At 31.2% G+C, this 60948-nt stretch overlaps 9 protein-coding genes and 1 pseudogene across 11 annotated transcripts in view; 6 read left to right on the top strand and 4 right to left on the bottom strand.

The window, feature by feature from the left end:
- The first annotated feature begins 887 nt into the window (after positions 1-887).
- LOC124847917 (UPF0481 protein At3g47200-like) lies at positions 888-2601 on the top strand. Its single transcript, XM_047325508.2, has 2 exons — positions 888-993; positions 1144-2601. The coding sequence occupies exon 2, from the start codon at positions 1158-1160 to the stop codon at positions 2547-2549; it is 1392 nt and encodes a 463-aa protein (XP_047181464.2). The 5' UTR covers positions 888-993; positions 1144-1157; the 3' UTR covers positions 2550-2601.
- A 2651-nt stretch (positions 2602-5252) lies between these two features.
- LOC124822664 (UPF0481 protein At3g47200-like) lies at positions 5253-7166 on the top strand. The gene is made up of 2 exons (XM_088094123.1): positions 5253-5361; positions 5552-7166. Exon 2 carries the CDS (start codon positions 5648-5650, stop codon positions 7031-7033), a length of 1386 nt encoding a protein of 461 aa, XP_087950249.1. The 5' UTR covers positions 5253-5361; positions 5552-5647; the 3' UTR covers positions 7034-7166.
- A 2480-nt stretch (positions 7167-9646) lies between these two features.
- Positions 9647-13535, bottom strand: LOC124847916 (UPF0481 protein At3g47200-like). Its single transcript, XM_047325507.2, has 2 exons — positions 13400-13535; positions 9647-11447 (listed from the first exon to the last, which is right to left on the bottom strand). Exon 2 carries the CDS (start codon positions 11411-11413, stop codon positions 9983-9985), a length of 1431 nt encoding a protein of 476 aa, XP_047181463.2. The 5' UTR covers positions 11414-11447; positions 13400-13535; the 3' UTR covers positions 9647-9982.
- A 2983-nt stretch (positions 13536-16518) lies between these two features.
- On the top strand, positions 16519-20010 carry LOC124847914 (UPF0481 protein At3g47200-like). Of its 2 annotated transcripts, none has more exons than XM_047325505.2 (3): positions 16519-16617; positions 18035-18953; positions 19171-20010. In XM_047325505.2, the coding sequence occupies exons 2-3, from the start codon at positions 18100-18102 to the stop codon at positions 19820-19822; spliced, it is 1506 nt and encodes a 501-aa protein (XP_047181461.2). In that variant the 5' UTR covers positions 16519-16617; positions 18035-18099; the 3' UTR covers positions 19823-20010. The 2 variants fall into 2 exon arrangements, with proteins under 2 accessions (XP_047181461.2, XP_087951698.1); XM_088095572.1 differs by having other exon boundaries at positions 16544-16617; positions 18070-18953.
- Positions 20011-26201: 6191 nt separating this feature from the next.
- LOC148195550 (UPF0481 protein At3g47200-like) lies at positions 26202-28926 on the top strand. The gene is made up of 2 exons (XM_088094268.1): positions 26202-26395; positions 27530-28926. Exon 2 carries the CDS (start codon positions 27550-27552, stop codon positions 28882-28884), a length of 1335 nt encoding a protein of 444 aa, XP_087950394.1. The 5' UTR covers positions 26202-26395; positions 27530-27549; the 3' UTR covers positions 28885-28926.
- Positions 28927-29329: 403 nt separating this feature from the next.
- On the bottom strand, positions 29330-32257 carry LOC148195549 (obtusifoliol 14-alpha demethylase-like). The gene is made up of 2 exons (XM_088094267.1): positions 31536-32257; positions 29330-30488 (listed from the first exon to the last, which is right to left on the bottom strand). The coding sequence occupies exons 1-2, from the start codon at positions 31995-31997 to the stop codon at positions 29487-29489; spliced, it is 1464 nt and encodes a 487-aa protein (XP_087950393.1). The 5' UTR covers positions 31998-32257; the 3' UTR covers positions 29330-29486.
- A 6463-nt stretch (positions 32258-38720) lies between these two features.
- LOC148195548 (transcription factor DUO1-like) lies at positions 38721-40843 on the top strand. The gene is made up of 3 exons (XM_088094005.1): positions 38721-38963; positions 39574-39811; positions 40331-40843. The coding sequence occupies exons 1-3, from the start codon at positions 38752-38754 to the stop codon at positions 40841-40843; spliced, it is 963 nt and encodes a 320-aa protein (XP_087950131.1). The 5' UTR covers positions 38721-38751.
- A 1104-nt stretch (positions 40844-41947) lies between these two features.
- On the bottom strand, positions 41948-44319 carry LOC148195547 (uncharacterized). The gene is made up of 4 exons (XM_088094068.1): positions 43859-44319; positions 42906-43064; positions 42667-42778; positions 41948-42450 (listed from the first exon to the last, which is right to left on the bottom strand). The coding sequence occupies exons 1-4, from the start codon at positions 44195-44197 to the stop codon at positions 42257-42259; spliced, it is 804 nt and encodes a 267-aa protein (XP_087950194.1). The 5' UTR covers positions 44198-44319; the 3' UTR covers positions 41948-42256.
- Positions 44320-47634: 3315 nt separating this feature from the next.
- On the top strand, positions 47635-49642 carry LOC148195546 (hydroquinone glucosyltransferase pseudogene; annotated as a pseudogene).
- Positions 49643-50992: 1350 nt separating this feature from the next.
- Positions 50993-60948, bottom strand: part of LOC148195545 (vacuolar sorting protein 3-like) — a 15123-nt gene continuing 5167 nt past the window's right edge. Inside the window, exons 2-14 of one of the 2 annotated variants that reach the window (XR_015780812.1) lie at positions 60662-60937; positions 59245-59441; positions 58803-58944; positions 57872-58144; positions 57715-57787; positions 57418-57466; positions 55937-56219; positions 55578-55633; positions 53818-53886; positions 53613-53724; positions 52479-52568; positions 51857-51986; positions 50993-51415 (exon numbers count right to left, since the gene is read on the bottom strand). Coding sequence is in view for 1 of the 2 variants with exons in the window: in XM_088094457.1 (XP_087950583.1) it covers positions 51323-51415; positions 51857-52027; positions 52479-52568; positions 53613-53724; positions 53818-53886; positions 55578-55633; positions 55937-56219; positions 57418-57466; positions 57715-57787; positions 57872-58144; positions 58803-58944; positions 59245-59441; positions 60662-60937 (1884 nt within the window). In the remaining variant the exon portion in view is untranslated. Of the gene's footprint in view, positions 51416-51856; positions 52028-52478; positions 52569-53612; positions 53725-53817; positions 53887-55577; positions 55634-55936; positions 56220-57417; positions 57467-57714; positions 57788-57871; positions 58145-58802; positions 58945-59244; positions 59442-60661; positions 60938-60948 lie in introns of both variants that reach the window. The other variant, XM_088094457.1, reaches the window with a different exon arrangement.

The raw sequence follows: 60948 nt of genomic DNA, 5'->3' as shown, positions 1-60948 counted from the left end.
GTTGTGATTAATTTAGTAATTGTGTTTGTAATTGAAAATGAAACCCACAATATAAAATCATATATTCTGCATCATGCAAACGTAATGGGTGATATTTAATTACTCATGACCATCTCTTCTCAAGTCATGAGTTATTTTCTCCATGCCAAACTAGCAAATATTATATAGATAAATTCATTTGACTGCATAAAGTAAACCTTACCGGTTGGAAAAAATCTCAAGAAGATTTTCCACACAAAAAAACTTTAATGCAATATCATGTGGAACATTTTTCTAACTCTCTAGCACTTCAAGAACTAATGGGATATGAGTTGGGTTTAAATAATGTTTCTAAATTCAAACTAACATGTGAATTATATATATATATAAATTGATTTTATTTTTATTCGATATATTCATTATACAATTCTTTGTAATAAGATAATGGATGAAATAATAAATTCAACTAATAACAAATTTGTTGTTAAGATAGTTGAAAATCATATAAGAAAAAAAGTTTAAGTTTGAGTTTAACTTTACAAAACTGACAAAATGAGATTTATAAACTGTTATTACTGTAAATTGCCTTCTGTAAATTGGCTTTTTAACGTCATCTGTTCTGATTGGGAACCGTACTAGTTTAGATCCAAGCTTTACGACAGCTCTAAAAATATTAATATTTTTCTTGTATTAAAAATGTGTTCAGAGAGATACGACAAAATGTTGAAAATTCATATGAATATTAAATGAATTCATCACATCAAGTTTGTAACATAAAATAACAAGTGGGAATTTAAGAACACATCATGCGAGACAAGAATAATAGAAAATGTAACACAGATGTAGACAGATAAATTGCACGTATAAATTAGTCTCCAAGAGCTTTGGTGATGAAACAAATCCAGACACATTGATTAGCACAGAAGTTCGGGAAGAAGAGAGTTTGATGCATATCTGATGGTACCATTTTGGAAGAAAGTGATTGTTTTGAACTAAGAGCCTTGCAGATCACAGGTAATTACAAATTTAGCAAGACATGTTTCACCTTTGTTACGTTAATTAATTCTCAGTATGGAAAAAAGATTTTGCCTTTAAGAAACCCTTTCGATTTTCCTTTGTCACCGTTGATTAAGGTTGTGTCAGTAACCAGTGATTTTGTCATAGGTTGACCAGTTTCAATGGATTCTTCTTCTGCTGCTACTGCTACCTACACTGCAGTACCTGAAACAGATCCCCAGATAGAACACATAATTGACATTCCTAAAGAAATTCAGCCTGCACTGCATGAACAGTGTTGTATTTACAAGGTTCCTCCAAATCTCAGAAAGTTGACTGAAGGGGAAGCCTATGAACCAATTTTGATCTCAATCGGCCCTTTTCACCACAACAAAAAACCAGAACTAGAGCCAATGCATAGACAGAAGCAAAGGTACTTTCTTTCCTTCTGGGAACGTGTGACAAACAAAAGGGCTTTGTCCGGTTACAAAGTCTTCCTCAGTGACAACATTGAAACCATAAAACACAGGTATTCAGAGCCAACAAGCCTCAGCAAAGATGAGTTTGTGAACATGATCTTGTTAGACTCAGTCTTCATCGTAGAGCTCTTTCTGAGAAAATCCAACATTTCTGAACAGAAAAATGACTACATATTCACCACAGCATGGATCTGCAAGAACATCCAGAGAGACCTGTTACTACTTGAAAACCAGCTTCCCTTTTTTCTCTTGGAAAATCTGTACAAAAGTGTTAACAGGCTAAGCGATCTAAGCTTTCTTGAGCTTGCATTCAACTACTTTGAAGATTACTATCCACACACCTCAACACCAGACAAAAAAACCATTGTCAAGAACTTCTCATCTTGCAACCACTTCACTGACTTGGTAAGGCGTTTCTACCTTCCAGAAAAGGTTAATGCCAAGGATTGGATGCCATCCAAACACTTCACTCCCTGCAGCAAAAACGAATGTGTCCTCAAGACTGCAACAATGTTGAACGAAGCAGGAGTTAGCTTTGAGAGAGTGCACCATAAAGGTTTGCTAGACATAAAGTTTCAAAAGATTCAAGTTTTGAGCTGGTTTCTTTGCCTAGGTTGTCTACCATGTTTCACATGTGTAAAAGCCCGTTTCAGAATCCCTCAGTTAAAAGTGCTTCAAACAACAGAATGTGTGCTGAGGAACCTCATTGCCTTGGAGCAGTGCCACTATCCAGAAGAACCTTTCATGTGCAACTATGTTTCTCTGATTGACTCACTGATTCACACCAAAGAGGATGTTGAGTTGTTGGTGGACAAGGAAATCATTGAACATGAACTTGGCTGCCACAGTGAATTGGCAAATATGATAAATGGTCTTTGCAAGCATGTGGTGGTGAATTGCAACTATTATGGCAAAGTGACAAGGAAACTCAATGATCACTACAATAGTTATTGGAAGCGTTATATGGGTATGTTAAGGTCGGTGTATTTCCGTGATCCTTGGAGACTGAGTTCAACTGTTGTAGGAGTTGTTATCTTCTTATTTGCCATTGTCAACTTTCTTCGTGTTACTGGTTTGTATCATCCAAAACGATGATCTGTTTTTGATGTTGTGAACTGTAATGTAATCACTTCATTTCATGTTTTAACACTGCTCAACTGATTATGAATTGAACTAGTTTTTTTTTTCATTGCAATGATTAAATTGGACTCTTACCTAATTCTTTTAGAAAGTTCTTCAACCATATCATCTCCTTTGTTGCTTCTGAGATAGTTACATACTTAGATCTAATGGTTGAGAGCGAGACTCTTTCTTGAAGTTTAGACTTCCAACTATAGTTGTATTACCCAACATAAAAATATAACTTGTTATGCTCTTTCTAACATCCAAATCTCTTTCCAAGTTCGCATAAAAAACTTCTTGTAGAATGATAATTACTTCTTTTAAAAAGATAAATGCATATTTGAAATGTCCCTCAAATATCTCAAATATCTTAATATACACTTATTTTCAATGCTCCTTCTTGGGATTGGATAGAAACCTACTAACAACTCTCACTGCATGTGCTATGTCAAGTCTGGTGCAAACCATAACATACATCAAGCTCCCTATTGTAGATGTATATGTAAATTTAGACATGTAACTTTCTTCTTCATCTGTCTGAGAAGATTGTTCTTTTGAAAACTTTAAATAGATTCCGAAAGGTGTATTCCTTGTTTTTAGACCTTACTATACGAGTCAGGAATATTAAATTGGCTATTTGAATAAGCCTTAAGTGCATAAGATCAAAACTAGATTGTATTAGATAAAAAACTGGACTTTTGTATTTTCTGGTATGGCATTGAGCACTACAGACCGAACCAAAATGCGAATAGTTTAGACTGAATGGTGAACATGGAGAGCTGAGCACTAATGACCATTACAGGTTTGGAGCTGATTTTATGTCTTTGGCATTAAGCACCTAAAACTGACACTGAGCACCCTTTTGTGCGAGAACTTTTGTGTTAAGCGTCAATATAGGCGTCAATGTCCAGCATTTGTGAATTTTTTAGTGTATTTATCTGCAGTGATTTCTATGAATGTTATGTAAATTATTTAGTGCAAAGTTTGTGATGTTGCATAAACTATATAGTATGATGGTAAACATGTATGGTGCTTATTCATGTATGATAGATATTATGATGAACATGAGTGTGTTATTGATTATATGAATATGGTATATCATATGTGTTTGGCATAATTCCATGAATCTCGAGGGAAGATTCTATGGTGATGTTTAAGTACTGTAAACATTGATGTGGGAGTCCAGACATTGGAGGTTATGTTGACGGTCTAATAATCATCAAATCTCAAGTAGAGAAATGTGGGGTATATGTTGAGAGGAATAGGAGGTCTTGTCATAAGGATGATCTTATGGTTTTATGACCATGAAAGGGACTAACCTTGTGTGTGGTACGATGAAATCCATTAGCAATGACTTTGCAAAACAATAGAGGTCACCACAAGTACACGACTCCCCAATATTTCACATTAATGTTTTATCCGGATATTGAGTCTAGAAAAGTCATTTCATGTGATAGGATTGTTTCTTGAGTGAATGTTGTATAATGTTTATTTTCATATTTAATTATGAAAAATATTTTGGTACATTAACTTATCATTTCTGTTTGTATGTCTTTTTTTGTTTTTTATTATCTTATGTGAATCACATGGTATGAGCAGATAAAAAAATTATAGTTGTTCTAGTGCATATAAAAGAGATGTTAAAGCTTAAATAGAAATTGTTCTCTTTTTGTATAATTTCTTTTTCTTTTAAAAATTTAATATATATTAATTTTTATATATAACTTTTTGTATATTTAATTTATATTTATGACTATAATACAGTATTTGGTATCTATATCTCATCTAATTGTTTAATCATCATCTTGTAAGATGCATTTAATAGTTTTACATGAAATGTTACGACAAATACACTTTTATTTGTCTTATTTACTCACCGCCTCAATCATAAAATCACCGCCTAAATAATAAAATGATTCATCTATTGAGTATTTATTCACTTTCTTCCATTATAATTTAAATTATATACAAAGAGAAACTACAATTTTGAGAACCTTTAATGTAAGGACTAGGATTATACAAAACTTTCAAGATTCATTATCGACTATTAAATCTTAAAAGAATTTGATTTAATACTTAAATGTTCATGATGTTTTCATTGCTTTGCTCTTAGTAACTAGGTTTGAATTTATTATACCTATTATGAGAGACCTAAGAGTAAAATGTGAAAGCTCTATCTAATACCGTGTCCCAGCTACAGTGTAAAAAAGTCATGAACTTTGAAACTAGAGACAAAGCAGCACAGAGCATGTTACCCCACCCAAATGATAAAACAAAGTAACACTGCACATTCTCAGCACATTCATTTTCTCTAGAAGTCTCTCTCAATTCACCATTTTTAAACCATAATTTTGAAATTGAACACATGTGATGATGAATTCTTGTATCTAAGGAAGAAAGACTTAAACTCTTGCATAATGTTCAACCAATCTTTGAATGAATACTAATGAGCAAAGTGAACTAAAGTTGTTAAATCAGTCAATAAATAGTAAGAAAATAGCATGTGGGAAAGACCACATCTTAGGAAAATTGTAAATGGTGGACCACTCAACATTAACAACAATTAAGCAGCATTAATCTGAGTTACTATAATTAAACATTCCCATTTTGTTAAAAACAAATGCACATGCATCATTGAAAACAGACAAAAACTGCATAACGGCTCACATATCAAGGTAGCAGAGTCTGAAAGTTACTGGAAGGTGTTACTCCTATCTTTTTAGGCCTTGCAAGCTGTAACACACCAGTGAAACACTTTCTATTCGAGTTTACCAGAACCACCTAGGTTTGTGTTTTATCTCTAGTTGGCCTCATTTGACAAAGGAAAAAGATTTTTGTGTTACCATGCTTGTTATGATTATGAAACATTTGTGTCTTTCCATTGGTGTTTGATGTATGTTTCAAGTTCAACTTTCTTGTTATTTTCTCACCATATAACAGTTTTTCATGTTATCTCAAATGCATGTGAAATGCAGGCCATTTTGAAACCTGAAAGCATCCAAGGAATTCAGACCAAAATCAAGGTTTAACCTCGGTTTTTCTTGCTGTCAGAAAGAAAAAGTTGTGTTTCAATGACTTCTGCTACTACTTTTACTGCTTTACCTGAAAATAAACCTCAGATTCAGCATATAGTTAACATTCCTGAACAAATTGAGCCTGAGATGCATGATCAATGTTGCATCTACAAGGTTCCTCACCATCTCCATAAACTGAATGTGGAAGCCTATACACCATATTTCATCTCAATAGGCCCTCTTCACAGTGAAAAGCCAGAGCTGAAGCAGGAAAAACTGAAGCAGAGGTATTTTCATGCCTTCTGGAAAACTTTATCTCAGAGGCAGTCTTTAGCTTTGTCAAAGTATAAAGTCTTCCTTGAAGAGAACAAAGAAAAGATAGGGAACTCTTACTCCGAGCCAGAACTCCACAAGAATGAAAATTTTGTGGACATGATCCTGTTAGACTCAGTCTTCATCATGGAACTGTTTCTGAGAAAAGCAAACAAATCTGAGCAGAAGAATGATTTGATGTTCACCACATCATGGATCTGCAAGATGACTCAACGTGACTTGTTACTGCTAGAAAACCAGCTTCCCATGTTTGTGTTGGAGGAGTTGCACACAAGGGTCATCCTTGGAGATAATGGCACCAAGGAAAACTGTCTCAAGTTCACTGAACTTGCCTTTAACTACTTTGAAGACTATTATCCACACAAGTCAATTCAAAAGGTGGAGATGATCAAGAATTGTGAATCTTGCTTAAACTTCACTGATTTGATCAGATACACTTACCTTCCTAGACAAATCCAGGTTCATAAGAACTCATCACAACATTTCACTCCTTGTGCTGTGGAATGTGTTCTGAGGACTGCAACAAAGTTGGATGAAGCAGGTGTTAGTTTTGAAACTGTTGAAGGTAGGAACTATTTGGATATAAAGTTTGAGAAATCTCCAATTCTGAGCTGGTTCTTGTGTTTTGGTTGCTTACCATTCACTGAATGTTTCAAATCTCGTTTGCAAATACCCCATTTGAAGGTAGACCAGGTGACAGAATGTATATTAAGAAACCTCATTGCTTTGGAGCAGTGCCACTATTCAGACCAGCCTTTCATATGCAACTATGTGAATCTAATTGACTCCTTAATTCACACTCAAGATGATGTAGAGCTTTTGGTGGACAGAGAAATAATTGTGCATGAACTTGGCAGCCACAATGAATTAGCAACAATGATAAATGGTCTTTGCAGACATGTTGTTGTGACTTCAAATTATTATGGCAGAATCACAAGGGAACTCAACGAACACTACAACTGCGGTTGGAAACACTACATGGGTATGCTGAAGTCTGTATACTTCCGTGATCCTTGGAGATTCAGTTCAACTATCGTGGGAATTGCTGTGTTCTTGTTTGCTGTTTTAAACTTTCTAAGGGTCATTGGTGTGCTTCGACCAAAATATTAAAATTGATATGATCTTAGAATTTTGCCACACAAATGCTAACAACTGAGATTGAAAGATAGGCATGCTTGTTTTTTTTATCAGACTATCAATTCTGTGTTCCAACTATGAGATCGATTTCTTTTTCCACGATTAACCGAGTAGATTTATGCAATGTTATAAATGCAAACAGTTGGAGTGCACTCCCTGTTGTGAAGTGTGAACAGGGGAATCGCGTGAAACACGATTTGGGATTTTAATTATATTAAAAGTAAAGTTGGTGTTCATTGGAAATATTAAATCACTGTGACAGAGTGTCAAAGTCCTACTTGTTTTTACTCAGAGTAGTGACATCCACCTTATCAAATTTTTTATTCCAAATAAAAATAAAAATTGTTTTAGAAAACTTGCAATCAAAATGGTTCAATTTCTTTTAAATTACTGATTTAGATAGTTTCTTTTCAAAATTATGTAAATCGTGCTTGGGTTCACAATTTATGTTATTTATGTTATATATTTTATGAATATTATTATTTTGACACCCAACAAATTTTTATGCATATTTTATATTTATTATTTTATCTTTCAACTTTTTTACAAATACAAAATTAATTTTTTTAATGAAAAAAATATTTCTAAAAGTGGACTGTTAATTAGTGCAAGTAGTGTGAAAAATTATTTTTCTTATTTTATCTTTCAATTTCACTTTTTCTTTTTGAATACAAAAATTTTAGAGTTAAATATGTTTTTCGTTCCTTAAGTATCACACGATTTTGTTTTTAGTCCCTACTCAAAACTTTGATGGTTTTTAATTCTTATAGTTTTGAAACTCTGACTATTAGTCCTTAAAATTGGACGGTGTTAAGTTTTAGTGGATGTGACAAACGGTGATGCCACGTGAAATATCGGCTACTCTCTTCACTCTCTGCCACGTTGGATGTTTAAGTGTTGAACTGAGATTAACTATGTTAATTACGTTCTTAATTGAAATCAGATTTAAGGTTCATAATTTGTCAAAGTAAATTTTTCAATTGGGAGAAAAGTAGTTTTACTCGAAGGATTGTTCTCGTGAGAGATTCAAACAAACCGCATTGGGCTTGGGACAACCAACGATGGGGTTGATCGTGGAGGTCGAGAACGTCGACGACGCCGTTTTGGTTCCGCCCCCTAACTTCGCCATGGTCGAGGACTGCATTTTCCGATCCAGCTTTCCTACCTCCTCCAATTTCCTCTTTTTCCAAACCCTAAACCTTCGTTTCATCGTGTTCGTCTCTCATTTCCTTCAATTTTCATTCTTCAAGATTCTTTCACGCTTGAAGTCATTTTTTCCCCTTCCGCTCCCCTCAAATAAAGAATTAAATTAAAGAATTCTGTAATGTGTCTCATTTTGATTTTTCCGCAGATTTTGTTGTGTTTTTTAATGTTTAAGCGTGAAACTTAAATACGAGGTTGCGAATTAGTGCAGATACCTGTGCCCCGAGCCTTATCCTGAGGAAAATCTAGAGTTAGTTCCTTCAGTCACAGAATATTCGTCTCTTTCAATTTGCAATTGAAGGGAAAACGGTAATTTTTCTTTTCTCCTGTATTGCTACTATAATTATTATTCTTCTTGTTCATATATCACGAGTGAAAGGTTTCGAGTACAATGCTTCGAGTAAAACTATTTTTCCTCCAATTGAAAAATTTACTTTGACAAATTATGAACCCTAAATCTGATTTCAATCAAGAACGTAATTAACATACTTAATCTCAGTTCAACACTTAAACATCCAACGTGGCAGAGAGTGAAGAGAGCAGTTGATATTTCATTTGAGATCGCCGTTTGCCACATCCACTAAAACTTAACACCGTCCAATTTTAAGGACTAATAGTTAGAGTTTCAAAACTATAAGGATTAAAAACCATCAAAGTTTTGAGTAGGAACTAAAAACAAAATCATGTGATACTTAAGGGACTAAAAACATATTTAACCCAAAATTTTATTATGAAAATGTTTTATATATATCACTTGCACAAGTTGACAATCAATTTTTTTTTATCATTGGAAAAGTTAAATTTAAAATGTATGTAAAATTATTTTAGGTATCAAAACAATACTATACTCTCTTTTTTTAATGAGTACATTAGGTTGAAAAGTGATTTGTAAGCTCAAACACTACAAAAAAATCAAGAATTATATCAAGAGTTTTATTTTTCTTTTATTACCGACAATTTTAATGATTGGTATATACATTTTCTACTAATAAGAAAATAGTTGGAAAAAACACTATCAACAAATAATTTTTGACGATAGGTAATAATCACTGTTTGTGGGGATTATTAGAAATTACTGTAATTTACAGGTGTTCTTAGAAATCGTATTTGCGAGTTTATGAAAAGAAAAATATTTTTTTAACAATTTTTTATAATTTTTTTATAATAGTTTATATGATAATTTATGATTGATCCTTTTAAATATATTAACCAATAAAATAATGTCATATAATTTATTATTATTAAAAAATTGTTAAAAAGAGTTGTGAAGTTATCATTATCTTTATAAAAGCTATCAGTATTTGGATCAGAGATAATTTGACTGTATAATGAACTGAAAAATTCTCGATGTATAAAAACGACTTGGATCGGAGATAATTTCAAAGACAACAACACAAAAATATGCTTATTATATTGATACCAAATGAACGACACGATGAAACAACAATCCAAAAACTTACATTCTGAGGAGATTAAAGTTACACGCACAGCAATACCAAATCGAGTAAGTTTGAAACGATTTCATTAAATTTGATCTTATGAAAACAAAAACATTGTTTCATGTTGATACGACTTTTAAGTCAAATATAATGTAATCGTTTCAAACTGTCACAAACATCTTTTTATTCAATGGAAGATGTCCAAACTTGAAAGTTTTCAAAAAAGTTGAAAGCAAACGACACTTATTGAAAAGAAAAATTGCAATAATAATCCAAAAACTTACATTTTGAAGAGAGCACGAAGAGCTCGTAGGAATTGGAAGACAGCAAAAATGAGCACAGCAATCCCGACAACAGTGGAACTTGTTCTCCAAAGGTCTCTGAAGTACACCAACCTCAACGATGCCATGGTGTGGTACCATTTGTTCTTGTAATGATCGTTCAGATCCTTTATGGTGTCATAGTAGCAGGTTGAGTTTGTCACAACATGTTTGCACAAACCATTCACAAGAGATGCCACTTCCTTGTGACTCCCCAACTCATGAACAATCACTTCCTTTTCAACCAGCAACTCCACATCAAGCTGAGTATGTATCAGAGAATCAATGAGAGAGACATAGTTGCAGATGTAATTAGTCTCATCAGGGTAGTGGCACTGCTCAAAGGCAATGAGGTTCCTGAACAGACATTCTGTGTTGTGGTCCACCTTCAACTGGGGTATCCTCAAACGTGCCTTGAAGTGGTTCAAGCATTGCATACAACCAAAACAAAGACACAGACTCAGAATTTTTTTCTTCTCGAAGGTTACGTCCAGTAGCTTTCCCTTCCCACCACCTTTCTCGAAGTACACTCCTGAGTCTTGCAACTTTGTTGCAGTTCTTGGAACATGATCAGAAGCTTGCCCTTTTTTTTTATTAGTGGGAAGGTACGAGAACCTTATCAGATCGGTGAAGTGTTTTGGTTCCGCATCCTTCAAGCTGCTACCTATGCTCTTTGGTTTACAAGGTTCCTTGGAGCAACAGAAATTTCCTTTCTTGGTTTCTTGGTTATTAGAAAAAGGCCACATCTGAGGGTCATAGAATGCAAAGTACTCGAACGCAAGATCGACAAAGCCAGTGTGTTCTTTCTTACGTTGGTAATCTGGGACAACCTTTTCGTAGAGTTCCAACAAAACAAAAAAGGGTATTTGATTTTCCAGAAGGATCAGGTCCCTGGCGATGTCCCGGGCGAGCCAGGACTGTTTCATGATGAGATCATCACTGTCTGGAAGCGATTGTGATTTCGGCTCACAGTTTCTCAAGAAAAGCTCCATGATGAACGCAGCATCCAACAGCATCATGTCTACGAATTGCTCTGTGGACAATGTGAACTTCTCCGAATAGCATCGTCGAATCTCTTGTTCTTTGTTCTGGAGGTAGTGTTTGTAGCTCTCCATGGCTTCTTCGTTTGACACACGATCCCAGAAGAATTGATAGTATCTCAGCTTGTGTTCTTGCATTGTTTTGAGGTTTTCTCCTTCTAAGTGAATTGGGCCTATTGAGATGCAGTAAGGAGTGTATGCATCCTTCTTCACATCTCGGAGATTGCATGGAACCTTGTAGATGCTATGCTCAGACAACCTTAGCTTTTCTGGGACTCCAATGTCGATCACGTGTTTCACCATCTCAAGAGATTTGAGTTGATGTGATGAAGAACCAGCATGCACGCCCATTGTTGCAGCAACCCAGTTTCAATTTCCTTAGAATCTGCAGACACATGACTTTAGTACATATACATACACTGGAACAAGAATCAAAGTACGAAGTCATCATCGTACAGTGAAAGTCATTTGGCTTCAATCAAAGTTTCAACCATACAGCATACGGCAACACGCGAATTCGTAAATGACTCCACCTAACCCGAAAGAAAAAGTTTTTTTTTTTTGTTTTACAGTCTCCTTAAGTACATTTATTTAATACTCTTTTTTAATAATATATATTATACTTTTAAATTAAAATAATATAAATATAATTAAAATAATATTATTTCTCAAATCCGTTTGTCACATAAAATTAACTTTAACACTCTTGAAAAATAGAAACTAAAACAAAATATTTTTTAAAGTATAAAAAAGTAAACAATATCATAATTTTTACCAAAGATGATTTCTTACGCAGAGCAAAAAAACAAATTTATGTATCACCACCCTAACACTCAATATATATGCTTACCTTATCTTCCTATAATAAATATTTTTGTCTTTATTAAGAATAAATGAAAAGTAAACCTACATTTGTGACTACACAACACACCATTTAATACATTTAGTACCATCTTCTAATATATATATATTTATATATATAAATATTTTATGACATTTTTTAAATAAATATGTTATTAATAAATTAAATTAATGTATAGTATTATTGTTTTCTTTAATAGTGAGAATTATGTAGTTCCTATTTCTCCTATATATTGATCACCAATAGTTAGATTTTTTAAATTCATTACGAAATTAAAATTCAGCTTGTTTTATTTTAAATAATTAGTTACTCTTAATTAATTTATTTAGTATTTTATTTTGAAATTTATGTAAATATAATTTTTTATTAATATTTGACATTAAAAGAGAAAAAATATGATAATAAATTGTTCATAATATCATACTTTCTTTATTTTAATTTTTAATTATAAAACAAATTATTTAACAAATATATAGTGGGTACATATACCTGTTAACCCAAGAAAATGGATGTATGCCAACTGTCTGTCAAATTTCAGTGAGGAGAATGAAAATGAAATAGAATACAAATTTTACTAAAAAGAGAGAGAGACACTATATATAATTAAACTCACACCTTCCTCTCCATCATCATACTTAATTAGAAGTTGATGATGTATATTTTAGAGTTTATCTTAATTAAAATTATTTAACAATTTTAAAGGATTTCTATTAATGATATTAGTAACCTATAGTACAAAATATTTAAAAAAGGAAAATCATATACAGTACACATTCAAGATATGTAACCATATTCCATTTTTTAGGTTTAAATTTAACCTAGATTTTGTTAATCCCATGCAAGGTAACCCGCTTCTAAAAAATCTTTGCCGTTATCCAATTTCTTAAGGTTTTCTTTCTTTTCTACAGTAGCATTCATTAACTTCGTTTTATTATATAACTAATGAAATCTGAGTTTAATCACATAAAAAAATTGATATCAATCTATCTAAAATCTTAAATCAAGATGTTATACTTTCTCATTTTTAATCTAATATTTTTAATTTAATGTAGGACTTAGAATTATATCTTTAGATTCTCAACACTCTCTACCAACATAGTCAAAAGTAAAATGGTTTGCTAAAAAGTGAATGTAAATCTAATTTATATTTATATATTAATTTGTTAAATATTTTCATTGATTTAATATCTGGTTAACGTGAAATCTCTTGAAGAAAACTATCATGAAAACACTTCCAAGTGGGTTCTTCTTGAAAACAAGGTAGTTCAGAAGCCATCCCCAGTTAATATCAAAGTAAAGAAACAACAAATGTGACTACCGACAATTATCTAATGAACTATGTTTCTTAGATAACTAGAATCTGTAACAAATCTCCAAAGAACAACTAGGAAAGAATCAGTAGAAACCATGATGAAAACACCAAAATAGACACAAAAAATGGAGAAAGCTTGAGAAATTGAGAATGAACACAGAACCTGTTAGTGCAGAGAAATTGGAAATCTGTTTCCCTTGAAAGGATCACTCCATTTCTGTCATTTTATGTTGGCCAAATAGGTTGACTGAGAAAGACTTGATGCAACTTCATTGAATTTATGAGTGATATACAGCTGTTATATGTTAGGCAATGCAGTGAATTTTATATCAGATGACAGATGAAAGAAGGACGAGCAGAAGAAATGTTATGAATAAAAGGGACAGTATATCATAAATGTATATTACTTTGTTCACAGCAAATTTATCATATCTTACACGTGGCTTACATGAGACTATGATCTAATTCTTCAAAGATTTAAACGTGCTGAAAACTTTAGAAATTATAATGAGTTGGTTGAACATTTTTTGTTGAATTGATGTATTTGTTGTGGAGGATAATGTGTTTATATTCTATTCCTTTTTACTAAAAGAATAAATATTTATGTATATTGATATTTACTGTAATTAACGATAATGATATTATCTTAATAAATTTGAAGTCGAAATAAATGTACATAATCCTTTGATACATTTGATTTTTTAATTTATTCTTATCTGATACATTTTAATTTTGATACATATCAAAGATTACTTAAAATTTATTCTTATTTGATACATTTTAATTTTAAAATCTAATGAACATAATCCTTTTAATTTAACAACTTTAACTTTTATTTACTAGTTAAGTAGTGTTGAAGACTTATATTTGAATTGTTTATATTATATCACACATTCTAATTAATTTATGTATCAATCTAAAACACTATTTAACGTAATGGTAAAACTTAGTTAATTACGATAGAAAAATCACGATTCTCTCAGTTTTTTCATTTTATTTTTTAATATATTTTAAAATTATATTTATATATTTATATATTATTCATATTAATTTTAGAAAATTTTTCTTAAAATCATGTGTAATTTTTAATGGGTTTGAATAGTGTTTTTAAAAAATTTTCGCAGATTAACATTTAACAACTATTGCAAAGATTAGATGATATGCAATTGTTTAATAGTGTTTAGGCAAATGTTTAAAGAATAAAAGCAATAACAGAGGCATTTTTCTACTGGTTCGCTCCAACTTGAGCTACGTCTAGTTCTCCCTTAAGATCTCTTAATTGGTTCCACTAATCTTTTATAAATATTACAACGAGTCTAACAACTCTTGGTATAAAACGAGTATTATCAATCACTCCTAGTTACAACACTAGTCAACCTGACTAAACTATGATGCTTATTTAGATGACTCAAAAATGGATGATGATAAAGACAATGATGATTTTGATGTGCTCAAACATTGGAAGACTAATGAAAAAAAATTTCAACATTATTTATAATGGTTCGGAATGTGTTTAGTATTCTCATTACTATAGTGACATCAGAATAAACTTTTAGCAAAGATGAGTGTTTACTTTCAAAATATAAAAGTTTCATTCTTTTTGAGCATGCGTAAATATTGATTTGTAATCAAAATTGATCATATAAAATTCTAGATGTATATAATAATATCATATTTAATTTAAGCAGTTGTTCCTGAAATTTGATTCCTAACATTTATTGACTTTTAGATGATTTTTTGTTTGTTTTGCATTGTACAATTTTTCAGTATGGAAGTGATACTACACAATACGAGTAGGTTGACTTAGATTAATATACTATTTTAGATATAGGAGAAGACAAGTCCACAACTTATCTCGAATATTAATTCAACTATAGTTAAATTCATGCTAAGTAATCTTTAATATGGTAGTATTTTATGGTTATTGTACTAAATGATAGTCATATTTTTTGATTTTATATCATATGTATTTTTTTTAGTAAAGAAAATAAAAAGAGAAAATAAAAACCTTTTTCAAATTAGAAAAAATGATTTATATATAAAAAATCTAATTTGGCATTCCTAACTTTCGTTTAAGTTCTACCACTGATTTAACACAAAATATTTAATATAGTTAGATTAAGATAAATTACAATTTATGAAGTGAAAGTATATCAAAATTTAAAACTATAATACGAATTCTAACTTAAAAATAAACATATTTAATCGATAATAATTAAATCTAGATAAAAAAGGAAACAATAAGAAACATTAAACTTTTCGCCCACTATAATAATATTATGGAAAAACGTTTCGAGAGAAATTTGCATATATCGAAAATGTTCTTGCAAAGTATTAATTATTATATGGAAATGATGTTTCTACACTTTTCCTTTCCATCTTATCGGTGGATGATGAGTCAATGTTATGTTTCTACTGATAATTGGCCATATTTTTTTGTCTTTCATACATTAATTTCCAATCAATTAATAATATAAAACTAACTTAGAGATTAAATTCTTAATTGAAAATAGTCCTCTAGGAATAGAGTTTAATTAAAATAGTGTTTTATTTTGTTGGGCTTCAAGTAACAAGATGCAGGGTGATCGTTCCAAATGCAATAATAAAAAGGAAAAAAAGAAAAAAGAAAAAAACAATTGCAAGCATGAAATTAGAATAGTGAAATTGTAGACAAACATATATATATAATTTAATATGAATGGACCAAAAGCTTCCTATAATAATGAATAAAACTAAAAATTTATATATTAAATATGTTTCTTTAAAATATGACCAATTTGTTTCTTTCATACAAAGACGACGTGACGTATCTATAATAGATCAGCATCGACGTCACCTACATAAAAATTAGAAAAATATCATAAACTATTTCACCTATGATAAAGTTGGAAATGTTCATCATTGTCCTATTCAAAGTATTAAAGTATAATGTTGAAATTTTATATAAATTAGTAATTCTACTTTTGTTTAATATTTTTACTTTTAATTTTCCAAACATTATTGACTCTCTAGTTGGTACAACAACAAAGATCACTTTAATAATCTGAGATAAAATGAAAAAAAAGCTTTAGATTTTTACTTTCAAAGCAAAACTTTATCTCTTTTTTCTTTCACTCTCTAAAAAAAATTATGAATATTATGTTTTCCATATACTTTAAAGTCCTCAATCATATTTAAATAATTGTTTGAACAAGCTACCAAACAAAAGCATGCATTGATTATTGAATAAAGTGGCATGAAGTCTTCGTCAGTTTCCACTTTTGGCCAACATAAAAGCCCACACTCACACCCACAAAACATGAACATGGAGAAGGGTGGCTGCTACTGAAGAAGAACAGAAACCTCAAACTCTTCAAATAATTTCTCCATTCATTCAAACAGGTTCTTAAATTTTCCAGTTTTGAGTTTATCTTTTCAAGTTTTAATCACAGTTTCTGCTATGTTCTTTCCCTTTGGAGATTTATATGTTGCATGTTATGTATTTGCATGATCTTTGAGATGCATCAATTACTGGATATATTTGCTCTGGGATACATAATTTACAGATAATGATTCATTTAAATCTGATTAATCATTTTTTAAGTGGATTTTTCATGAAATGTTTCCTAGGATTTGGGAAACTGATGCTTGTTTTCCGAATGTTTTTCATGAAAGTTTATCAGATATATGTATACTTAAACAATTGAATGAAGTTTAATGCAATCTTTTATTTAGAAATGATATTTTGATACACAAATTTTTACGTTTAGTTGACACTATTATTTTTTATTATTTTTTTTCTAAAAAAAATATAAAAATTATTTTTTATAATTATTTTATTCTTATATTATATGTTAAATAAATATTAAATGTGTCATCTAAGTTTTAAAAAAAAAACAAACATAACTTTATTATTTTTATTTTTATCATGTAAAGCATTTCTACAACATATTTTTCTTTTTCTTTTCTTTTTTTTTATACTCATGTCCATTATTATTAAAAAACCTAACAATTTTTCTTTTTAGCAATAGCACTTTCTTTAATGTACAAAAGAAGAGTTGTTGATGATAAATATTATCCTCGGGATTTTAAATTGTGGTTATAGTCCAAACTTAAAATTATAATTATATGACTGCGTTAGAAATTCAAAGGGACTTAGAAGTCTCACGATTAAAGATAAATAAAATGAATAATATATAAAGAAAAATATTTTTAAAATTATTATTTTAAGATTTTAAATTAAAAATAACGTCCATGGTATCAATACTAACTTTTCTTAAAATTTCAAGGATTTTAATTTTGTTATTAATTTTTTTCTTTTATCTTTATTTGTTTCTTAGTGTCCGGTATTATTTGAATATTGGTAAATAAAGAATTATACCAAAACCTTTAGATTTTTATAATTATTGGGTGATAATATGTTTTACATCCTATTTTCTTTAAACATTTTTATTTCATACTCTTAAGAAAATATTATTTTATTCTAAAATTTTATTTTTATTAATTAAGACACTTCTCATTGTTTTACTATTCCAATATATAACTACTTTTAATAATAAAATATTATTATTAACTAATAAAAATAAAATTTTAGAATACAATAATATTTTTTAAAATGATATTTTTTAGGAGTTGTCAAATGAAAATATTAGAAAAATAGAGTGCAAACATATCACCAGCCATATTTTTTAGGATACAATACATGATTAAGGACTACATTAAAGGAAATAATTTATAAATTCATCTAAAAAATTTCAAATAATTCTGAAACTAATCCAGTAGTTTAATTTAATCCTTTAAAACAATGATTATAATGCAGACAAAAGAGGCTTAATTTTTTATTTTGATAAAAAGCAAGTTGAGCAGAAGCTTGTTTCTGCAACAATGGCACATGCTTACAAAACCTGTGGTTCTTCACTGTCTGAAACCGAATTTGAGATGGTGAAACACATCATCGACATGCCAGAGCTGGAGGAGCTAAGGTTGTCCGAGTGCAGCATCTACAAAGTTCCTTACAATCTCCGAAAGGTGAACGAGGATGCCTACACTCCCGAGTGGATCTCAATTGGCCCAATTCATCTCACCAAAAACCAACTCAAGCCAATGCAAGAACACAAGAAAAGCTACTTCCACTTCTTCTGGGAACGTGTCTCAAACGAACAAGCCATGAAGAGCTTCAAGCACTACCTCCAAGACAAGGAAGAAAACATCAGAGAATGTTATGCAGACAAATTCCCTGACATCACCAGAGAGAAGTTCGTCGACATGATGCTGCTCGATGCAGTGTTCATCATGGAACTCTTGCTGAGGAACTGTCACTGGAAATCTGAGAGATCCAAGCACGAGCACGATTACAAGCAGACCAAATCGTTTAGGGTGAAACACAGTGATGATCTCATCTTGACACAGTCATGGCTCAGCAAGAGCATCACAAGGGACTTGATTTTGTTGGAGAATCAGATACCCTTTTTTGTGCTTCAGAGACTCTATGACACTGTTGTCCCTAGTGACAGCAAGAAGAATGAACACAATGCAGGGTTTGTTGATCTTGCCATCGAGTACTTTGCGTTCTATGACACCCAGATGTCTTCTTCTGATGAAACCAAACGTGTTCTCGACAAGAACCAGTCAAGGAAAAACTACTTCAGTGGCTCACTCCGAAGTTCCAAGAAACATTCTAAGTCAAAGAACAAAGATAGGTGCAACAAGAGCACTAAGCACTTCACTGATCTGATAAGGTATGATTCAACTGACATTATCATATTTTTTTCATATTTTACTATACCAACATTCACTTCTTTTTTCTAATAAATTAGTAGGTGATCCTGAATGTTTCTGTCATTCTTTACACAGTGCATCATTGGGTTCTGCAACTTCTTTTTTGATGTTTTTGTCTATATTTTCTCTTTCTGTGGGTGCTAACTAGCATGTGATGTGATGATGGTGTCCACCAAGGTACTTTTACCTTCCAACAGATTGGGGTCGCAGTAATGATTCTGCACTTCATGTGCTAAGAACGGCAACAAAGTTGCAAGAATCAGGAGTGAGCTTTGAGAAGCATCTGAACAGAAGGTTGCTAGACATAACCTTTGAGAAGAAGCCATTTCTGAGTTCCTTTCTCTGCTTTGGTTGCTTGCCATACTTGAACCACTTCAAGGCACGTTTTAGGATCCCCCAGTTGAAGGTGGATCACACAACAGAATGTGTGCTGAGGAACCTCATTGCCTTTGAGCAGTGCCACTATCCTGATAAGCCTTACATTTGCAACTACGTCAATCTCATCGACTCTCTCATACACACTCAGCTTGATGTGGAGTTGCTGGTTGAAAGGGAAGTGATCGTGCATGAATTGGGGAGTGACAAGGAAGTAGCAACCCTTGTCAATAGTCTGAGCAAACATGTTGTGACAAACTCAACGTGTTACTTTGAGACCATCAATGAACTGAACAAGCATTACCAGAATGTTTGGAACCGCACCATGGCTGCTCTTTGGTTGGTGTACTTCAGAGACCCTTGGAGAGCAAGTTCCACTTTGGTAGGCATTGCTTTCATTGTTTTCGCTGTTTTCCAGTTTATACGTGCTATTCATTCTCTGTTTGGGCGATAAAACACATCAGATGTATGCAGCTTCTTAAATGTTGTCTGTGCTGTTTCACGGTTCATCGTATGAATGACATATACACATGTTGTTTCACATTCAACTCTGACACGAGGTGATGAAATAAACAGTGTTAAAATTGGGAATGTGCAATGCAACAAACAATGCAATGAATCTTGAAGTATGTTACGAAGCTACATGTAAACTATACTGTGCTACTTTATTAAGAGAAAATGCTTTAGTAGTTATATAGGTTTTTTCGATAAGAGATATTCGGAATTCAGGACAAATAACTTGTAAATGAAATAATATAAGAGATTATTAAGATTTTAAGAATATTAATTAAAACCAAATTCACTTTGCAAAACTCGTTTGAAATAAAGTAAGATATATATTCTTTTATATATAAATATCGAGGGTGTGAAATGATATTAACATTAATAAGTAGTTCAATGATAATTTTATAGCGAAGCAAATCTTCGATAATCGATAATATAATAAAACAAATAATCAAATAACAAATCTCGATAAAACTAAATTTTAATCTAATATTTTTTTAAGAAATAAATTAAGTCTATTTTAATCTTATAAAACTAATTTGTGTACGATGAGATTTAAACTATAAACTCGTTTTATTTATGTGTCTAACAAATATTATCAAAATCTTAAAATAATAAATTTATCTTTTTATTTATGTACATTATTTATTATACTATTTTTTTAAGTAAGATTTCTAATTCACCTTAAATTTTTAACCAGTGACATTGTTAGAAATGCTTGTGCATATTTTGGAAATGTACATGCTTGGACTATTTTTATATGAGTTGTTTTGACTCATTTTTTATATGTTTTAGTCTAATTTTCTTTCTATCTATTTCTTCTTTCTCCATCGCCATAACTTATTATTATATCTATTTTTTTTGCTTTCTTCTCCTCTTCTCTTCTACCTTATATATTCGTTTTGTAAAAGAACGTTGTCTTAATTCTCTATCATAGACTTAGCTAATAATAAAACAGTTAGGTAATACTGAAATAATTAGTAATTAGTTGTTCAAAGTTTAGTTTAGCCTAACAATAAAAAAAAGCGGATAATGTTTTTATCAAATAAAAATTGGGTAATTTATACAAGTGAATTTAAATCTATTTTATTCAGAGATAATGATACTTTTACAATATTTTTTTGATAATATTTTAACACTATTTATGTGTCATTCTGTGATTGATCTATGTTGGTGTTTATAATTATTATTATTGACTGTGAAATAATTTTAGACTAATTACAAAATAACACATAAATAATATTAAAATATTATAAAAAAATAGTGTCAAATATCGTTAACCTTTTACTCACGTACAAAAACAAAAGTTGCTGATACACACAGCTAATAGTCCAAAATGTTGTTGCTTTTTATGAGTGGAAGTGTCACAGTCTTAGGTTTTAACTTTTGTAGCTTTTTCTATTTTCCAAAGTTGATCCATTATTTTTGGCTTTACAGATGCATTACCCATCTTACATTTGCACAACATAAATCTTTCAACTTTTGATGAAGTTGGTGAACATTTACACTAAAATAATCTATATGCTAATAAAGTAGAAATGGATGAAAGGTATTGATCAAATAAAAAATTACGTAAAGAACTTATATATGATGGAAAAAATAACTTAAATGGAATTGATAGGACATATATATGAATAATTTCCATCTTGAACCAGTCCCTACCAAATTATTGATATTTTTTTAATGTTTTGTTAACAATTTTGTTAACTTCTAATAAAAATATAACGGTTAGGTGCTAGGCAGAGACTTTAAACTCAAAAGTGATAATTATTCATATTTAGTAAAAAAGTTTATGTTTAAATCTTATTATATATATATATATATATATATATATATGAAATTAAATATAAAATGGTAAGAAAACTTCTTGTATTTTCCGTATACACTATAACAAAACATATAAAATTAGCTTTTTTTAATATTAGTGTCAATTATGACATTGTTAAAATTAACCGGCTCTAATACGATCTAAAATAATATTTTTAATAGGTTTGACACAAATGGGTCAATATACTAGATCTAATGTAAAAAAGTCTACGCTCAATTAAAAATGTTACACTAAAATAAGTATTTCTAATCTTGTCTCAATTTGGCCAGTTGCATATCAAATGAAATTTTTTGATGAAGTTGAAGAATAATTGGTGGAAACCAAACTTAGAAATGACATTGAGCTACACCAAAAAAAAGATTGAATCGTTGAATTTCAAGATTATTCCGTATGATTTAGAACTTCCTTTTGAATAAAAGGAAATTAGAAGCAAAAACGTTCGTCCTTAAGTTCACCATTAGCATTGTTTCAGGTGTTCGAGGTTAATGGTACGATGTGTTATAGGTTGTAAAATGATTTAAATGTTCGTCTTTACATTCATTTGTGTTATTCGTCCGATATGTTTGAAGGTTATTTACAGAAGCTACTTTGATGGTACAATAAATGTAAAATCACTTACATCCTCACCTCATACTATATTTATAGATTTTGGTGTGGGTCCATAATTAGTAGCGGCCTAATTACAGTCCAATTGGAAGTAATCACACTTTACCTTAAGTTGTTTAGCATAAGAGAATATCACTACGTCGTATGACCGTTAAGTCTAATTTCATTACCACTTGGTGATGAGTGCATATTTATGCCCTCATTTAGCCTTTAATATTGAATTCTTAATTAATTTTTATACTTTAAAATAATATTTTAATTAGAATTTGTTATAATTTAGTTTATTGAGCATGAGATACAAAAACATAATAAAAATAGTTTTTTAATTGAATAAATGTTCTTTGAATATTTTAAGGTGTGTTAGTGTAGCTGCAGCTAAATTGAACTTATTAAGGTGTGAAAATAAATTAGTTAAAATTTCGTGACACCTTAAAGATAAATCTAAAAATAGAAAATAATCAAGACCACAAGAAGTCAAGCCAACATTGCATGAAGAAGGCAAGAAAAGCATGAAAAAAGGAAAAAAAAATTTAGCTAAGTCAAGAAGAGGGAACAAACAAAAAAATTTGAACCTTGCGATTTTCTCTATTTTTCTACAAAAAAAAGCTTTGACAATAGATAAATGTTTATGATAAAAGATAATTAGGAAAAATATATCTTAAGATATTTTATTTGATTTTGTTAAATAATTATCTTATTTAACTATATCAATAAATATCAAAATATAATATTGCTAAATCTTTTTTAATTTAGCAAATATATTATCAAATATGTTTAAATCTGCGCAACAATCAAATATACCTTGAAGATATTGGATTATCTAGAAGATAATAGGAGGAGATTACATTATCAAAAATAATATTATAATAACAAAAAATTTCAAAACAAAGTCTAGTCCAATTTATAAAGAGACTTAGGAAAAGAGGAGATATCTTTCGGTACTATTTTGGGTATGAGGTCAAGTCACTTAAAACGTACACAATTTCTTCTTTAATGTTGTCCAGTAGCTACTACTTCTCGTGTCAGCAAGCAAATTATTCGTACGGAAGTTCAGTGCAATGATATTAAATACACAATAAATGCGATCACCTATCTCCTCTTACCTTTGACGTATATTTATAGCTTTTGGCATGACTTGAGATTAGTGAAACCTTAATCTCGGCCCAATCTCAGTCCAATACCCTTAATTACCATTTACCTTAATTCTTGTAGAGAAACTTGTCTATCAAATAAGGCCGAATGTGTCTTATTATAGCCGTTCGGTCTTATCTACATATCCAACCACATTCCTTCGCTGTTTAGTTGTTTCTTTTTCTCCAGAGTCGTTCGGTTTACTTGGTGTGGACTATTATGTAAGGTCGTCCAACCCCTACTGTACAATTACTAATATATTTTTACAATATATCTTTTAATAAATAATATTATAATTCCTTTCAGAAAAATATTTATTTAATAGTTTCAGTCTCACTGTCTTGATAGATATTATTACCATGTTAACCGATATTGATTTCGATAAAAATTTATTTTCTAGATGATGAAAAAATATCAATATTCAATTATATCACAAAAATTGTGGAGTTCATTTCATTTCTTCTTCTTTCTATAAAAGTATCTGCCAATAACAATCTTACGACATTGATGGTACACAAAATAATTGCCATGTTTTTACGTTGTTCCAAGAAATTTCTTTTTCAATTACATACTCCACTCTCTTCTCCGAAATGTCATCCATTAACATTTTGTCTTTTAATTAATATAAGGCTGTTATCAATTATTGGCAATCACATTTTGTTATGGCTGCCAATATATATTTTTGAAAAAGAAAAATAATTGATCAATTTTTATTTTTTTTATAAATTATTCACACCAACCAATTTTATTTAACTAAATTAAAAATAGTATCAGATTCGGCCAATAGTATATCATACACACAAAAATTGAAGGATCGGGTCAAATTTTTTATATAAAAAAGTTATTAGAATGAAATTTCTTTAAATTCAAATCTCTTTTACATTTAATTTTATGATTTTAATCATTAAATTTGGACTAAATTAAGTTTTAAGTTTTAAAATTTTAAAAATATTATGTATTTTTAATTGAATTTTTATTAAATATTGTTTAATATCCTACTATGACAATTAATATTTTTATTAATTGGATGACATAATTGTTATCCTATCATCTTATTTTATTGCCTTCACTTATTAAAAATTTCGAAGTTTTGTAATTTATATAAAACAATATTATGGTTACTATAAAATAATAAATATTTTTTGTTAATTTAATTTACAATAATTATATAAGTTTATGTTTTTTTAACATATAAAGACATGGAAGTAAGATAATATAACAAGATAGTAATCCATAACTCAATTAACACTAAGAAAATAAACAGTCAAATTCCCGTTAAAAAATATAAAGTTTTTTGAATACTTAACCAATAAATTATATATATATATATATATATATATATATATATATATATATATATATATATATATATATATTAAGAAATTGTATAAATAGTTGAAGAAAATATATCTCATGTCATGAATGATTGTTGATTAATAGAAATTAGGTTGAAGAGGATATGCGTTCACATGAAGGTGGGGTAAAATGTTTCACCTGTTTAAATGCATAGTATTAAATGGAATAGTTTGTTATAAATTTTATCAAATTCAGTAGGGCTGCATTATTAAATGTTGTATTACTTATATATAATATGAAAATAATTAATTTAAATATAAAACTTTAAATTGAATTTTATGTTGACATGCATAATAATATGTAGCCGTACTTAAACCCAATTAAAAATAATCCATTAGATACTTAACTAAAACTTATTCAATAATTCAGAAATCTAAAGATAAATTTAATCTTTAAATAATAATATAAGATTTAGTTCTTACAACTTTTATTTTCTATTTACTCTATAACATATTTCTTTGTGGTTATTTTAATTTTTCTTCTATAATATAATAGCATTCCTAAAATCACTTATAGAGCACAAGTTATCTATTTGTTTTCCTTTTTAATAATAGTGTAAATTTATCTTTACTATTTATACTAGTGAAATATACAGAGACGAATATTAAGTGTTATATTTATTAGAATAAGTTACTATTTAAAAAATTACTAGTAATAACACGTACTAAAATACATATTAAAAATGTATTTTCATCATTAATTAGAAAAAAGTATTTTTGTGAAATTATTTTTAAAAAGTCGTTTTTAGTTTGGCAGGTGCAATGATATTTTCTTCGTCTTTTTATGGTTTAAGAACATAAATTAAAAAATGTGTATATATGTTTCAAATAAAACATTTTTTTAGTAAGAGATTAAAAATTCAACTGTACACTATCCCCATCATAAGGGTGAATGAAACTTGTCATGAAATAAATGAAACTAACACAGTAATCATAGACCTTTTCTAAATTAGAAAAAAAAATCTAATTTTGTTTAACCATTTTTTTTTCTCAATTTAAAAAACTAATTTTTTAAAAAAGAAAATTAAGAAATCTAAAAATGATCTTAAATTGAAGTGACTACACTAATTAATTAAAAAGTTCTTTTGTTTTGAAAATACTGCAAGACAGGAAGTTTAATGATACAGAAAAAGCAGAAGCAAACACATTATTGCTCACCTACCCAAGTGTTATAAAACTCAATCAGTGCATCAAAAAACAAAGAAATGAAAATCTGAGCTACCAATATGTTCATGCAGTTAATTTCTTGATCCTTCAATATCTCCATTGAATAATTGATCATTGAATTGCTATTTATCATAACCTGACAAAGTTGTACAAACAGTACAAATTTCATGAATGTAAAAACTATTTCCAGCCTTCCAATAATTCATTTTATCATCAAAACCACCAAACAGTAACAAACAAAACTGTTCTAGCCTAGAATTTATCTTTTCCTTTGGCACTGTATTTGCTTTGACTAGTTGATTTTTCATTCACTACATCTACAAAGCACACCAAAAGTTCAAGAACAAACCAAAAAGAGACTGAGAAAAGAGAGAGTTCAGAAGTGAAGATCCTGGAGCTTGGAACTGAGAAATTGTTAGAGGAAACAGTCTTTCAGGTTCATACATTGTGCATTTATTAACAGAAGTTTGTGATAAGATAATACCTACTATTGGATCGTTGTAGCAGTTAAATTTTTTCAATCACTAATTCTGATTTAGGCCATTATTTCATCAGTTTTTCACTCTATAACTGTCATGATCTTCTGTCCAGATTCTAGTTTCTATGCTCTTCACCTCATCTTTTTCTGTTCTACTTCTGGTTTTTCATTTTGGTTTTGTTGCTTATTTGTTTGAGATGTTGTAAATGTCACTTTACAAGTGATTCTCTTTCCCTGTGCTTTCTAATCCTTCTTCTGTTTGTAGTTGATATTTAAAAATTCTAACTTTATCTTATACAAAGCAAGAATGCTTTTAGCCAAAGGGGAAAAGCCATTTGTTTGCTGAAAAATATCTTCACTTTATGTCTGTACATGAAGATGGATGGATCCTTTGTGTATCAGTGGAATCTGACCTTTTCTTTTTCAAAGTCAGTTATCTTATTTTGAAGAGGCACATCTGCAGTGTATATGTCTTTTTACTGCTTTGTATTAAATACATCTTTATTATACTTGAGAGTATGGATTTGCATATTTATTCCCCAAGAATGGTAAATATTGGTTTGTCTTTAACATGATTAATTTCTCATGAAAATAGGTCATTTGTAGGAATTTTGATGTTCATGTCTCTACGTAGTAAGAGTACTACTTAAGAAAGCAGTTTGGTCATTTTTTAAACGTTTTGAAAAGGTAAACAGTAGAAATCCAAACTAACCCTTTTTATCTTGGAGTCCATTCTTCACTGAGTTTTTTATACTATTCCTCTGCTAAGCCTTCAAAATGAAATGATGTTGATATATTAAAAGAGTTCTTAATATATTTTGAAACATCATAATCATTGTCCATCAATATATTTTGAAAACTCAGCATAGGGACAATATCAAAAACTCAACATGGAATCCAAATTTGCTAGGTTGTTGTGAAGATAAACCTTTTATTTATTTCTCAGAAGTCTCTAGAAGATTCTAGAATCTTTTTGGTGCTTGCTATTTTGAAAATGGACAATAAGAGGTCAAAACAAACAAATTTTCCAAATCCTGAAAATTTGAAAATGAAAACAGGATTTGTCTGACGGCTGGTATGTTTGCTGAACAGGACCAGAAAAAAGAGGTCTCATGGAGACTTCTATTGAACATCACATCCAACACATAATTAACATTCCAGAAGTGATGGAGCCTGCACTGTGGCCAGAATGTTGTATCTACAAGGTACCAACTAGTCTTTTGAAGGTGAAAGTGGTGGCCTACACTCCTCTGTTGGTCTCAATTGGCCCTGTCCACCATAAGAATGCTCAACTAGAGGAAATGCATGAGCAGAAACAAAGATATTTTCATTTCTTTTGGGCACGCCTAAGCCAAATGAGCAAGCTTGATTTGCTGCAGTACAAAGCCTTACTTGAACTAGAAGAGAAAAACCTACGCCGTTGTTACCAAAAGAAATTCCCTGATATCAGCAAGGAGCAATTTGTGGAGATAATGTTGTTGGATGCTGTGTTCATCATGGAGCTGTTTCTGAGACAATCAAGAAAATGGGAACACAAGGAGGACTATCTAATAACTCAAGGTTGTATTGGAAAAAGTATCCAGTGTGACTTGATGCTGCTTGAGAACCAGCTTCCAATGATAGTGTTGGAAAAACTATATGATAATGTTGTCCCAAGCAATGTCAAAAGCCACGCTAGATTTATTAACCTTGCTCATGAGTACTTTGGATCTTATTATCCTCATGAACAATCTTCAGAAAACAAGTTCGAGCAAAGAAAGTGGGAGAAATCACTGCATTTCACTGATCTAATTCGAAATTCCTATCTCCCAAAGAACCTGAGCATTCAGAAAAACTGTAATCTTAAGGAGTGTGTACTAAGGACTGCAACAAAGTTGAATGAGGCTGGGATAAGCTTTGACATGTCTCAAGACAGATCCTTACTTGATGTCAAGTTTGAGAAGAAACGATTCTTCAGCTGGTTTCTTTGCTTGGGTTGTTTGCCATGCTGCAAGTTGTTCAAAGCTCGGTTTCAGATCCCCCAGTTGAAAGTAGACCACACAACAGAATGTGTTCTGAGGAACCTAATAGCATTTGAGCAGTGTCACTATCCTGAAGAACCTTACATCTGCAACTATGTTTCTCTTATTGACTCTCTTATTCACACCAAAGATGATGCAGAGTTGCTGGTTGAGAAAGAAATTATTGTCCATGAACTGGGGAGTGATCAAGAACTGGCAAATCTGGTTAATGATCTTTGCAAACATATGGTGACAAATTCAACATGCTACCACCAGATCATGGAAGATGTTAATGAACACTACAACAATGATTGGAAATGGGCAATGGGGACATTGAGGTGGGTTTACTTCAGAGACCCTTGGAGAAGCAGTTCTACTATAGTGGGGGTTGCTGTCCTAATATTCACTGCCTTCAACTTCTACCGTGTTACTGATCTACTCTTTTAGTAAATTGAGAATTATATTGATGGAATCACCTTTTCTGTATTACATCATTGTTCATGATTGCACACTAACCGTTACATTTCCATTTTCTCGTAAACAAGAGGCTTGTTTATTATCAAACATATGAATTGATAACAAATAGCAGTTTGACATCCTTAACTCTAGGAGAGGGGTTAAAATGAGTCTGTATGCTTTTAAATAAGGCTAGTTTGGTTGGTTGATAGTTATGAATCTAAGAAATAAGAGCATACAAATCAAAATTGTTTGGGGGGAGAAAGATTCCCCCAGCTTTTAAATGGATCCAATTTGATCAAATTTCATAAAGTGAGGAAGTTTGATCAGAATATTTCAGGATGGTACAGCGCCAAAATATCCCATGCAGCATTTTAGTTCAACCATTTCACTTGAACCCAAGTAACTAGTAGCCTCCAATACACAAACCAAAACAGGTTACAATCACTTATCACATAACAAAATAAAATCAAAATCAAAGATTCTAGATATCCATTGCCAAAATAGAGAGTGAACTTGGACAGAAGCTGAACCAGGAAAGACTAACAGTAACTGCTTACAATAAAATCATCCATGAAAATGAAACAGTAATCCTATTGATTAACTGAAAGCACCTTCCGCTTATATCGGACCATCACTTTTCCCTTAACTCCCACAACCATGGCATTCCAGTCTATCTCAGGAAAAGGTGACACCAACTCCAGTTCAAAATTCCTTAGCAGATGAGTCCATATTGCTTTAATCTGAAGATATGCAAATGGCTCCCCAAGGCATCCATGTCTACCCCCTCCAAACGAAATGTATGAAAATGCACCAGCCACCTTGTCCTCTTCCCTCCCGACAGAAAATCGGTCAGGATCATACCTGTCAGGGTCCTTGAAAATGTGACCAAGCCTGTTAGCAAAAGCAGGTGATGTAGCAATTATATGGCCTTTGGGAATGTCATACTCTTTCCCCTCTCGTGTTGTGACACTAAAATCACTGTGCGAGCTTCTCAGCAGCATGATCAGAGGAGGGTGGAGTCTCAAGGCTTCTTTGATGCACCTATACAACACATCCATTTCAGCCAAAACATCATGATCAACTCTGTCCCCATGCTTTTCCATCAACTGCTTTTGCTCCTCCTGCACAGCTGAAAGGTACTTGTTGTTACACAGCAGATATGCACCAGTCCAAGTGGAGGTAATTGAACTTGTGTGTTGACCAGCAAAAAGAGCAGCAATGAGGAGTCCAGTCACTTCAGCTTCAGTTGTTGGGCGGCCATCTTTGTATTTTGAGTCGATGAAGCACTGCAGCATGTCATCTTCTGATTTGCTGGCACTCTTGCGAGAAGCTATGATGGTAGCAAAGATATTAGCTAGCTTCTTGCGTGCCTGATCACGACGCTTGTGAGCTGGGATAGGCAGGTATGGGAAGAGCACACTGATTGGAAGCATCCCATTATCAAGATCATGGAACAGTGCAGAGACATCATCAAAGAGCTTGTCCCGAACTTCACGTCCCAAGAGACATCTACTGGCTGTCAAGATAATAAGATGCTCAAGCTCATACTTCAAATCAACCTCACCACTTGGTCCCCACTTTGAGAAATAGTCCTGCAAATTGAGTTTGTGTTTGGGATAGAACACTCTTCAATATCCAATTGTTAAACAGCAAAGAAAAATTACAAGGTAGGAGTTTAATGTTAACAAACAACATAATGAGACAATGAAAACTGTCAGGTTTGATGCCATTTCACCATAGTGAAGTCCAAATGAAAATGAAGAGCTTCTCCAGTTTATTATCAGAATGAACTCAAGTAGCATGAAGCTTTGTTGACAATTCAATGGTCCATTCTCGTGTGGAAAAAAAAAGGTATGCACATACGTTATAAATAACGAAATCGTTAAATTTTACTACACATTCTTGTAAGATTTATATTGCCACTCTTTTCACTCTAGTCCAAAACCACCTTGTATTAGATCCCATGGAGTTGGATAAGGCTGCTCAGTTAATTATTCTTGCATTAAAGTTGGAATGGGCAACGCCCTGCAGAACACACTGATCATGACAGGTGTTGCCATTGACCACCAAATCATTGAATTGAATGCCCAAACACGTAATACATTAAGCAACAACAAAAGAGGGTCAATTGAAGAACAAAAGCCAATAACAAAAGCAAGGTATCTAAGCATATCAGCTTCACAACTGGCAAATTTCTAAGGGGATGACGGTTTTTTTTCCAGTCCCCCAATCTATCATTACTCCCCATAAAAACCAAAGAAAACAAAAGGGTTAATTGTCTTCATCATCAAAATAAAATTTACAATAAAGGGCTTTTATTCCTAAATTTTAAAACATCACTTTTGGTCTTTGAATTTTGTAAATATCCAAAATCAATCCAACCCTTCAGGGGTCGAATTTTGACATATTGTAGACCGAGGGATGAAAGCGTAAGCATCTAGAGAACCATGGAGGAAGACAGACACCATCAGCGTGAGAATAAAATAGCCCAACAAATTCCCGATTGCAATGATTAAATCCAAGAACAGAGAACGATTACCCATCAACGTGAGAAACCATCATACTAGATCAATCACCAACAACAACAAAAGAAAAGAACCAAACAAACACCAACATGAATAGCACCAACACAAGCATACCTCTGCTTCTGCAACCATCTGATTGACATAGCTCTTGAGCTTGTTGACCCTAAGAGCCTCAGTGAAGAACCTGAACTGTTCCTGTCTCACAGAGTAGTCAACATCAAAGACCACCCCAGGTCCAAAAGTTGGCACATTGAATTGGTACACCTCTTGCTGGCTGAGATCAGTCTCTGGAGCCTTGAAGAAGTGTGCGGATACCTCAGGGCCAATGAGGAAGGTGATGTTCTTGTGGAAGAGTTTGAGGGTGAAGACACCCCCAAGCTTAGGGTACTCCTCACGGAGCATAAAGATTGGACCTTTGAGGAAACGGACAAGCCCTCCAATCAAGGGCCACCCCTTCACAACTGGGGGTACCCTCTTCCTGGATTTGGGCACTATGAAGGCTGAAATGAGTTTTGCCACAAGGATTGTGGCAACCAGGAGGAGGCCAGTGCTCAAAAACCTGCTATCAATCTCCATGGTTGTTGTGTGTGATGTGAATTGAGGAGTGAAAGGGTTGAAAAAGAAGGTGACTAGATTTGATGTGTATTTGGATACTGATAGGTACAATTGTTGGTGATGACACCAATGTCTAAGAAAATCACAGATCCAGTGACATGGGTAGATCTGTGTAACGTGTGTGTGTGGCCACTAAGGAGTGTGAGAGTTCAACTGCAAATTTATAGGGTGAGATTGGCTTAGCTGGGCTCACAGTAATCACAGGGTTTAAAAGATGAAACTGTGGGTTAGGCTTTGGAAGGATATGACAAACATGCATTCACGGACCGAATATTTAGGGCTAAACTTTTATGAGTTTAAGGGGCAATTGGAACAAATGGGGAGAAAAAAGTTAAATACTTTGGAATTTGTTTAATTTGTACATCAAAAATAGAAAATAATTAGGGTTAAATCTTCTATTAATACCATTTTGTTTATGTGCTTCTTTTGACTGTTCAGAAGGCATTTGAATCGTCTAAGGATGTGTCTGTGAAATGTAGGGTGTGCCGAGAATTTTTGACATAAGATGTTTGAAAATTTCCTTTTATTTATGTGGTTGAGGGTGATCCTCAAAAATCAAAATTTGTGTTCATACAAGCAAAAACATGAATTATCATAGAATTAAAACTTAATTTTTATTGGATGTCGATCGGTGACAAGGTAAATTTATAGTATGTATAAATGAATAGAAATTTTATTTTATAAATTAATTTTGTGGGATCGAGTGAAGTGTTTACTTCTTAATCATTTTAATTTAATAAGTAATGATTATTGCATTTATGAAGCTGAGTAATGTTGTAAGTGTGTATATTATATAATGTTTAATGTTCATGTGAGAAGAGTCCATATTTTAAATATATGTGCATGTGAGACATATGTAATGTTAAAAGGGTACATGTGTGGGTGAGAAAACCAGTTGATTTTGAGTTCGTGCATGTGTAACGTCTACGTGTCTGAGAGAAAATAAATGTTGTTTGTTTTTGTGTATTTATTGTCTCTCTGTCTGAATAAAATGGTTTAATGTTAGTAGGTGCTATGACGAGAAACATAATGATTAAGTGTATTTATGTAAGGTAATACATCTATCATAATATTAACTTTCTCTTATTTTACATCATTTGCATAGTTGAAAACAGGGGTATTTTGGTTATGAAAAAAATTAACTTTTATATTTATAAAGAAAATAAAATTGAAGGGTAAAATAGTAAATGTAAATGTTTGTAAAACTTTGTTGGATGTCAAAATAATTGTATTCATCCTAGTTGTATTGGTGTAACTATTTTTTACATTGAATAAAAAGACGAGTAACTGAGATACATTAATTTACAAGAATTAAAAAAGTTAATTTATAGAGAAAAACATTGTGAGATTTTCGTTTTTTTTCAAATAACAAAGGTTAGATGATAATTGAATAGATTTTTTTTTTTTACGTTTTTTATTGTGCATAATAGAGCTTTAATCCATGTAAAGATTATAGAGAGATTCATTTCTTAATCAAGGAGTAGAGTGTTTGAAACGTGAAACTGTGAATGCATGTCTTGATTCATATTTCTATTTGTTCTTACCTTGGTGGTTATATAGTTGTGTGCAAGCTCACTTAGTCCTTGCTCTGTGACATGTGAATGTGGTTCATAAGTGATCTTGCATTCGAAGAAAGTTGCACGAGTGAGGTGTTTTGTTAGTGCATTGTTGATAACCACTCAATTGGAGTTGGTTTGAAGATCATGTCAAGTAATATCTCAACCATTTAACACTTTTATATACTTGGTTCCATGAATGGAAATACAAAATATGAACTTCTCAAATAAGCATGAAAGAAGGAACGAATCATGCAAATTAATACATGATCAGTTATGTAAAGAAATAATCGATTATACTTTAAACAAAAGTACATAATTGATTTTTCTTCCGCATAACCAATTATATGCTTCATTTTTTAAGCATAATCAATTATCTACTTCCATAATCAATTATGTTGAAGCTTTTTTATTTGTTATGTTTTGCTCATTCTTTTTGCATGGCTTAGAGTGCTTATGAAATGTATAAATTGAATCATATAATATGGATAATGGAGTGGTGTTTGTGTGTGCTGTTGTAGGTCTTGTTGGTGTAGATCCTATGCGCTGAAAGAAGTATTTTGTGAGTGTTATTGTCATAAGCAACAAGTAAAGCTACCATAAGTGGTTCCCTTGTATCATCCATATCTAAAATATGTGAATTGAGATTGATATTATACATGTTCCCTATACCTAATAATGCACGTGACTCTTGTTTATAAGTTGTGGAAATTGTTGTGTTGGTTCTGAAAATGTTTTTTACTTAATTATGTGCATACTTTATTGTTGAAATTGTACTTTTAGTTAAATTATTGTTAAAACATGAAATATCCACTTATATGATTTTTTCATACATATGAATATATGTAGTCATGATTTTGTCTTCATCAACATAAAGGGAAGAAGTGTCATACAAACAAAAGGAAAAGCTATAGCCACGTTGTTGGAGTTCATTGTACAAATCTATCAATAAACAAAGACCTCTTGAATAAAAAAACGTTTTCTTAACAAGTGTGATCAAATGATAGAATATGAAAGGGATTTTACACCAATATAGTTCTGACACTGGAAATAATGAATTTATCATACTTTGCATGATCAAGTCTTTATTTTCACAATTGTTTACAATTTCAAGGTTTCGAACAATTTTTATATATGACAATTTCATACTATGAAGAACTTGTTAGAATATTTTATTCTAAGTTGAAAGTCATGAAACTTGGTAACCTCTTGAGGTTAATAGGAGAAAGATTAAAAATCAAACATGCAGAGACTGAGACTGATTGATTCTGGCTAATCTCAAGCACTAAGGTAAAAAAGACTAATGACTGAGAAATTCCAATATGACCATGATATGACATTGAGTTCCATGATCAAACTAGAGATGCATGATCAAAATGTTAAGAATATGGATAGTTTGAATATTAATGAAGTATTTGCACTACATATTCATGCATATCGGGTAATAATTTTACACAATTATTGCATAAAGACATTTTTATGTTATGGGTCATGAAAAATAATATTTTGATTATTTGATTCATCACATTATGAAACACATGATCAAATGTACGAACTACAACATGTCTCTTTCATTCGACATTCTTATCACATGCATCATGACTCACTGTGGGATGACTTATGTATTAGTGTATATGTCAAACTAGATTGATAACATTATTTGGGTCTAAAAGCCTTGAAGAAATTGAATGTGGATCTAACAACATCATGCTATCAATCAAAAGAATGAATAACATCCTAATAATCTAGACCCACCACTCACGACTATATTAAAGAAATTATACCATGATGTTGAAATGTTTTTACATATTATGTTATTGTACCATGTTTAATATTAATTGCATCCTACATCTTTACACTAATTTGGTATAATTTTTAAGTTTTTCGAAATTTACAATTGTGCTTAAACATTTTACAATTATTAAAAATATACAATTAAAATTTACAACTGTGCTTAAACATTTTACAATTATTTCTATTCACATCTTATTAAAAATAGCTTTTCAAAAAAATTACTTTTTTCAATAATGTGACATAAATTTTAGTTTTTTTTTCATGAGTTACAAATTGTAATGAGAATAATATTCTAATATTTATAAATAAAATAACTAATCATATTTAATTTTGAATTAATTTAAATAAAAAAATATAATATTATAATTTCATCAATTTAAATAATTTTTTATTTATCATATCTATCAAATTATTTATAAACTTTCTCTTCGTTTCCTTTCATATTTTTACTTTTTCTTTTCTTAATCTAGATAATATCTTTTCATTCTCATTTTTATCTTTTTCTTCCATTCTCTCAAATTCCACCACCGAATCCACACACACCATAAGTATATTCATATGTAAGTGTAAATGAACGTCTGTGAGAATAAACACACAAAAAAAAACCATGAAATATTCTAATATTGTGTGCATATGATTCAATATTATTACAATGTATAGAAAGACAGACATACTTTTAAGTTTACAAAAGAAGTGAATAGAAAAATTCAAAATAAAGAATGATTTGTTTTAATAAAAGTTAAAAAAAAATATTTTTACAATCAAACTAAAGAGAAAATTATGAAACAACAAGAATAATAATAGTAATAATCACTTGCATCTATATTTTTTTTATCATGCTAACTTGTCTTAATAAATTAAAACTTAATTATTATGTTAATTTTAATTTAACGAATATAATATTGTTGCGTTTATGTTCACAATTTAGATTTCCAAAACTTGAATTTTAACACTATTATGTTATGAAAGTATTTGATAGAGTATAGTATTCAAATAAATTTTGAATCCATATGAGTACTGTTTGGATGAAAAAGTCGTGTTATTTCCTAGAGCATTAGAGTATATTATATAAATATTGATATAATTATTCTCTAGACAGATATACAAAATTTATTTGGTTTAAATTTTGAGTTTTTGCAATGAAATTAAAAAAAAAAGTGCTAAGAAGAAACGAAAACATGATAAAAAAAATTACATTTTGAATGCTCAATCTTTTTATATAATTTTTTTTTTCATTTTCACTCCTTAAAAATCCTTATTTCTTATATTTCTAAGCATCCAAATAATATATATTTCTTATTCTATTTATTCCTTTTCCGTCATTCATTTTAATTGGAGAATGATATATTACTTAATATTTTAAAATATATATTGTATTTACATTTGATAAGAAGAAAACAACAAAGATTGAGATTAAAAAAAAAAATCACTCAGTTTTGTCATTAAATTCATTTTAGTTAAAATTAACAGAAACAATAATAAATGATAACTTTGAGTAAGAAAAAAACATTTTAATTAAAATGTTTAGTTGAAATCCTTTATATAATATCTTTTTTTTTGGATTTAATAAATCTTAATAATTTTTTTTTCTCTTGAACTTGAGCCAAATATTTTTGTGATTCTTCAAAATATTAAATGAATACATTATTATTGAATTATTTCTTCAATAAAAAATGTTGAGCTATAAGCACAAGTTAATTTTTTTAATATACTTTTATAATTTTAAGAAAATTAACTACATAAGTAAAATATAATTTCATACAATTTAGATAAAATTGTATTTTTAAAGATTTTCATTGTACAAAATGAAACTAAAAGTTATCCAATTAATGTGTTATTTCATATAATTTATATTATGTTTTATCTAATGTATATTTAACATAACTTATTAAAAAAATGTTATTTAACACAATTTATAGTATGTTTCTAATGTATTATTTCATGTAATCTATCCCATCACGACTTGGTCAATTTTCTCATAACCTATAATATTTTATTTTAACCACTCACGACGGGCTGCTAAAAACACGTTAATAAAATCTTTCAAGACGAACAATTAAAATTGATTTTTTGAGGATAATTTTTTCTTTTTTTATATTTTTTTACCATAGTCAACTTGAATAAACCCATTTTAGATATTTTAATACAATGAAGGTTTCAAACATTGTAATTATCTATTTTCAAACCACTCAAAATTTCCATTTATTTTTTTAATTTCAAAGTTGATAATACAAGTAAAAAGTTAACTGCCAATGAGTTATAATGGTTGTAACATCCCGAAAAATATGTTATATTAGTTCCTTTTATAACTGTTTTTTTGAGATTCATCCTTAAATTACGATGACTATTTTTATTTATTAAAATAAATAATAAATAATAATACGTTAATTGTTTTGCAAGTAATTATAGAATTAAACTCCTATTTTATTCAACATTATATATGTATATCTGTTTAAAAATTTAATTATTTTAATAAGAAAATATAAACATTTCTTTTTATATCTATTTATTATAATTATAATTTTTATATTCTAATAACTCTCATTGTAATAATAGTTATACAAAAAAAATGTTAATATTTCTTATTTTATTGTTATAAAAATGTGTAGACTTACAACATGATGACATTGTATATTTATATATATATATATTTCTAATTATTATGTAATAGTACAAAAAAAAAGTTATTACTCTACACGCAAACCCTTCTTAATATAAACTCATTATTTTAATAGTTGCTTACAAAAAAAAATTATATTTAAGACATTTATTTGATTATATGCAACTTTGTCCATAAAACATGGATTCTAATACTTTTTATTTGTTAATTCTGTATGGAAAATTCAACATAGTTGTAATAATACTTCAAAAATAAAGTTGTTCCTACATGAGTAAAATCTCAACTAAAAACCTTACATTATTACTCAAGTATAATAAAACTATCCTTGAAAAGATATAATGAATTTGGGTGATAATTGTATTCTTACAAAAATATCATCAGCATACATAAAGAAATTCCCATGTTATCGTAAAAATTCTCCTTTATTAGTTAATAATAAAAAGATAAATCAATTATTAATAAATAAATAATATAAAAGAGTGAGAAAGACTTTATTAGTTAATAATAAATAAATAAAGCAATTACTAATAAATAAATAATGTAAAAAAGAGAGAGAGAAAATGGTAAAGAGAGAGAACGTGGACAAGTTAGTGGGAAGGAGTCAGTAACTGCCATGCATAACCGTAATATCTTACAGAACATACAACAGAGCATAAAACATGGAACACAGGACATAAAACGTAGTAGTATGAAAAGTAGTAGTTCGTAGAAAACCAGAGAAAAGATTCTTTAGAGTTTTTGTGTGATGCATGCGAGAAAAATGCACGGGAAAAAGGAGCAAGAAGAGTATATAAGGAAAGGGCCATGGAAAGCAGAAGAAGATGAGGTGCTACTGAACCATGTGAAGAAGTATGGTCCCAGAGATTGGAGCTCCATTCGATCCAAGGGTCTTCTTCAAAGAACTGGCAAGTCTTGTCGTCTTCGTTGGGTCAATAAGCTTCGACCAAACCTCAAGAAGTGAGTCAACAATGTTTCTTCATTTTCTCCTCGTTGTTCTTTGCATGTACCATGTATCATTGTTGCATCAGTAGAATTAAGGTTTTTCAACTTACTGGTTGTAATGGCAGTATCAGTCAAATTTTGTTAACATATTAAGGAAACAGCAATTTAAAACCATGGCCGTTGCTTCTGCTGTACTGTTTGTTTGATGAAAAGTTACAAGGATGGGGTTGCTTTCATTGGTCCTAGCTTTGGGTTATACAGTGTTTTTAAGCTTACATGTCACTCTTTTTTGATGGGGTTTGCATGATTTTGTATTGCATTTTTGGCGTTTTATCTCTTGATCGTAAGGTGAGTTCAAGTTTTTGATACAAGTTGGTTCGTGTTTTGTGTCCAGATATAAATGGAAGGTTTATGGCTGTTACTTGCACTTGTGCATGATGATTTTACCATTGATCTCAAAAGTTGCTTTTTTTCAATGGTGTTTATTGTTTTTCAAAAACCATTCTTTGCTCAAGTTCTTTTATATTTTATCTCAACTTCAGTCCTTAAAACTTATTATTTTAACAATAATTTGATGCTTCTTGTCTGATTATTGTTTTCTGTGTCTCTGTTGGCCTTCTTAAAGTGGTTGCAAGTTTTCACTCGAGGAAGAGAGGATTGTGATAGAGTTGCAGGAACAATTTGGGAACAGGTGGGCTAAGATTGCATCCTTTTTGTCAGGGAGAACAGACAATGATGTGAAAAATTTCTGGAGCAGTAGGCAAAAGAGGTTGGCCAGGATTCTACAGACATCGGGAACAACTTCCAAATCACAGAAAAATAAAACAAAAGTTCCTACCCTTCTTGATGTTCCAACTTTGGAGGTAATTAGATGGAGAGGTTCCTCTATTTCCATGCTTTTATATTTCTATCATAATGTTTTTTTCTTCTTCTATAGAATTAGTGTTGATCAATCGAAAAGGAAAATGGAACTGAAATTTGAGACGCTAAATCAGTTTCAAGATTTGTTTGTTTTACTGAAGATGGTTAGATTTTACTTAATAATGAATATGCTAAAATACAGATTTCCACAAACAAGACAACTGAAATTGTGATAGACCAAATCAAATTTCAAGAACTGGTTTGTCCTGTTGACGGTTTGCTAATTGTTGCTATTTACTGATCTTACTCAAAGGTTTTAAATTGATAATCTGTTTCTAAACCTTGATGTTACTCTATATGCGTGTTCCTTCCAATGCATATGCCCCAAATTCTTAGAACTTTCTTGCCCAGATAATGCAGTAGTAGACCTGGAAAAATGAGAAAAATGTTTTGAGGCTGTGTTGTTTTCACTGCTGCAATTTGTTTACATTGGAATAACATATATTTGTTGACTTGTATAGGCTCCAAAATTCAGTTCTTCATCAGAGGGAGAATCATCATCAAAGCCTCAGTCATACTCACTACCTTTGATTGAGAATTCTGAGGTTATCAAAATGGTATCTTTACCAGATCTCATAAAGTCTGAGTTACCTAGTTCTGACCCAATCCATGTTGAACAAGGTTTTACCCCTTTTGAGAGCTATAACAGTAGTGAGCAGATTCAACAGATTTCCTTTCCTCAGATTCCAGAACTCCAACATGATCTCACATTCCCAATGGGAAGCCAAGATGTCTTAGCCAGAATCGATGAGCCATATTTCGTTGAAGACTATTGTGCTCTTGATGATGCATCTGAGTTTGGAATAGGTCTGCAGCACCCCATTGGATTCCCTTTCTTCGAGCCACCAGGAAGTTGCAGAATTGAGACAAGGGATACCATTGATAAGTTCAAAAGCAGTGACAGCTTCTTCGATGACTTCCCTATGGACATGTTTGATCACATGGACCCACCTGCAAGCCCTTCTTTCTTATGACTTTTGTGGACATTGCCGTTTATTCCATGTGTTGTTGTGTTTCTGTCTTGTAACTGCAGGCTAATAATTATTAACTTGGCCATGCATTGGTATTTTAAGTTGTTGATACTGATGTCATTCGTAGGATAACCAAAAACAGACATTGCATTTGTCCATATTACTGATCTTTCTGACGGCCAAATTGTTCTAGTCTTGGACCTGAGTTGTTTCAAGTGATAGCTACTAATAATATGATCTTTGTAAAATGTGTGGCATCGATAGTTTTTGCTATTATGTCTTAATTAATTGATCATTGATTGTTGAAGGTATCAATTGCAATGATATTCACTTGCTATTCAAACAAAACTACATAAATATTATTAGAAATGCATGCAGATAAGAGTAACTAGATATTAAAACAGTCCAAAGCATTATTTTCAACATCTTTGGTTTATTCAACTAGTATTTATATTGCAGCCAAAGAATACATGATTTTTATCTTATATAGTCTTATATTTAGATAAAGGAAAACTTTTCATGTCTTAAAATGGTGATATAAATCTAAAGAGAGAGAAAATAAAGGAAAAAAATAACAGATTTCTAAAACATACGATATGATGATGAGAGAAAGAATGAAAAAATAATGTATAACATTTTTTTGTAAATATTTTTGTGTTGACACGTTAAGATCTTGTTAGTTGCTGTTCTGTTAATAAAGTCCTAATTTTTAGAGGTTAGTTTAGCTTCAGTTCTTTATCAGATCGACCACGTCTTTAGGAGATGTAAACGTGGATTTTACATTCTGACCTTTTTTCATGATGTTTTGTTCCGTTTCCGAGCTTTAAGCTTCCAACATTAGCTTCTTCAGCTCAATTGGAAGAAAAATAAAATAAAAATATAAACATACAAAATTCATGAAATATGTTACCCGAACACTGGTGTAGTGTAAGTGATCATGACAGTGCAGTTTTATTCCTTTCAAATAATAAATACACAAACCTAATATAATTTACAAGCATTTTCTTCCGTTCTTTCCTAAAGACAAACTTTATATTTACAACACAGCAATAAAAGAAATAGGGCTGATAAAAATAGTATTCAATTAGCATAATCCAAAGGCAACAGTAATAACAAACCAACAAAGGGTTTTCTCATAAGTAGAATTGTCTGCTTAGATCATCCATGTTCTATCATAAACATGTAAATTCATATAATGTATCCATTAACTTATTCTGATTATAATGGGGAAAAGTAAAACCATACTTTTCTTTTCATCCTATGTTTACCATTCAATCGAGTGAAGAATAATAATGGTGTTTGTGTTCCTACTCAATCAAACATTCTCAATACAGAATCATTTAGTCTTTGGAGGAATCAAACATGAAGTAGCCACAGTAGTAAGTGAGAATCAGGCCTCGGAGGTGTAGATGGCCATTATTGTGCAGTTTTGTTTTCGATGCATTTTATACCAGTTTGACCATTGTGAACAATAGCTTCAAATTCTCCTGCAGTGAATGATTGATCTTTCTTGAAAATTGGGCGTCTGAGTTGGGCGTATCCACAGTAATCAACATCATACACTTCAACCTCCTTTTGGAATGAAGAATAAGCCACCCCAACTCCTTCCCCTACAAAAGATGGAACCAAATTAGAATTCAGCTCGAAAAAATTTCTTCAATACATCAAAATATACCACCTTTTTCATCCAGTGACCACTAACAGATTCAGTAAATTTCATTCTTACACATTAATGTAATATGGGGAACAGCAAGATAAAAGATTGCATTTACAAAGAAAAAGGTGTGTATACAGATGAAAGTTGAACAATAAATTGAATATTATACCATGTGTGACAAGCAGCAAGTTCTCCGTAGGATATTTGTCAGCAAGATCTTTAACTATTTGCTTATATCTAGGCCTTGTGTGCAAGTTTGGATCTTCTTCCCACTGGGGCAACTGAAGTTCCTCAAGCAAAAAAGATTTCATCAGCTCAAGTGACATTTTCATTCATACATACATACATACATAACTGTCAAATGTGCTAAAACATCTCAGTTGAAAGTGAAGATGAAAAGCTCCATACCTTTTCATAGACCCTTTTCACATTCTTATCTACTGTCCCTGCCGGAAGCAGAGCCTCGAGCTTCGGAATATCGAAACCCCAGTTTCCGTCTTTAGGCACCACGTCAAGTCTAATAGCTGCCCTGCTCATCATTTCACACAAGCCATATTCAACAGCGACCTGCAGTTGTGGAAAAGAGGGATAGAATTTCTTAAACTCAGAAGCTGCTGATATGTGAATCTGCTAAGGATTTGTAAGGCATGTTACAATTCTATTAAGGAGAAAAATATGAAACATCATGTTACTCTTTCACCTATAAAACCATAGAATTCTACTTCTGCAGATGAAACTGAACCTCTGCTACAACGTGTGTATGCACATTGAGTTTTCATCAGTGAGCCAAAGGTTTAAATGCCAACATTTATCCCTCAAAGTCAAACATCCCAAACATAGAAATCAAGCATAGTCATTGTTTGCAGAATCATTACTGGAAAATTTATTCAAACACAATTTTGTTTTACTGTAAGAAAAGTTAATGCTTGTTCTTGGTAAACTACAACAGTACTACACACAACATAAAACATGCTTAATCACTTTTCCTCTTTATTCTTCTTAAAGTGGAAGTTGGATAAGTTTAATTAGACTCTAAAAGTTTAACTTCTATGCATCATATCATAGATAATCATAAATATGATTTTAAAGCAATTATTATACAAATCCTATAACTTTCCGAGGTAGTTTATGATAGGACAATATTAAATCTCAGTGATTTTAAAGCAATTATTATAAAAATCCTATTACTCCTTTAAACTTAAAAGGTATCTTTTTTTTTTCAAATTTAAATGATTAAAATATATTTTCTAATAAATCAGGGTTGACCTCAGCTTTCAGAAACCAATTAATCCTTAAACTTATAATTCCAGTTAAACATTGATGTTCACATTCTGCAAAAAGAAAAGAAAGACGATTTTGACCTTGATTTTAGAGGGATCGATGGGGACGCCATCGCCGGTGAGGTTATTGGGGTCTTGGTTGTCGGATACGGCGGAGAGGGCGGCGACGACTTCGGCGGCGGTTTGGACACATCGGAGAAAGGGAGAGACGAAAACGCGATTGAGAGTGAAAGGTAGTTTTTTGCGTAACTCGCGACCCGTGGCGAAGGCTCGAACCCGACCCTGTTGGATCAGGGGCGGGTCCCAGGGTCGGGTGGCGAAGGTGACCCACATGGGTTCGAAGTTGTCGACGCGATCGCCGTGACGCATTACGACGACGTTTTGGTAGAACTCTGGTGCTGCATCGCCACTTGAAGCCATTGTTGGGTTCAGAGAAAGAGAAAGAAAGTTATGTTATACAATAATGGTGTTGAATGAAAATCATGTTATTAAAATAATAGCGTCTTGGCAAAAAATTTCTTTCCTTTGCTTCAAATATTATTCATTGAAAATCATGAAATATATATCAACCTGCATTTCAATCGGATCAAACACCTAATTATACTTTTAAGACATGAATAACTTTTTAATATTTTATTATTTAAAACTAGCACGACAGCAGTGGGAAGACACGATAATTTTGTTTGTCTTATATTTATACGTATAATATACATCTATATAGATATATATCTATAAATATATATATATATATATATATATATATTAATAAATGGAGAATATCTTTCTTTACGTTATATTTTTATTATTCATGTTCATGATAGAATATTTATGTATTTTCATAGTGTCGAAAAATGTTTTTGAAACCTAAATAAATATGAATAGAACAATCAAGAAGTTTAACTCTAATATAGATCAAAGGTATTGATTAATTCTAAACATATCTTTTTAATGTAAATCTTGTATTTGAATATCTAAGATTAATATTTTTACATCAAGATTTAAAACTTGTTTTTAATGAATTAGGATTTGTATGTTTATGATGTTAATGATTGAGTATGTTAATGAATTAGGATTTGTATGTTACATCTAAGATTTTAATGAATTAGGATTTAACTATCTTTTCTAACTTTATAATTTTATTAAATTAGGATGGAAGGGTATTATGTACTTCAACACCAAAGTATGGGACAGGAAAAGCAGCAGAAAATGAAAGAGGTTACCTAGTTGCAATGTCGGTTTGTTATCCAAAACCTGGTTCTATCAAGATTAAAGATGGTGAAATTCTAACACTAGAGTCCATATACGTAAACAAATTTCATACTGGAGTCATGGGTCATTTTTACATTTACTTGGCTGATCAACTTCCATTAGAAGATTTAAAAATTGGATGTGAAACTAGTGATCTTATTTTTCTTGATAGCTTATGCAACTTGTGGTGTATCGAAAATAAGAATATTGTAATTCCTTTTTACTTTTATATTAACTAATGTAAAATTATTTCATTATGACATCAAGTAAATTATATTGTTAAAATGTAAAGCTAAATAGGTTATACAAGTAAAACTAACTATAAAGCTTGTTGAGAAATATGATTGTTGTTTAAGACATCCTTTTAAACTAATATGTGAAAGTTGTTTGAATCCTATAATTTGGGAAAAGTACAAACTTAATTATTAATGTGAATAATTTATGTTGTTATTGTTTAGGTTTAATGTTTTGGTAGGTCCCTTTTTTCATCCAGAATCTCAAATAGGTCTCCTATGTCTCAATTGGGTCTTTATTTTTGAAAACTTGAAACAAATAGAGGCTTCCTTTCAAATTGGACAAATGTCGTTTAAGAGGCCCTTACGTGGCATGCTGACAGTATTTTCGCCTAAGCTAAACCTTTTCGTCTGGGCGAGATATGCACTAGAACCTTTTCGCTTAAGCTAAAACTAAGTTGCCTAGGCGAGATTTCGGCTAAAACTTAGGGTGCCCACGGGAACATTTTCGCTTGCGCGAAACTTTGCTCGCCTGGCGACAATGTCATGCAACTAAGCTTGAGCCACTAGAGTTTTTTCGCTTAGGTGAAACTTGGTGCCTGAGCGAATCCTTTTAAAACTGTTGTCTCGTCAATCTAACTTAAGCGAATTTAGCTTAAGCGAGACCATGCGACCCTGTGTTAAAACTCAGAAAAGGAAGGACTGGTTCATAACCACTTTCTTTCCAACATAATGTTTTCTATCCTCAAATTATAGGACACGAGGTATGAAGAGATAAAACACTAGTACTTTATCACAAAAAGAAAAGTGGTTTTGCTTCAAGAGGAATATGATCCCTTTTTTATTAAGATTCCAACTTTTTGATATACCATTAATCATTGTTGCTATTGAGGTAAGGTATCTCATTTTCATGAATTACACAACAAAATATACTTTAATGAAATTCAACCATGAAACAGCTACTAAAAAGACCGAAACTAATTTAAATAAATAAAATATTAAAAATAAATAAAAATAACCTTCGTTAAATCAATCCTAATCTTATCTGTTTTGAATATTTAGAAAAGCTGAATTATAGTTAATCAAATAAAAATACTATTTACACTAAATATCAATTTGTAGATTTAGTTAATTTCATATCAAATAACTTAAGTGCTAATATGACAATCCAGTTCATTGATGACTTGACAATTTTATTACACTTATTTTAGCAGGAAAAAAGCAAAATAATTTTAGAAAAAAAGGAATATATATATATATATATATATATATATATATATATATATATATATATATATATATATATATGCACCCAAAAAAAAGTATCCATATCCATATTTTAAGGATTAAAATACATCCAATCCTATGTTTTACAGGTTTATAGTATTATATGATGCTAGGCTGCAATTGGGCTAACTTTAAGTATCATTTATGTGCTAATTTTGTCTAATTTTATTTATGAGTTACATTTTGTCTAATTTTATTTATAATATAAGTCATGCGCAGCTAATTATAATTTTAGATTGAACCTCTAACACTAGTTTTAACAAAGTGGCATAAAAATTGTCTAATATCTCAAGTTTGAGATGTCCTGAGTTTAATAATAGATTAAGCTAATTAATACTATTGCATCAAACTTGATCATTTCAAAGTTTTGTACCACATTAAAATACAAGCCAGGAAAACGTAGTCATAAAAAACCTAAAAATTAAACTATCCAAAAAATTATAGGTGAGAAATCCAAAATGGAAAACATAATTTAGTTCATTCATCAAAATATTTTTCACGAATTTAATATATACAAAACAATGTTAAAAATAATAAATAATATTTTTTAAATATCACTAAGAAATTTAAAATTCTATATTTTATCATGCATACCCATCAGTTTAAACTTTAAGGAAACCATTAAGGCCATCAACAATGTTATAGAGATTATCTCAATATATGTGAGAATAACTTTTTATTTATTAAGTAATTGATGTTATGAAATATCAAGCATCATTCTTACTAGGGTGAACTAATTGCACACATTCATAAAATACTGTCAGTTCATTTTTTGTTGTTGAAGTTAATCACATTTATTTATTGAAATATTTCTTCTATAACTCCACATTTTCAAAGAGTTCAAATAGAAATGTATTGTAACATAAAATATATGTAGGATCAGTTTCATTAAATTCCACAAACTTTAAGAAAAAAATGGTGGTTTTACAATACAATATCTCAAAACTTACACATTAGAAGATGTTTCAAACTCAAAGATAGAGAGAGAGAATGAGCAAACTGAAGAACTCTTGCATCTCTATAAATTCACCAGCTTTGTCATAAACCATGAAATATATTTGGTGAGAAAAACTGCATTATAGTTAATCAATGGAGGTCAAAACTCACATAGCAATAGTTTCAGTTCCAGTATACAGTCATCTACGTTCAATTCTTGAGTTCTCTAAGAGACTGATTCATCTCCACCATGATATTCATGTCACATGCATTAACCCTACATTTGGTTCACCCTGCAACAACACCAAAGCCCTTTTTGATTCTCTTCCTTTAACCCTAAACCAGATGTTCCTTCCACCAGTTAACTTGGAGGATCTTCCACATGACACTCACCCTGCAATCCAAGTTCAGGTCACAATCTCTCGTTCTCTACCTCTGATCTATGATGCATTGAAGGCACTGCATGCTACTTCAAGGCTTGTTGCAATCATTTCTGATGGTTTGATAACACAAGTGCTACCCTTTGGCAAAGAACTCAATGTGTTGTCCTACTCATATTTTCCATCCACAGCAATGTTACTGTCGCTTTGTTTGTATTCTTCTATGCTTGACAAGGCAATATCTTGTGAGTACAGAGACCTGCTAGAACCTATAGAGATTCCTGGTTGCATACCGATTCATGGAACTGATCTTCCCGACCCTCTTCAGAATCGATCAGGTGCAGCATATAAACAATTTCTCGAAGGTAATGAAAGCTTCAATCTACTTTTGTTTTCTCTCTTTTATAATGAACATTGATGTATTGACTTGACAATTTTGAATTAGCAATTACTTATGCAGTAACTATAATAGTATTTTATTCATGACTACTCATCTGTATTGTTAAACTTAAGTTGTAAAAGTGGTTATTTAAACATCTGTATTTAAGGCTTTGAATGTTTTAGATGTGAATTGTTTCACTGAATTGTAACCAAACATCTGTAATATCCTTTAAGTAATCTGCTATTGAATATAACATAATAATAGGAAGAAGGATATTTGTCACCACCATTTGACAACAACTCATTTAAGAGTAAAATAGTCACAGAAAAAAAAATACACTTTTTGTAAAGAAAAAGTAAAAGTGAAAAGTAATAAAGGATACTGAAATGAAATGGATATGAGTGAATTTTGGATGTCAAAATACTATAATTTTGTATAGGGTTTAGGATACCTCAAAATTTGTCACATTTATTTAGTTCTATGTTGCTGATAAAAAAAGGAAGTTTTGAATCTTTTGAGTGATGAAACTAATTATGAATATATATGTTGACAACATATTTTTGAAGGCAATGAAAGATTCTACTTAGCTGATGGTATATTGGTTAACAACTTTTTGGAGATGGAAGAAGGGATCATAAGAGCCTTGCAAGAAGAACAGGAGAAAGGAACAATCCCTTGTGTTTATGCAGTGGGACCCTTTGTGCAAGAGGATCCATGCAGAGAGGGAAGCAGCAATGACATAAAATATCTGAGATGGTTGGACAAACAACAATGCAATTCTGTGTTATATGTTTCATTTGGAAGTGGTGGCACACTGTCTCATGAACAGATAAAAGAGCTTGCTTGGGGATTGGAACTGAGTGGCCAAAAGTTCTTGTGGGTGTTAAGACCACCTAACAAGTTTGGCATTATTTCAGACATTGGTGCCAGAAATGAGGACCCTTTTGAGTTTCTACCAGATGGGTTTTTGAAGAGAACAGAAGGGCATGGGTTGGTGGTGCCTTATTGGGCATCACAGGTTCAAATCCTTGGTCATGGTGCAATTGGGGGATTCCTATGCCATTGTGGTTGGAATTCAACACTTGAAGGTGTTGTGCATGGGATTCCACTGATTGCATGGCCACTCTTTGCTGAGCAAAAGATGAATGCAGTTCTGCTGAGTGATGATTTGAAAGTGGCTCTTAGGGTTAGGGTTAGTGAGAATGGGATTGTGGAAAGGGAAGAGATAAGTAGGATCATAAGGAAGCTGATGGTGGGAGAAGAAGGCAAGGAAATTATTCATAGAATGAAAATTTTGAAAGATGCTGCTGTTGATGCTATCAAGGATGAAGGATCTTCAACAGTAACCCTAACTCAGTTGGCACTAAAGTGGAAAAGTTTGAGTTTGGGATGTGATTAAAACTATCTTTGCAGTTAAATAAAGATGGTAGATTAATGGTAAGGTGATACATGTCTATATTCATACAATCATTTTACACATTATATCATAGATATTAAAAGAATAAAAATTAATAAAAGAATGGATTTTTATATATATATTTTTTTTAAAAAAATAGTATTAAATGAATATAAAAAAATGTGTTAAAAAGTATAACTTTTCAAAATAGTATATGTATATCTTTTAATTTTTTATATCTATTTATTATCTAAACATATTTATATATTTATTTTTCTATTTAATTCTTCTTAAATTATTTTATATTTAAAAATAAAAATATAATTTTGTTAATGTCAAGTAGGTGTAGAAAAAAAATGAAGTGTTTTGTGGATTATTGCTTTAGTTCTGATTGAACTAAAAATCTCATGATTATAAAAATCAAGACGATTCTTCATGTTTATCCATGAAAAAAAAACCAACTTAATTATCATTATATTACATTTTAATTATACTTTTTAACTATTAATTATAAATTGAATTAATTTTAAAAAATAATTGTTAACATTTAACTCCCTTTAATTATTATATATATATACATTAGTATTTGGAATTAAAAAAATAAAAGAAAGTATGATTAAAATATGAATATAATGGTTGTATAGGGTGTTTTTTATTGGAGAGTGTCAAAGTATACTATACTTTTTCGATAAGAAAAGAGGATTTTACCAAATATATTAAAGTAAAATATATTTCTACAGAATTGTTTAATCCAATTTTTATTTGAGATATATTGAACAATGTCATTTATAAAAAAATAAAAAAAGGGGCGGGTTGCAAACGTGTATTGTAATGTTCTCTTAAAATTAGAATGTATCATATTTTTTAAATATATAAATAATGTGCAGAGTTTAAGAATTGAAATAAAATAGTGAAAATAACAATGAAAGGGAAAAAAAATTCTATCTATCCTTATGATTGTTGACCAAGGAGTATAATATTTATTTCATAAAAATTGATTCAATTAATTTCTAATAATATTATTAATAATCTTACCTGCAGATATATGCAAAAACACGTTTTTTTGTTGTCATCCCGGCCCTAACAAGAGACACTTTAGAGGATAAAATACCCTTATAATCAAGTGTATTAGGAAATAAGCTGATTAAATTGTAACAGAATCATGCACATAATAAAATTTAAAATGAATTACAATTACAATCGTCCGTCTTCTAATTAACGTGATTATTTTTCTTTATCCTCAACTTCTTTTTCCTTCATTTTAAAGGAAACGTTTTATAATGTAAAGAGTGCAAGATGAGATATTTGCAGACAACTCATTGTCTGTATTAGAGAGATGCAAACATAAGTATGTTGACGTGTGAACTAAAACAGCTGATTATTATGGGCAAAAAATTACATTTTACATCATCAAATTTACAAAGAAATTTGCCGAAGGGGGATGAAGGTATGGAGAGTACAATGGAGAACTCAACAGATATTTACAGTAACATCATGGGATAATAACTATATGAACTTCTACTCTTTTAGCTTAGAATGTTAGAACCTGATCCTCCAAGCTTTTTACATCAACCAATTTCCTTTTCCAAATTTTGAATGAATTTGGATTGGTATAAGAAGTGGAAGCTGCTTCTGGGATTCAACCAAGCAATAGTTGCATCTAGTTACGACATAGTTTAAAGATCATCTACTCACGAGCCAACCCGGTTTAAATAGGATGTCTTCCTTAAAATTGCGGCCTGATACAGACACTGACTCACCTTGACGACGGTAACACTACAAAGGATTGAAAAGCATAAGTGAGAAATTTAAATTCTTATAGTGCTAGAAAAATGAGGCACAAATAAACAAAATATAAGTCAACCTGATATACTTGCTAATGTTATTAAGGAAAATTTTCTTCTTTCAATGCATGAACAGTAAACAATGAATTTAAGAGAAAAAAAATTGTAGCTGAAGTTTTATACTAAACAGATTAGTTAACAAAAATGACGGAGCATTACTTCGAGAATGAAATGGATGAGCTCAAGAAAGGTCTATAAAGAAATGGAGAAACAAGTTTAGCTGCTACATTTACTCTGTTGCAGAGGAATAAAGATCAAGTGTCCTAAAATCAAACATTTGGCAACAGCGTAGCAAGATTGTGGTGAGACATGGAAGTTTGGGACAAAAGTTCTATTTGAGGCATGAATTGAGAGAAGAGCTCGAGTAACTAACCTTGTAACATACAACAGTGTCATCGGGATACATTGCAAATAGCTTCGTACCAAGCCGTGCATCACAGGAATCACAGAGACTCTCGTCATCAATTTGAACATGCCTTGACCTCTCCTCCAATCTTGATAATCTTGCATCAATGTCCACAGCACGAGATAAATTATGCACAATCTGAAAGAATTTCTAACTAAGATCACAAGCCCATAATACGTGATTGACAACAGAAAGAAGAAATCAACCTTGAAATGTCAGACTACAGAGCACAAAGAAAAATTAATCTGGGGAAGATGGCATATAGGAGTTATTGGTAAAAATTAGTTTCATTTCAGAAATTACTGAATTTGGTGGTTACATTACATCCATACAAACTGGTGCTTGCTGTAAAGACTATACCAAAAGTATCTAACAAAAATAAGTCATACTTGTTCTATGAGCATTTAAAAAACAGTTATATTTGCCAAAAACCGAACTTCCAGAGAAGTTTCATAACGTGGGATTACTGATTATTTTTGACAGAAGCCACTACACCCTGAGTGGAGTTTAATTTTTCTTTCTCTATCACGTAGGAAAAAGACCTGAGATTAGGACAATCTATCCATCTGGAAAAAAACCAGGTAAGTACCTGTCCTTGACGATGATGATGAACTCTGGCCCTGAACATTCTTAGTAAAGTATCAGAAGCAAGTTGAAGTGGCATATCTGGAGATAGTTTCTGCATTATAAAACCAAAACTTTAAAATTAAGAACAACTCTGAAATGAATTAAATATAGTTAAAAAATGACAAACTGCATTTTAATAGATAGAGTCCTTTAATTGCAGAAAGATACATCCATCACTGACAATTATAAAACTTAGCATTTTCAATATGCCTACGGAGTGGCTTGCGCATGCAGCTCCATTGATTAATTTATAATATAACTGTTTCATAAAAAATAATAAAACTATTCATGAGACATCACCTAATAGTTTGAGGTTTGGGATAGTACACCACTGATATTGGTATTAAAGACCCCATGACAAACTCAAGAGTTCATATGTTGCAACCGCTATTTTTCTACACAAGTGTTGAATTTCAACATGATCTGAGTCATACAATTGCATTGTTCGATGTCCCAACATCAAACCCAAGATGATCTTGCATGTGGAGGAACTTTTAATACACCATCTATATACCTTCACCTAAGAGGTTATTGAGAACAACATTAGAAGAGAGGAGGTAATACAACCCTTCAATCCTTACCAAAGGGCTGAACAAGTTTAAAACCTGATGGCTTTATATGGGATAATCATTTTTTTATATTAATAATCTAAAGGAACTCTTCCAATGCAAGGAATCAACCCAATCAAGAGATGCCTTTCAAGGTCTATCTATACCCATAGGCCCAAAAGGAAACTTGTGTCTATTCAGAATTAGCTATTTTAGGGAGAAGGGAGTGAGTTCAAGGAGAGAGAATTGTTATAGGGGAGAGAATCAGAACTGAAGGAGACATTGTGGAATTGGGAATTGATTGGAGTCCAAATATATCTTGTCTTGGGGAAGAGCATTGCTCACATTCATCTTTATATTTTTCCTTCTTTGCTAATTAAATACAAATCATGGCATTATCTGTAAGGATATTCCTAACAGGTACACATATTTTCATGTCAACAGATCCTTTATCCATTTACAGTGGAGTAGGGTGCAAAATATGCACACAGCAGAATCTAGATGTTGCGAACGATTTGATTAAAAACTTAATATAGTGAGTTTAGTACCTCTAAAACTTGCAACGGATCTAATGATTCTCCATGATTATGGAGTAGGCGAACAGCAGCAGTAAACATGGGATCCTTACCATCTTGTGGGTCCAAATACATTTCAAGCAACCTGAGGACATTAAAAAAAGAGCATTAAAACGAACTTGTTAAACAATCTCAGCATAAATAAAATAAAACATTAAAAGGGTAAGTCGAGACAAACTGCATGTATGCATCAGCCCTTCCTATCTCAGCACAATACTGCTCAGCAGCTTCACTGTCTTCAAGTTTCCTGGGAGCCACCATATAATAATAATAATAAATAATAATAATAATAATAATAAAGAAAAAAAAAGTCCTTGTTATTGATTTTAAGACATTGTATGCCAATTGGTTTTTCTGCGTGTGTTTAACCTTGTTCACATTAAACCTCACATTCCTAAATCTATGAGAAATTCAACTGTTTGCTAAAATACATATCCAATGGAACCATGCTGATTGCAGAACTCCCAGCGTTAGACAATGACATTAGTCTGAACAGAATATGGTAAATTTATATCTCCCAATGCTTTTAAAGGTTTTTTCTTTACAAATTATTAGAAACTGCAAGCTTTGACACCATAAAAGGATAAATATTTTCTAAAAGCGTAATACATATTCATGTTTTCTATTTTGTCTACAACAACCAAGCCTTATCCCACTTAAAGAGGACAGTCAAATATACGGATAAAACATCCTCTTTCATCCCAATCAAAAACAAATTTTTAAATGAATCAAATCATTGGAAGGTCAATTTTAATCACATTTCTCGCTAGTATACATAATAAAATCAAGATTCCAAAATCACAGCATTTGAGATCAAAACTCCTGCTCCAAAAAGGTAGTGCAGTGCAAAGATGGAATCAAAGTTCAAAAATATAAAATATTACTCTTTGAATGTCCATGGACTATTGATCACGAGAAAATCCCAAATTTTTTCTTGCCTTTATTGGTCTATTTATCACACACTTCTATTGCAACAAATTACCCTGTTTCTGCCTTTGGGTCTGTTCTTCATCTATTCTCATTGTTTACTATTTTCTATCCTAAAAAATGCACACAAACGCAGCACTATTTACTAGAGTTGTCTTGCTTGGGTCCATTGGGTGTTGGTTTTTTCTATATTTGCTATTACTCCTTTCATTCCTATTTATAAGATCCTTTCAACAAATTCACACTCTTCAAGAAAATTAGTTAAAAACAATAAATTGATCAATAATTTGTATTGTTGTTTCAAAATTAACTTTGGTATATTTAAAGCTAAAGTAGTTGAGTGAGACTTTAATATAAATGAGTACTTACATTCTCAAATCAGAGTAGAAAAGAGAAACCTTATTTCATTTATTTCAAATATTTATTAATATTTTAAAGTAAGAAAATGTCAATTACTTAAGGGTATTTTAGGAAAAAAATAATTAATGCATCATTCAACTACAAAGGAGTCTTACAAAAAGGGTTAACAAGTTTTATTAAATGAGTCTTAAAAATCGGGACGGAGGTGGTAACACACAAGATTCCAGTTCACCAGTGGCTTGTTAATTTGGACAGCATAATATCACATTTAGGCAAAGTTTAAAAAGATACACCTTACTTGATAAATTATTCAGGGCATGCACATGTTGTTATATGATGAACAGAATGTATATACCATTGTCAGTCTAAAACTGGGGAGACGGTTATTGGCAGTGCAATTTAGATCAAGCATTTACGTATTCTCTTCTCTGAGTCTGTTTGCATGTCATCCCAGTAGATTATGAGTAAGCTAGTTTGTTTTGAAATATTTAAGCTTGAATTCTGACGTTTTGTACTTGTTTAACCTTTAGAGTTTTAGCATTATGACCTTGTAATTTGCTCATTTACGTAAGGGTTTAACTTGTACTTTCATAGCTTTGACTGAATTTATGTGAAAGCTAGTGCAAATTTTGAAGCTAATTCGACACTTACAAAGCCAAAATTTGGAGGACCAAAGTCTCCTGCCCCAGTCTTCTATATAGAATAGCCTGTCAAGTAAAGAAAAAATAAGTAAAGAATGTTAATCCTCCTGTTAGAATAAAATCACCGGTTACAGATTTCTAGGGAATTAGGTGTTACATAATCTGAAAAACTAGGATGATTAATTCTTAATTATTAGGTGTATTTATTATAATTGACTCTATATTATGTTATAAATACATGATGTGTGGCCTGCATTAGACACACAATTCATTCAGAACATATACAATTCTATATGGTATCAGAACTATTCTATATGGTATCAGAACTATTGTTATTACCCAAGAAAACATCAAAAGTTTCAAAATTACCTTCTCTAACCACAATTCTGATCCTTCAATCAAATAAAGAACTTCTTCTGGATCATACAAGTCTGAAGATTGCAAAAAAATCTGCAATCTTTCCCTGACAGGTGTGTCAAAGATTGAGTTCTTGGACACAGCCAAACTTGTCTCCGTATTTTCACTATCCAGAGTCTTAGAGATATTTTCAGATTCAAAGACTTCAATTGCTGATTTGGCAAGTGAGAGGGCATACAACGTATGCAACTGTGTATCATTACAGTCCTGATCTTCAATCAACCACTGGAGATACCTAAATACAAGAACCGAGCATAAACCAAAGTATTAGAATTTTAATAAATAGAAAAAAAAAATTATCTCAGTCTATTTCCTACTTACAGAGGAAAGTGAAGGCTCCTTCAGGTTCAAAGCTTATATTAAATTGTCTATATTTTACAAACAAGAGTTCATTCTTGATGTACATACAAGATACCTAAGTTTGTACTTTTTCCTTCCTTCTAGAATTCTAAAAACATTTTTTACTATTGCATTCATCACTAGACTTCTTTTCTTATTTTTTAAAATGCTAATAAAATGGAGGTTTAGAAAACTTAGAAACTCTGGCTGCATTAGTGATAAGATGATTCGTGTCATGGATGATGGTACTATAGAGCTTCCAAATTGAAAGAAATTATGGGAACAGAATAAAGAGAAACAAGAAAAGGGATTCTCCTTCTAAATATAGAGTTTTATTAATATAAAAATTTAAAAGCTCTATGAATGCAGGTCACAGAAGCTCTTCTCTATATATATTGAGTTTTAATATCTTGGAGGCATACAGAGTCAGTTTACCTTATTTGGGAGTGACTCAGGATTTCAGGTGGGTATGAATTTTCCAATGAGCATGCATTAAATCAAACAGGACTTATTACTATACTAGATTCAAAGAGCATACCACATTTGGATTCACTGCTATACCAGATAAATCAGAGCATGAATTACATTCAAAAAGCATGGCACATCAGTCGTCCAGGAGACATTTACATTTTCAACCATCATGAAAACAGAAGAGAATCACAAAAACATTGTTAATCTGATTTTTAGATTCTATGGGATCAGTTTTGTAAGCAAATTTAAAATATTAAATAGATTTTGAATGAGAAACATTTTTGAAACTAGAAAGAGAGAAGGCATCAAAACAGGTCCTGAACGAATTTTACAATGATGATGCAACGATGAGATGTGATGAGCAATAGTAACTTAATATTGACACTCTATAGTAATAGTTCAGGAAATATAAATGTAGCCTAACTAATGTAACATTTTCTAACTCTAATCAGTGGTTATATTTATTATATAGTCAGCAAAACATAAAAGGAATGAAAATGAAATAAAAGAAGAATTAATAACTCTATCAAATCCTTCAAATCAACAACCATAAGCATCCTCATAAAATTCTTAAACATCTTAGTTTTGCTAGCATACTGCAGACAGAAAACACAATGGCGTACCTCTGTAGAATTTCTACCTTCTGTGGATCAATGGTTGTAACAACTTCATCTGTAGTGTGAAAGGAATAACACATCACTGATGGTTTCAGAAATAAAACAAACTTAACAAAAATAAAAACATAACAACGACTATCATATTCGAGAACCTTTTGGCAGAGTATATTAGGCATTGGATGATAATATTCATTAAAGCAACTAGTCCAAACTAGTCATAATTTACATTTCTCAATAAAAAGTATCAAAGCATAACAATAATCCAAATAACGAGCACAAAATTCTCATGGAATCAAGGCCAACCAGGAGAAAGATGGATCTCTCGTTTCTCTGAAGTTAAAACTTTGACTGCAAGAACCTGGCTAATATCTGCAATCTGAAATGAAAATATTCAAAACATGAATAATGATCACTTGATCAAATTATCAAGTTGGAACAACAAACACCTAAACACTCGTACCCATCCTAGATGCTGTAGAATCAACTCTTGATCAGAAGATTCCTCAAGAATTTTTGATGCTTCAGCTGCAGCAATTGACCTCCCAGAAATGAGGCTTTCCCCACTGTCCTGCGTGCTATTCTCCAAAGCAGGGTCTTTCCACAGGCCAGATGAATAATTTCTTGCTAGGATTCGCCAAATATGCACAGCTTTTGAGCTCATTCCTTTACTTGCACACAAGAAGGCAAGTGTCCGTAGGTGCCCAGACTCTTCTAACATCTGCTCCAATTCCTCCTGAAAGAGAAATGCATTCCATAAGGTCATTTTTCAAGCAACTCCAGGTAACTCCCATTATTTCAAGCAACTCCAGGTAACTCCCATTATTTCAAGCAACCTATGTTTCCATTAAAAGGCAGCATAGATTTAGAAAAGGGAATCTTCTCATTTCCTGTTCATGCTTGCAGTTGACATTCAAAGTAGGTTAGGTTTGTGGTTTCTCGTGTTCATTTTGCTATTGATGCTATTTTCTTTCCATAGAGCTTCAGAAATAATCATATCAGGAACAAGAAAAAGTAATTCCTCAAATCTACATAGAAATAATATCTGCAACTCCATTTACTATTTTTTACATTGCTAATTAGGAAAAAGTATCAAAATCATTTCAATCAAATAATTAATACATGTTAGAATAATGTTCAGTTCATGTATTATATCTTAAATGCTTAAAATTAAAAAGAATAAGTATTTCGGAAGTAGCACCCATTCTTGAGTATTTAGGAATCAATATTATAGATACAGATGTTCTGCATAATCTAAGTATCATTCAATAAGTCAGTCAATTTTTCACTTAAACAACTCCATGCACCTCCCTCTATTTCTCTCCTGTAAATTCAACAATTATAACATCCAGAACTCAGCTTATTTAAAAACAATAACATTAATTTGCACGTACCACAACACACCAGTTTGTAGAAGATGCCAGCCTCTCCATGTCCTCAACACAATTTAGAGCTCTATAGAGATACATTAGTAGAGTGTCAACTCCCTCCCTGACTGATTCGGTTAGGTCTTTTTCTCGACAGGCCTCCAAATACCTAAACACAATATTGATCAACAAAGATGGTTACAAAAACAAGTCAAAGACCATAACAACAGATTCCACAAAAATTATTAATATACGGTGCAATTTTGAAATGAGACTGAAACCCAAATTCAGTATATTCCGATCTTCTTCTATGTAAACTTTCCTTTATAATCTGCCAAAAGTCCTGGTACAGGATATAGGAGCTTTTTGTAGGAATCTGTATTGTATTAAATTACCATAGACTACATGAATATAATCAACATCCAAAACTGAAACAAATAAGTGAATAATAACAAAATTGAAGTCAGACCTACTAATGTTCTCGATTGCTGACTTCAATAAATCAGCTCTATTCACTGGATTGAGAAATAGATCATTATCTACTATTGTTTCTACACCTGCTTTCCTCAGAAAAGAAGCTCTTTGGATTGTCATCAAGCCATCATCTATAACATCTTCAAGGGGGGCTGGTGGAGGATGCAAACCCCAATACCTATTCCTAGGAACCTACAAAAGCCAGTTTGAACATCTGTACCACATTCATACAGCACAAATTTTAAATAGTTGAATAATGTATATGTATTCAGGACAAGTACCACATTTCACAATATAGCCCACATGACCTAATAGAAAAATTAGTAGTTAATACAGTACATTTGATTGAAATTAATTAAGCACATCAAATTGCCCAAGGTATCACAAGAGTGAACTTCTACCATTATGAGTGTGTTAAGCAAAGCTTTTTAAGCTAGCTTTTGGCTCATTTGACTAGCTTATTTTAATATTAAACCTATTTGATAAAAGAACTTATTTGAGTAGCTTGTAGTATTTTGCAGCATTTTTCTGAAGTTCTATCCTCTCAAAAGCACAACTACTTTTTGCAAACCATGCCACAAGCGCAAGAACCATAGCAGCCATGATAGTCACTTCAACAGTCAGCATATCAAATGAAAGTTAGGATAGCAGAGCATGGATCCGCCATGTAATAGCACTATAGAACCACTATTGCTGCTACTCAAATTCAACAATACTTTCTTATACGCCTTGCATATTGATATTTTGCCAAAAATATTACATACCACAAACATAAGTCAGCAACACAAAGCAGCCACTCCCAAAAACACTATAGCAGTATATTAAAATTTTAATTTAGATAGACGTAATCCAACCACAAATGCTGGTTCACTAAATGAGGGTTGCCCCAAATATCTTGACACTATTTCTAGTCAATGTAGAACTTGGGTTTTTCCCAAGACAGAATGGCATATAGCTAGATGGCTACTGTTTTAATATTATACTAAATAACCAACCATCAAAATTATTATTATTATTATTATTATTATTATATATTACTTAAATATTATTATTGTGCAAATAACTTTACAGATTTTAAAATCGAAATATTTTTAATATTATTATTGTTCTAAAATATTGTGCTTAAAATATCTCTATTTAAATTTGTGTAGAAAATTAATATTGAATATTGATTTTTTTCTTCCAATTTTTTATTAGAAGGGATTAGAAATTGATATATGAATAAGGATCTAAAAGTTAAAAGTAAGGCTCTGGACAACAGTTAAAACTGACAATCCAAATAATAGTTAAAAATATAGGTCAAAAACACTATCTTGTCTCAACGAAAACAAAACATTGCAAAGTGGAAAAAAAAACACAATTTTGAAACAAAGCTTAAGGCAGTGATATAAATAGAGACAAACACAATGTACCAGTAAGGACCATCGATTTGGATCACGCATTATAAATGGGAATACTTCAGAAGGTTGCATCGTGTCAGAAAGCAAGAAGTGGTCCACTGCTTCTTTAAAATGCAAGTCAAAAAGCAAGAGGAATCCCACTTGAGCATGAACAAACGAAAGCAAATCTTTTGACATTTCCCCTTCTGACTCAAGCTCCTCCACCAAGGATATGGCTCCCTTATAGTTCTTCTTCCTCAGAAGGTCTTTTATTTGTTCTACAGAAGGTAATTTCTGATAGCACACTACCTAGAAAGACA

The sequence above is a fragment of the Vigna umbellata genome, chromosome 7, assembly GCF_029865625.1.
Source record: "Vigna umbellata cultivar VRB3 chromosome 7, Vumbellata_1.0, whole genome shotgun sequence".
Classification (NCBI taxonomy): Eukaryota; Viridiplantae; Streptophyta; class Magnoliopsida; order Fabales; family Fabaceae; genus Vigna; species Vigna umbellata.
Note: the sequence above shows the minus strand (reverse complement) of the source record. Positions and strands in the feature narration are given on the sequence as shown.

Excerpts from the sequence above, each read along its gene's own strand:
- LOC124847914 (XM_047325505.2), top strand. The coding sequence starts at position 18,100 with ATGGCACATGCTTACAAAACCTGTGGTTCTTCACTGTCTGAAACCGAA. Across the intron at positions 18,954-19,170 it reads CACTTCACTGATCTGATAAG|GTACTTTTACCTTCCAACAG; the intron begins GTATGATTCAAC and ends GTGTCCACCAAG.
- LOC148195548 (XM_088094005.1), top strand. The coding sequence starts at position 38,752 with ATGCATGCGAGAAAAATGCACGGGAAAAAGGAGCAAGAAGAGTATATA. Across the intron at positions 38,964-39,573 it reads CTTCGACCAAACCTCAAGAA|TGGTTGCAAGTTTTCACTCG; the intron begins GTGAGTCAACAA and ends GCCTTCTTAAAG. Across the intron at positions 39,812-40,330 it reads TTGATGTTCCAACTTTGGAG|GCTCCAAAATTCAGTTCTTC; the intron begins GTAATTAGATGG and ends TGACTTGTATAG.
- LOC124822664 (XM_088094123.1), top strand. The coding sequence starts at position 5,648 with ATGACTTCTGCTACTACTTTTACTGCTTTACCTGAAAATAAACCTCAG.
- LOC124847916 (XM_047325507.2), bottom strand. The coding sequence starts at position 11,413 with ATGGGCGTGCATGCTGGTTCTTCATCACATCAACTCAAATCTCTTGAG.
- LOC124847917 (XM_047325508.2), top strand. The coding sequence starts at position 1,158 with ATGGATTCTTCTTCTGCTGCTACTGCTACCTACACTGCAGTACCTGAA.
- LOC148195550 (XM_088094268.1), top strand. The coding sequence starts at position 27,550 with ATGGAGACTTCTATTGAACATCACATCCAACACATAATTAACATTCCA.
- LOC148195547 (XM_088094068.1), bottom strand. The coding sequence starts at position 44,197 with ATGGCTTCAAGTGGCGATGCAGCACCAGAGTTCTACCAAAACGTCGTC. Across the intron at positions 43,065-43,858 it reads TCGATCCCTCTAAAATCAAG|GTCGCTGTTGAATATGGCTT; the intron begins GTCAAAATCGTC and ends CCACAACTGCAG. Across the intron at positions 42,779-42,905 it reads TGAAAAGGGTCTATGAAAAG|TTGCCCCAGTGGGAAGAAGA; the intron begins GTATGGAGCTTT and ends GAGGAACTTCAG.
- LOC148195549 (XM_088094267.1), bottom strand. The coding sequence starts at position 31,997 with ATGGAGATTGATAGCAGGTTTTTGAGCACTGGCCTCCTCCTGGTTGCC. Across the intron at positions 30,489-31,535 it reads AGATGGTTGCAGAAGCAGAG|GACTATTTCTCAAAGTGGGG; the intron begins GTATGCTTGTGT and ends CTCAATTTGCAG.